Raw genomic sequence first — 72,089 nt, 5'->3', positions numbered from 1 at the left:
AACCCAAAAAAAAAAAAATTGTACCAAATCATTCGTAAAAGCAATATAGAGAAAATCGTTTTGAAAACAAGCATTTTACTGGAATATTCTTCCATTCCTACGTCCGTGAAGGACCACTTGCAATTAAAAGGTTTCAGCAACGATAAAACTGAACATAGCTTGAAAACAAATTTGAACTCGAATTTATCACAATTTGTTCAGACAATCCTCAAAGTAGTATAAAGCATTCACAAAAATCTATTTCTATCAGAACAGTCGAAGAGTTTGAAACTGAAATCAAAATAGAATTTGGTTGGAGAAACCACGAAAAACTCTATATACTTATGCAAGAAGTATTGCAATGAGTAAATTGATGATTATCTTACCTTATTCAATCATTGTTACTGACTGAAAATTGGCAGTTACCAAAAAAATTTGAATTTTGAAAACAATTTGTATTTACCGCCATGTAAAAAATCTGCTATCATCACCCTTTTGTTAGTTCCGTAACTGAAATCTAGTTAGCGCTGCATGTCAAATAGTTTTGCTGCAAATCGCCTTAAAAAGCCTTAAAATTATGAAAAAAATATGCACTGATGCATTTGAATGCAACAAACAATATTTTTCTTTTCAACACAGCTTAAGGTAATATGCAATGGGCTTTTGTCGATTTAAAATCAAACTTTGGTGATATTTTTGGTCTGTGGGACTTTTTTTGAGCGATTTGGATGAAAATTCAAACAAATTGACTTTTCATCACAAAAATATGAACTATGTTAGATCATTTATCAAATTTTCAACATAAGCAGAAAAAAATATTACATTGCTTTCTTTTAACAAAGAGGGACGGCGATGAATATTTTTTCATCCGAAAATCCAATGCAAAAATAGTGTCCGAGTAGCCTGCAGAATCAATCTTTAATCTTTAATCAAAAGAATTGAATGGCTATCGATGGAGAAATTAATAATTTTGATATCCATGCTAAATATATAAAACTGCGAAATTTTCATTACTATTTTTCTTGGTATGCAACCATGCTGTGTACATACATGGAGCTTTCAGGTGAGGTTAAGCGCAATGGCCTACCTGTTATTTTCGATGTACTATGAGCGCGTAGAAAGTTTTAAATTCCTTTAAAGGCTGAATAGCATTCTTCTCAGCCATTGAAACGAACTTCAAAGTAGCTTTAAGGACTAAAATAAAGAATTCTCTAGGAAAAGGGAGAAGGGATGATTAAGGTTCTATGAGCAAATGAGCACATTTTAATAGAATCCTGGTTGCATGGCTTGTTAGCAATCAAATACAGGAAAAATTAAATTCATTATCGAGTGACATATTTCTGTTCTTGAATAACAACGGAAATTCTTGACAAACACAATATCTGTGATTCGTCCCAAAAAGTTTGGGACGATTAGCTATTTTTAGAATTTTTTTAGAAAAATCACACTGAACCCTAAATTATACTTGAAATACACTTGAAATTTCACTTAAAAGTGAAAGTTCGGTGATTTTTTTCATTTCAAGTGCTTCATGTATATTTCACTTGCCCCTCACCTAATTTTCAAGTGACCAATTCAATGTTCACTAGCTTTTCACAGGAGTTTTAAGTGACTGATGGTTAATTTTGAATCAAATAAGCGGACTTTGAAAACCTCAAGGCATATGAAGCCAGGTTGCCGAAATCACAGAAAAATCTGTAATATCCCAGAATTTTGAGCAAATTTTTCTCACAGAATCTGTGTCACAGAACACAGAATTTTAAATACTCACAGGTTTCAAAGAATTTTTAAATTTTGAATTGATTTCCGAAATTATAATTTTTTTTTAAAAGTATCAAATTAAGATTCCTTACTTTGAATTAGAAAAGTACGATAAGATAAGTAATGTCAATTGATTTTGCTGAAATTCCGGGAAATAGCATCACAGAAATCCATCACAGAATTTTTGGGTAAAATCACTGAAAGTCAGAATCATTTTTTTCAAAAAAAAAAAGAATTTTTTTAGAGCTTACGTTTGAGCGGATGGGTGCAGAAAAGGAGTAATTCAATAGTTTTATAACAATAATACACTTCCAGAGGCCGAGAAAAATATCCTGTGAATCGGGAAGGTCGTAATGCAAGTGTTCGTCCAAATGAGTGATCAAAATAGTAATCAGCTGAAATTGTTACTTCTACAAAGTATGTAAAATAATATCTTCTTTTTATTAGTTATTTTATTCAACTTCTTTTCAAATAAATAACCGTGTAGAAATAACAAAGTTTTTCATCATTGAGATTCCAAAATTTCATATTTAAGCCACAATTCCTGAAAAATATAAACGACCAAAGCGAATTTTTCGAATTCATTCCACCGTCACTTGAAATTCACTTCGTCTCTCACTAGAAATTCACTTGCCCAGTCATTTGAGTGAATTTCACTTGACGGTCACTTTAAACTCATATGAATTTTCAAATGGCCAAAATTTACTCTGGAGGTAACTTACATTTTAAGTTTAAATGATTTTCAGTGCATGCAAAATGTCGAAAAATCAAGTCAATTTACTTGAAAATTTGTAATCCAAATGACTGAAGTCAAAAGATCCAGCTAATATGAAATCATAATTGAAATGATAATCCAAATCGAATATTAAGAGATTTTCAATAACTATCGTAAACAAGGTGGTATGAGTGATTTTCTATCATTTATTTACAACAACCCAAGCAACCAAAAGTCTCGTTAAAAAGGTTGAACACAGCTTAATCAGCATAATCAGTGTGCTGAAGTTCATTTTATTCAGCCCAAAATTAAAGTTCTTATTGAAACTTTGAAGTTCCATTACAGATCTGAACGGCCTTCTATTCAGCCCACAAGTGAACGTTTAATCAGCAAAAACAAAAAATAATTCTCCTCTCCTCTCTTACTTTGGTCACCACCAGCCCATGTTGTGCTGCCGGTTTCTCGGCATCCATCTTTTTTCCTCCCATCACCTCCTTCAATGGATCTTACTTAATTACTTTCTTTATAACTTTGTTCAATACATGGCTGATTTATTTGATTCGCTTACTAAAGCAATCAAACAACCTAATGGAAAAAATTAGTCCTGGTACCAGATTTGAACCCGATTCCCAAAAATAGTTGAGTCGGATAGCAGTTTAGTCAATTCGAAAATACATATGTTTCCATGATTTACGATAAATGAGCGGTCAATCGATTGAAACTCTATCCTAGCTCTCCTTTTCTCCTCTCCTTTTATCAACTGATGAGTTGGCATCATGATAAGATACCGGACTTGCGAACTCGAAGGACTTGAGTTCAAATCTCGGTCGAAGAATTTTTTTTCGTTTTACTCAAATTACTTAAAATTGTATAAGTATAAAATTTTATGGGGAAATCGAATCATTGGAATATTTTCATTGTAGATATTAATCGCTGCGCACTAAATTGAACTGCGCACTCATGACTGCGACATTTGTGCGAACTCGTACATTTGTGCGACCTGTCAAATCAGTGTAAAATCTGTCGGAGTTCTAAACGCTGACGTCTTTTCAGTCAACCTTTGTACGGATAATTGCGACCGCAAAACATTGCACGAAATCCAATTTTCAGTGAAAGAGATAATGTATCGCCTCCACTTTTAAAGCTATATGCTCTTTTGGTAAGTTTAATACAATCTTTTCATCTGGTTTAATTGTTTGAATAATTCTGTTGTTCCTGCGATATACCAACTTAATTGTTTGCTGGGTCGATTTTTATAAATCAGACTATCCCAGTGAAATCTAAATTCGATGAATTAAAATCTTTGAAAATTTTTTAGGATCAAAATGTAAACTGTAACTATGACAAAGTTTGCTTCAAAATCTGTGAAATTATGAATTTTATTTTGATTTTGACAACTTTGTTCAACATGCAACAATGAATAATCTCATACGGAACTTCAAACTTTAGTTTGTACATAAAAATGTATTTGGGACCGCTCCAATGCTTACTTCGTCCATTTTCGCTATCTGACTCATCGAGATCCTATCCTCACACAGAGAAGAAGAAGAAGAAGAGATCCTATCCTCAACATATGTGCGCAAGTAGAAGAAAAAAGAAAAAGAAGAAGAAAAAAACATATGTGAGCAATATTTTTGCTGTTTTCCAGGAAAATGCTTATTATTTTCACAAATATAAGGAAAACTGGAGCTCACGATGCACAGCGTTTTAAACAACATCACAAAACAGAAATTAGCTGTTGATATTTCATAGGGAAGAAGAAGTGTTGTATCAAAATCGTTCTCGGACAATATGGATTACCCTATAAGCATAAATTTCGGAAGCTTGAGTGTCATCATGATTTTTAATTTGAAACTGTTTAAAATATTTTTCGCATAGAAAAATTACTTCTATGAAATTACAATTTCACTCCTCGAATCGACATCGTGGAGCAAACAATCTTATTTCTATTTATGAAAACTTCTAAAACATGTTTTCTAAACGAACTGGCCTTATTTTATGCCGATGGATATTTGGAAGAGTATTTATCAACTATTACATGAAATTTTTGAAACTTTTGCAATTGTTTTATTAATAATGATTTAAATTAATATTGTTATCGATCTGCAAAAAGGATATATTTTTGCTCAAATTAAAGATACCTTTAAATGTTTAAGTCACCGTTGTTGTTATCTTCTCGTTTTTGGATTGATTTTTTTTCGGTGAATCACCGAAAAAAAATCAATCCAAAAACGAGAAGAAATTAAAGATACTAAATCGATTTTTATTCTTATTGAAAAGTAGGTACATTTTTTAATTTGATGTTAAAATTCATGCTATAAGGAAAATTCATTGAGTAACAGTATACTCTTCCGTAAATCAAATTGAGAGCCAATTACCCTCTTATAAATCACCAGAAGTTCTGAGATCTACCTTAACCTCCTTTCGCTTGAATTCTGCCCAGAGCACCCCTTTTCGCTACCGATAAGTAAACACAAGTGACAGCAGTGTGAACACTTATTACCTCGTTCGGCTCGTAAATAATCGAATTTTCGGGGAGAATGTTTTTCGCGGCACCATAATTGAATTAATAACCGAAAATGCAAGAAAAATAAAACCAAGCTTAATCATCTCTGATCATCGACGGACGCTAAAACTCAATTTCCCGTGTCGGGTTTGCGATGCTGGGCAAAAACAAACCCGTCCTTGCTTGATTCGTTCCAGCAGCGCTGCTGGCATCCTACATAAACGTATGGAACCTTTTGCTGGTCCCCATCGATTGGTGTGGCTGGCTTGACGGATGGGTGACATGGACGCCAACGAAGATTAAGTTTGATGTTTATCGGACGAGTGCAACACTGATGCTGCGAACAAGAAGAGGGCGCGTCCGTCTCCGGATAGCTCGAGTTCCTTCATACCTACATTGTCTCTGCTCTTCTCCACTTGCAGTCTACGAGAGGATGCACCCTTGGCTGCATCTTTATTATGCTTTCCTTGTTTGGTAGAAGAAGAGGACTGGGTCACATTTTGCCGAAGCCTTAAGCCCACAAAATTATTCGCCCCCAGGCGGCGGTTGTGCACGTAATGTTTCGCTAAATTGTCGTATGGGAGTCTATCGTCGTGGTATGGTTCCAAGTTTCAAGCTCCGAGGGTCTTCTGGTGAACAATGTGTACCGACAATATTGCCAAGAAAACCCTGCAACATGTCCGGCTTGGCAGGGTTTCAACCATTATTTTTTGCGAGAAAATTGAATATTTTATTTTCAGCAATAATTTGCTGAAATGATTTAATGCCAGGAAGAAGAAGCAGCGAACAGCGTGTGTGAGTGTAATATATTTTTACTTAATTAAGGGTTTCCGCCCGTTTACAGCGTCGTTTAACAACGGCAATTTGTAACACAACATAAAAAAAACCATCCGAACGCGGAAGAAACATGCAAATTTAACAGCCTGTTCCTAAATATTTGCTTTCGTCCGTAATCGGTACACATTGTAATGAGTTTAACGGTTCATTGCGAGTGTAATTTTGGTTATTTTTGAGATATTTTAATGATACCAATTTTTATATGTGTAATTCATGGGAATATGTAGAGTGCCTCGGTGGATGCGATAATTTGACAAATGCCAAAAGTTTACCAGTCAGGCTTCGTTAAACACTTAAAGGCCTTAGTTCGACATCTTAGGTTTGTCATGTTCTTTCACGTGGAAAAGAAATTTTTGATGAAACAACAATAAGTTACACAAACGTAACCAATTTGCCAATCATAGCTTGTGGGGAATCGTGGGCCACATTTTGTGAATATCTTGGGCCACCTATATTTTGGTATTTTTTATCACATTCAGAACTTAAAATACGTTTTCTCTATCTGTAAAGTTTTCTTTTGCCAAATGAAAAGTTATAAAAATATTTTGTATTTAAATTTCTTCGATCATACACAACTCTCTTTTATATTTCATCATCGAAATAGCTTCAAAATAAAGAAATGAATTTTGAAATTACAGTTTCAACTTATAAACTTATTTGGTCAATTAGGATTTAGTGGCCCATCATTTTTTTTAAATCTAAAAATTATTGCTTTTTTTTTTTAAATAGTCCATACCATACCATGTTTCTATTTGCATTTTATCTGTTGTAATAAAGAAGTTATGTGTAAAAGGTCAGTTTGTAGCCATACGGAAAATCTCCGGTTCTTTGATTTCCACTTCCTTCAAACCTTTGTATTCCTGCGGATGCTTGTTTGATGCGCACCGAAACGCTGACTCCATTACTGCGCGACGGAAGTGTGTGAACTTACTGATCTTATGAGAGTGTGAGCGAGGGAAGGCAGGAGAGAGAAAGAGATCAATAGTGAATCCAAAAGCTTTCGTCAAATAAACGAGGGGTAACCGAATGTGCCGATGCAAGACGAAGCCGTCCCTTACATTATGGAACGAGGAAAAAAATGGCTAATGATTCCCTACTGTCCCATATACAGTTGCGTTCAAAAAAGAATGAAATCGCGTGAAGCTGCGCAGCCACTTCCAACTTTGACAAGCTGCCATTTCTCTCTCGGTTGATATTTTTTCATGAAAATTTCACACAATCTAGTTCAACTATCCAACTAACACTCCACAAAATTTGAAGTCTTTACAATGACGGAAAACAAAGATACAGCTACTCCTGTAAAAAAAAGAAATTTGGAGTTGCTTCTCTAAATTTGCTGTATCTTTGACAATTTTCATTGAAAAATCTTTAAATTTGGTCCAAAGATGTAAAAATGTTTGATCTAATACCAGGCCAGGTTTCGTCAAAATCGATGAACGTGATCAAAAATGGTGCCGGGTTGAAAATGAGGTTCATTATTGCTCAGCAGACGATTTTATTCTTTTTTGGACGGATGTTTATATGGAAAACATCGTAATCCATTTATTCTTGGTATTTTCTTCCACAAAACCAAAATTTATCACAAAGAATGTTGTAAATTGATAGGAACTTTATTCTTGCTTTGTTTAGAAACAGAAATTGTTCTGGATTAAAAATACTTATGTTATCAGATCAAAGCGTTTTCCCATTTTGAAAGAGCTCGTGGCCTAACATCACGATAATCCATGTTAGAAGTTATGCAAGGGCACCAAGCCGTGGCCATGATTAATCTGACCGGTTCCGCAATGAAAAATACTAAAGTTATCGGATCGTGATATATGTGATACCTTGTGGAAAAGCTCTTTGTGTGTAGGTACACGATAAAAGGTCATGTTTGAAGTTGTTTGATGACGTCAGGTCGTAAACACTAAAGTTTGTTTTTCACGTGTATACGCACAATGACAATTAGCCATACAACTTGAAATCTGAGACCTGAGACATGAAATCTACAACCTGAGCCCCGCGATCGGTGATCTGAGACATGATACCTGAGAGGACCTTAGATCCGAAATCTGAGATTAGAAACCTGGAACTTGGGACGCGAGAGCTTAGACCTGCACAATGAGATCTGCTTCAGGGTACAGGAAATATGAGACTTGATTCCTGAGACTTGAGACCTGAGTGAAACCTGAGTTTTGAAATACGAAATATAAGACATGAGACATAAAACAAACGCATGAAATAAGAGGAATGAGACTCAAGATTGAGATCTCTTTAAAAGAAATTATTTTCCATTGAGTTTCATATTGTAGTTAATTGAGTTGAATCTCACTTTTCCACACACGACATTATAAATATTTGTGTACTCAGCATGATTAAAATTTGCTCACGTTTACTTTTATTATTATTTTGCTGCCATACATGCTGAGAACAGTAGCGCTCAGGGGGCTCAATTGAGCTATTTTGTGTGGAGAGTGTGGAGGCTACAAAAAAAAATGTGAGGCGTGATACCAGAGAAGTGACAAATAAATCGTTAAACGTGAGAAGTGTGATATAAGATACCAGAAATGAGAAGTGGTAGGTAATATGTGGGTCGTGAGAAGTGATGCCACATTTAAATGAAAATATGTCGGTATGAAAAATACCGATTTTTTTCGATGCTTTGAAAACAAAGTTTATTAAATTAATATTGCAAGTTTTGTTACTATCCCAATTTTCAAACATAACATTTTCTGCAAAAGAGACGATTGTTTCCCATTTACCCCAGGGATGAATGGTTTGAAGAAGCTAAGATCCAACCAAATAAAAAAAAACACAAATTACCCCAAAACTTTTGCCCAGGATAATTTTTCCTTAGAATGAATCAATTCCCAGAAAGAAATTCTCTGGAATACACTATTTACTAGTTTTTTTTTTTCATTTTTCAGAGTATTTTACACCAGATTGGAACAATTTCCAGAATGTCACAAATTCAAGATTTTTTCCTCTTTTTTTAATTTTTCTACTGTTAAATCTAACTAGTTTTTTTTTATTTCATAGGACTCGAAATTGAATTTACAAAATGATTTTTGAAATAAAACATCGATTTGAAAGTTTTCATCTATTATTATGTTTAAGGTTTCGAAACTTTAATTGGTTATATGCTAGCCAATCTGCCTTTTAAAAATCGAATATACTTTGCCGCAATATCATAAAACTTGAAAAATCTTTTTTTTTTGGAAGCCAACTATTTTTTTTGTTGATAAATTCCAGTTTAGATAGAGATAATCTTTTTTGGGAAATAGTTTTTCTGACGAAAAACTTTCTGGGCGAAGGTTAATTCTGGCGACAAGTGCTCTGGGTATTGGTCCGTCTGGGGAAAAATATTCTGTGAATGTGTTCTTTCTGGCGATTGACACTATGGGAATTTTTTATTCTAGCCAAACGTTTTCAGGGAAATGGAGTACAACCAAGAAGATATTGTATTACTCTATTATCATTTGGTATTTCTATGCTTCTTAATTCTTAAACTGAACACTATACAGGCGAACAGTATTTCGATGCCGATGTTTTAATAAAGGATTTTTGAATTTAGGTGTGAATTTAGGTCAGTTTTGGGTAATATCGATTTAAGATGACTAATAAACTACTAAACCTACATGGAAAATCTTAAGGCTGATTTTAAATCAATTTATTATCCTTCATTCAATCATAGATTCACCACTGGTCTATATATTCTTGGTTCAGAAAAAAATCTACAGTTTTTTTTAATTGGATTAGATAGATAAGATTGCAACGATTTTTGACATCCTTCAAGAAAGTTATTGAGCATTTGATATTGAAGATTTTAACTCATTGAACATTTGTTGAAGACTACGATTGGACTAATGATTTTAAAGTTAACAAAAATTCAGTTTTGTTTTGATTTTTTTTAACATCAATTTTCCCGTCATTCGCAGATTTAGAAAAAAATAACGAAAAAAAACTTCAATTCCTTTTTTGTTCAGAAAAAACCTATATTTTTAAATTATTTCTAATGTATTTTAACTTTGCCAAAAAATGTGCACAAATTAATTTTATGAAATTTTACCTTTTTCAAAAGTTATCTTCAAGAGAACTAACAAGAGCAGAAAAAAAAATAAATATTTGGAAACAGAGTCTTAAAATTAATCAAAATATTCTTTGCACCTTGGGAATTTTTCAATTTTGTTGACATGTGCTGTTTATCACGAGAAAGCATTTATCTAAGCTTAATACATACAACTTCAAGATATGAACTAGTAACGTCTTTAATCTTCAAAAGTTGTTCGCAAAAATTTCATTTCGGGGAAAGTTGACCAATAGTTTGTTGTTATTTCCGTGGCCGCAAATGTTGACCGATTTTTTATATAAGAATAATTTCGTAGAAAATTTATTCTTGTTTTTAAATATTTCAAAACTAAGTGAATTTGTTTTACCTGGTTGTTTCAAGTTGGTTCCGAATGAAAACAAACACAATTTTTATTTATTGCTTATAATTTCTGACAGCTTCGCAGTATTTGAGTTCTTCTTTGATTTCTGAAGTTGCCCAGAATATTTACAACTATCCGAAAATGTATGAAAAAAAATGTGGGAGTCCGATGAACATTTTGACTGCTAACCGGTAGAAAACAAAATCTTACTTAAAACAAAGACTTACAGACATAGTATATTGGAATGATGATTAAGATACTTTGAATAGGCGCTTCAGGCATATTGAACCAAACGGCTTTGGAGGATTAAGTGCTATAATCTCTAATCTAACATATCATTCGATGATTAAGATTCGATCTCAAGACAGAAGGCATAGGCGACAAAGGTGATATCGACTACGCTGAGACTTGCTGGCTGATAAGGCACTAGGATGTATGATAAAAAATTTAAAAAAAATAAAAACAAAACGTTGGTTCTATTTATATTTTGGGAAAAATTTCTGTCTGAAAGAATTTTTTTAAAATCGGAATGTTTTGTCAAAATTTATTATTCTGTTTATACAGATTTTTGATAAAAAATTTTCGTCAAAAATCGGTCTAAATACGGAAAAGTTGGTATGTGTGACATCGCTGTTCGTGAATTATAAGGAGTGAGATATGAGACGTGAGAAGTGAAGAGAATCACGCTAAAAGCTTGAAGTGAGAAATGAGACGTGAAACGTAAAACGAGAGAAAGGAGACGAGAGACGTAAGATGTAAGACGTAAGACGTAAGACGTAAGACGTAAGTCGTAAGACGTAAGACTTAAGACGTAAGACGTAAGACGTAAGACGTAAGACGTAAGACGTAAGACGTAAAACGTAAGACGTAAGACGTAAGACGTAAGATGTAAGACGTAAGACGTAAGACTAAGACGTAAGACGTAAGACGTATAACGTAAGTCGTAAGTCGTAAGACGTAAGACGTAAAACGTAAAACGTAAGACGTAGGACGTAAGACGTAAGACGTAAGACGTAAGACGTAAGACGTAAGACGTAAGACGTAAGGCGTAAAATGTAAGTCGTAAGTCGACTTACAACTTACGACTTACGACTTACATCTTACGTCTTAAATGAAATGTGAAACGTAAGATAATGAAGAGAGACGTTAGACGTAAGACGTAAGACGAGACGTAAGATCTTAGACGTAAGATCTAAGACATTGGATCTGAGACGTAAGATCTAAGTCGTAAGACGTAAGATCTAGGACAAGAAGTGAGACGTGAAACGTAAGATAATGAAGGGAGACGTCAGACGTGAGATCTTGGATGAAAGATGTAAGAAGTGAGATGTTAATCGTAAGACGTACATAAACGTGAGGCGTCCAGAATACAGAAGTTATGAATGAATTATACTGAACTCATTATTTATCAGATTTTTTATATAACTTTTAAAATCAATAGGGAGAATTTATGAAGGGCTTTTTAGCGACCCAGAGTAATATTAGATGGAGTGAAAAAGTCGTGCCCAAATAAAGTAAGGTGTTGAACTGATTTTGACCCCTTATTCTAAGGAGTTTCTACCTCGGCGATGCCAAATCCTCGTTTGCCGATTATGATAGTATAAAAATTATGAAAAATAAAATAATTTGTGTTTTTTAAATATGATCTTGTGTTAAAGCGGATTTTCGTGTTCACCACTTATAGATCATATTCGGAAAATATGAGAATAAATTTCGGAAGGTTTGCCTTTCTTGCACATATTTAAAGCGATAATTTTGTTTGTATTGGTATTTTTCCCCTTAAAAATTTCCTCTTGAAAAAATTTCTCTTTCAAAGTGAAGCTGTTCTGTGACCTGAAATTAATTCATGTATTGTAGTTTTCATACTTTTCATATTTCTCATAGACTTACCTGATAATTTTAAAATGATATGAGTTGTTTATCAATTGAACTTGAATTAAATTTTTTTTTGCTGCTCAAGATCTTTTCACAAAACCTATTTAGATTGTCAAAGGTACACTTGTATAGTTGAAACAACAATGAGCACGACAAGCATATTTCAAATCTAGACTATGACAGCAAAAACCCAAAACCAATCATCTATTCTCGAGTCGATTCGGCTCAACACAATTATTGTTTGGCTATTGAATTAAAGGTTTTCTTCCTCTGTGAAGGGTAACAGTGCCTCTGTTGGATCTATTTCTTAATTTTTACTATCGAAATGAAATGTGGATGATATAAGTTCAAGTTGAACGATTTCTTCAGTAAATCTAATAAAACAGGATATTATACCTCGCTCCCTTTCCGATATCGGTCGCAGCGGCTTGCAGAATGAAAAAGTTTCCTGAACCGGGTGCGGGTGTAGATTTCAGCTCACGTTCAGCAGCCAGTCAGCGAGCCAAAGCCGGGAGGCCGACCGAGTGAAGCATTATCGCGAGGCTGCTGCCTTTGTGCGGGGGTGGTTGAATGAAACCAACACCTTGGTTCGTCGCAATCGAGACTGTTTCCAATATTTCTGCAAAGCGAAACTTCTCACCATCAAACTGTTTTCCAACTCGTGCCCAGCATCGGAAAACCGACCTGGTTATCGAAAACAAACGGAAAACACGAAAGCGATCAAAAAATATCGAATAGGATATATCATATCTGGCTTTTGCAGCTGCATTTGTTTGCTTGCTGGGGTTTCAATTTTCATATCGAAACCGATGAGCCGCTGGAGGAAAGTTTTTGAATCAATTTGTTTGAGGAAACCTAATTTATGAAATTGCATCATCACTCGCATTGACTTTCTGCGGGTGGATTCAACTGAAGCTGGAAACTCTTTGAAAGCAGCAAATTATTCACACAATTCACTTTGCGATCAACTGTTCGTTTTTGTAAAGAAGGTGTTTAACAAAAAATTTGTTTATATTCTACAAGTCCACTTGAAATTAATGAACATCAGACATCTGGCAGACAGACAGACAGACAGACAGACAGACAGACAGACAGACAGACAGACAGACAGACAGACAGACAGACAGACAGACAGACAGACAGACAGACAGACAGACAGACAGACAGACAGACAGACAGACAGACAGACAGACAGACAGACAGACAGACAGACAGACAGACAGACAGACAGACAGACAGACAGACAGACAGACAGACAGACAGACAGACAGACAGACAGACAGACAGACAGACAGATGTAAGATTTTCTTTATTTTAAACTGAAAATGAAGAATGATTAAATTTGAGTGATTTTAAAACAAGCTCAAATTTATTTCACTTTGAGTTTTCTCCGAAGTTCAGGGTAGCGATCTTCGTCTGTTTCAATCGTCCAAGGAACCTCACAGGATGCGGGAAAACAGCAAAACGAAAACCAAAATCATATGCTTTGAATTTCTACATTTCCGGATCCACAAATATGTGGGAATTCTTGCTTGCAGTCCCATCCACGGCATATATTTTGAATAAATTTCAAACGCGTTAGCTTTCCAATGGGGCCCCCCAAATGGCACATTCAACACCATTTATTATGCATTCATCCATTGACCAGCCAGACCGAAGGAAATTTTCTAATAAATTATTCAAACATTAAACTGATTTAATTACATTCACAATTCATCCTACCAGCCAAGCTGGTCGAGTTGGTTTGGTGGAACTCGCAAAATTCGGCATCAGGGACCTGAACAAACAAACTTTTGCTTCCCTCCTCCCCCAGAGAGGAAAAAGTAGAGCGGCGTTTACGAATCTGCAGCATCCACCGGATAGAGGAAAACAACAGCCCTCAAATCCCACTTCGTTATCGTCCGGAATTTTGCATATTTACAATTTGTTGTTTTCGGTGTTTTGTTTCCGTTTTTACCTCTTTGAATGATTGAAAAGATTTACCAAATTTAGCAAAGTTCAGTTCAAAATTTAGCTTATCAAAATCTTTATCTTCTTGAATGATTTTTTTAACGAGAGCCGGACTTCAAGAAGAGTGTTCGACAATCACCCATATATCAGTTCAAAATATGTATGAGTTCAAATAAAAACTTCATTTTGACATGGGTTGGAAATGTAATATAGATTGTCCTAGTTAAAAAGCTGTGCTCTTTGTTTGTGGAATTTGTAGAAAAAAAATCTTAAAGAACCAATAATCGGATATCATTTTCATATTCGCATCAGAATTTCTACACAAAGCAATGGAATCCAAACCTTTTGAAAACTACCTCTCTAAATGGGCCCTTTAGAACTTTACAGAAGCATTCCATTCTCTTCATGAATGTGAAATTAATCGCCTTCACCGGAAAAAGGATCATTTTCGGAATTCACTTTGCTTCCCTACACACATTCTGATGCTGTTCTGTTCAAAAGCTGACAAGGACTGGCACAAAGAATTACCAGTATTCCAAATCGAGAAAAGGGTTTTTCGAAGTCGATGAAGCAGGGAAATCCATTCGTTAAAAATAACGAGACTTTATTGATGTTGCATCCTGTACCTTTAGACAACTTTCGAATCATTGAAAAGTTGAACAACTTCATGAATATTTTAAATGCTAAAAAATAATTTTAAATTAAAAAAGGTAGGTATTTATTCTCCAAAAAAATACATGCATACTTTTTCACATACTTTCTTTTCAAATTGTTTGCACACCGTCAATTTGACATATTTACTCGAGTGAGAAGTCCACGAAAATCCGAAAGATCATCTCCAAACAAATTAATCCCAAAAAAAGAGGGAGATTCTTTGTTCCTCCAACGACGGATAACATTTGCATCCACCTGTCTTGACAGTGATTATTTTGGTTTTACTTTTTTTTTTCCGTTTCTCACCCGCCCATTTCCAAATTGGGCCAGTAGAGCAAACCAAGTTCATCGCCCATCGTCTAGACACCACACTGGCACTGACTTGAGGTTGCTGTTGGTGAATAAGTAATTTTCCATTCGGGAAAGGTCACAATTCTTTAGCCCGAGACACGAGACGACACTAAATAGTAATGTCCGCAGCAGTCAGCCAGCAAGACAGACCGCAAAAGTGAAACATTCCGTGCCGCGTGTCCGTTTGTTTAACACAAATTTTAATGGAATTTGGAATTGAATGTCATGACGCGAAAGATGTTGCCCGTACGATGAACTTTCTTCCAGTCTCATTGACAAGAGCGATACCAAAATAGGGGCCTGGCGTAATTTTTAAATTATTTTTTTGAGAATAGTCATAAAGCTTAGTTCTTTTAGAAATGGGACAGTTACGAATGCCTGTATCTCAAAAACTATTCGTTTGAACGAAATAGTTTCTATGAAGAAAATGAAGGTAATGTTATGATCTTTCATGAAAAAATTTGAAAAAAAATATTTACTGTTTTTTGTTAAGGAAATTTCTACTTTATTTTTGGTATCTCCCATTGGCCGGCGCACACTTTTCTCAGTCATGGTATTGATCAGTTTCTTCAACTTATACTTCGTAAAATCTATATTTTAGGTGGCTTCACCTTCCTTCTTCAATTTCTGATACTTTTCGGTCCAATACTTCTCTTTTAAAAGAAACTGGAAGCATTTCAGTGAATATACAGTTGTTTCGAAATGAACAAATTTGATTATTTTTGATCACATTTTTTAACGTTTTTTTTTTTGTACCGGTTTAACAGCTTAAGAGCTTTGGAACTATCAAAAAATGGTTGTTTGAGGTTGGGTTTCAATGAGTCATCACTAGGCAACACTTTCAGCTTATCGGAGAAAATTGTTTTGGACATTTCAGCGATCTACCCTTAGTTTTTCGTTTATTGAAAATTAAAAAGGCTGGTATGAGACTTGACTTCCTTGATGACCCTTAACCGTTGTTGCCGATCATGTGCTTCACTCCAATACTTGATTTGAACTTTGTGGACATTATTGACAGTGTTTGCATACTTATCCACCACAAAAACTCAGTAATTCTTTGAATAATCAACGGTTTTGTCAGCTATCAATTTGATAATGACGAATTTTAAAGGAAACTGTGCAAAATTATTTTTTTCTTTTTCTCTTGCATCGTACATATCTCAAAAACGAGTAAATTTTAAATTTTGAAAAAAATAGGTCGAATAGTACTTTTTACAGGCAACAAAATGCTGTCAAAATTTTTAATATCCAATAACTAGTTAACGAGCTATTAGCAAATGAAAGTGTCCCATTTCTAAAAGAACTAAGCTTTATGATAGATGACACAGTAGAAAAATTAAGACGGGTAATCCAATTTGATCATGAGCTAATTATAAAAAAAATAAATTCAGAAATCTACTTCTTTATTATGTTATCACATTTAGTGATAAAATCTAATAATCAAAATTGGAGCTTGGGGCTTTTACGAACAATACGTATAATTCGAATTACATATTACAATTTCATGGAATTCAACACAGACATTTTAATAAATCGACCCCGTGTTGTGTGGATTTAACACCAATGTGTCATCGATTTTCACCAGCATCGCGAAAACAAACTGCAATTTATCAAGCTTAAACGATGACTGGCAACAGAAAAAAATCATCGCGGAAACAAAACAAAAACTATAAAATGAACGAACAGGTGCTCCGCGTCAAAAGTGGCAACCGAGAGAAAAAAAAATGTTGCTCTTTTTTGTCCATCAAAACTTTTCCGATGATGTGCAAACATGTGTATGGATGTTCGTGTGTGTAACTGGGGGTGGGTGTGTGTCTATGTTGGTGGGGTGTATGTGAGGGATTTGAAGGTGAAAATTATATGCTTCGTATAAACCGTAAACATCAAACATCACTACCAACCACAAAGGGTGCAGGAACCGTGAGTTGCTGGAAGAATTGTAAAATGCAACATCAATATTGCACGTTGCAAGGAAATATTACTCACTCTTTCATTCAATCATATTCAGATTATTTTATAGCGCCATAAAAATTTATTAAACTAAAAAACATTTCACTTATATGACTGTTCACCTTGAAAAAGACAAAAAAGATCCACGCATAATAATTGCCGCACATTTTTCCCAATCAATGTTGTTAACACCTTTCAAAATGAAACGAAATTCTGTTGCAGTCGGCTGACATTATCCGATGCAATTTTGAAGTTTTTTTTAACGATCTAAGGAACGAATATAAGGGAACTGAGTACCAAATTCGCAGAGCGAGCAATATGCGCCGCCATCAGTACAGACTGTTCCGATAATTATAAATACACTATGAAATAACCGTCATTTCGAAAATCGTGTAGTGTTCAGCAAAATTTTGGCTGCGTTCTGTTGTTTACATCCAAGTGAACTGAGCGTTGTCATTTTTGTCGTATTTTGCGTAGAAATCTGAAAATGCGTGCCCTTACTCTCGAGCGAAGAAAATGGATTGTGCACAAATGGGACGCTGTGAGTGGTGTTTAAATCAGAAAACTAGCTAAAGAATAAGGTGTGAGTGTCGGAGCAGTTCATACCGCTTTGAGAAACTATTGAGAACAGTGTACTTTCGCAGATTCTTTGAGACGCGATAGGAAACCGGGTCCTGCTGACCCTACAATGGACATGAATATCAAGGATTTTTACAAACGGCATCCTTCGGCATCTGTACGGGATGTAGCCATCATCGACTAACGTTATGCGTGCCAAGGAGAGAATTGGACTTCAGACCCATCAGAAGCAGTAGCAGCCAAAAAGGAGTCCCAAACAGGCTGTATCCGTGAAAAAGAGGGCTCGGAAACTCAACGACAAACTTCTGACGAAGACATCGGGTTGTGTTATTATAGATGAACTCGACTATAGCACAATTTTACACCTCAACGAAGGGAAAAGCCGATGATGACATAGTGGGGGCGATGCGATGCGAATTTACGGACTGTAGTATCTCAGTAGTCGCTGTTTTGCTTTGTCAGAATAAAGATCATTATTAAGTTGTTCTCCAAACCAACAAGTCTTGTCTCTACAAATTGGCGACGAGCGAAAATTTTTTTTAAACGCCTATCGGAGTTTTTCCAAGACTTATCCAGGATCAACGCCCCTCGGAGATTTTTCAAGACCCAGGATGCACATTTATCCACTAACAAATAGAAATTAAGATTTTAGAAATGGCTTGGCCAATGGTAAGTTTTTTTTCTTTTCTCTCTCTCAAACAATTTCATAAATCTAAAATTGTGTGTGCCAGCTTGTGATGCCGGCGGAATACCTTAGACACAGCTTAAGGTTCTCGAGATGTGGGAACTGTTTCCAAGACCCAGTAAAACGGGAATTCTCGGAACAGTTCTCAAAGTGTGGAAACTTTTAAATTTCCATGCAGTCGAGAATAAATCCTGGCTGGAGGTGCCTCAGACACAGTGCAGGGTTCTCGAATTGTGGGAACTGTTTCCGAGACCCGATAAAACGGGAAATTCTCGGAACAGTTGCCCAAAGTGTGGAAACATTCGATGTTTCCATGCAGTCGGGAATAAATCCTTGGCTGGAGGCAAATTAGGTTCTCGAAATGTGGGTGCTTTTAGCTACCCAAAGTATGGTAGTTTGTACCATGCAGTCGAGTGTAAAGCCTGATTGTAAAGGAAATTTTTAAAAGAAATCGAAATTAGAGATATTTTCTTTTGAATTAGTTCTTGTGAGAGAGAGAGAGGATAAATTAAGATCCATTAACATTGATTTTCAATCAATATCTAGGTAAACCCATTAATATCGCCATTTATTGAATGTAGTGAAGGATGTGTAGCAACTCGTTGGGAAGAATGGCGCCGAATGTTTGATGCCTACGTCGATTGGAGAGGTAAATATCGAGGATCATGAAGGGAAATTCAAAACTCTGGCTTTATTCGGAGGACCCGATATCAGGAAAATAATTGACCGGTCTGTTATTCAATCTGACCATCTGATGGGTAATCGTTATCAAGCTGCAATGCAAGTTTTGGATGAGTACTATATCCCACGACGTTCGAAAATCCTTGAGCGACAGAAATTCCGACAAGCCAATCTGATGGAGGGAGAAGCCATGAACAAGTATGTATTGCGACTTGAGAAGTTAGCTGAAACCTGTGACTTTGGTGATCAAGTTGATGACATGATAATTGATCAAATCATGTCAACAACAACCGATTTGAAACTGAAGGAAAAGCTGATGAAAACCAACATGAATCTTAGTGAACTTCTTTCCACCGCCCGATCACATGAAGAAGTCAGATCCCAACTAGCACAGTGCGAGAAGAATTCAATTAACAAACCGTCTGACGAAATCATGAAGGTAACCGGAGAATTGAATTCTCGTAACTTGGAATTGGATAATAGTAAGTACAAACGTTGTACAAGTTGCAACCGAAAACACTCGTGGAAGCCAGGAAATTGTCCAGCTAAAGGTCAAAAGTGCAATAAGTGTGGCCGTCGAAATCATTATGCTCGCTGTTGTCCGTGGAAAAATAATTCCAACTATAATCCGAAATCGCGTAGATTTGTGAAAGAGAAACGATACGTCAGGGAGCTTGAACAGTGTTCAAACTCTCCCACAAGAGCTCGTGAAGAAATCGATCTATTCCATCTTAACAAAAAGAAACAGCTTTTAGAACTTGATGTTGGGGGAACCTCAGTGAAATTCATCATAGATACGGATGCTGACGCAGATGTTCTTTGCGAGAAGGATTGGGTCGATTTGAAAAGAACCGGATTCCAAGCTTACGCCACCAGGAGAGGTAGCACCAAAGTATTCAATGCGTATGGAACTAATCAGCCGTTAACCGTTTTGGGTGAAGTTGAAACAGATGTGAAATTCTATTCAAAGTCAGCTGATACAACATTTTATGTTATTCGAGGAGGGAAATGTTCAATGCTTTCTGGAGAAACTTCAGTAAAATTGGGTATTTTGAAGTTTGTTCAAACGATAGATGAAACATTTCCTTTTGTCAAAGGTAATTTTTAAACAATGATTTTTTTTGTTTTGACTGATAGTTTTTCTTCCTTTTAAATAAAATGATTTAAATGACAAAATAAAATGATTTAAATAATGAAAATCGTGGGAAATTGTATTTTTTTTAGGTGTTGAAGCAAATATAAAAATTGATAAAACAGTTCCTCCAGTTCGCCAGTCAATTCGTCGAATCCCTTTTCCTCTTGAGCAATTAGCTTTAGATAAGCTGAAAGAGCTACCTAAGCAAGGAATAATTGAGAAAGTTTCTGAGGCTTCAGAGTGGGTATCTCCCATGTTAGTGAAAAGGAAAAGTGCTACCGAAGTACGTATCATAGTCGATCTTAGAGAAGCTAATAAAGCTATTGTTCGCGAAGTTCATCCGTTGCCTACAATAGATCAACACCCTTATTCTCGTTTTCGATCGAATGACATTCGTTCGAAAGTTTGGCAATTTCGTATTCTTGTTTTCGTTCGAACGAATCAAAGCAGTTAGATTTTTCGAACATAGCTCGTTCGAACGAAATAGTGCATTCTCGTTTTCGATCGAACGTATTTTTTCTATCGGCTGACAAACGCAAGTAAAATCCTGCGAACTGTGAGCGTTTGGAAAATGGTGTATGAAGTTTAAATCGGTTGCTAAATTTCTGAGTGGCTTAAATGAAAAAAAAAAAATGGGAAAAATTCTTAAATGCTTCGGTTCAAAATAATGAAATTTTGTGGATTATGATGGATAAAATTTTTTATTCAAATTGATTCACTTGGCATTTCTCATCTTTAGAGTTATTCCAACAGTAGTAGCAGCAGGCAGAGCTACCGCCAAATTTCTGCATTGAAGACACCTGCGGTATTTATTTTGATTGCCGTTAGTTGCTGCTGATAACGATGACGGTAAACATTCGTTGCCGGAATCAACTTCTTGGCTCCATGAGATGTATTACAATTCTCTGGTTGCTTTCCTGACCGCCTCCGGGTGACTGGGGAGATAGATTAAACCGATGATTCTACTCTTGGATTTCGACTTAAAAAACCGCGCACAGGGGACAAAACGAAAATACTTGAAACACACCCGAAACTGTCGTCCCCATTCTGTTTTTCCGTACCGACATATTTTCTACCGTGTTCCGTCCGAATATTCAGAAAAAAAAATTACCAACTCGACTCGAAAAACAATGTTTACATGAAATTTTCTGACAAGAAACGTCATTTTGACCAATCCGGGTGCTTTGATTTTTCGAACTTGATCGGGTAACACCAACATCGAACGTATCGCATTCGAACGAAAACAAGAATAGCTTTTTCGAATTCGATCGAAAGTATCCGTTCGAACGAACGACAGATACGCCGTAAACAAGAATAAGGGTGCAAATCACCAGGAAAATTGGTGGAAATACCGTCTTTACAAAATTAGATGTACGTCAAGCATTTCATCAAGTTGTTCTAAAGAAGGAGTGTCGTTATATTACAACGTTTATAAGTCCCCTAGGATTAATGCGTTATAAAAGACTCATGTTTGGCCTTTCAGCTGCTCCAGAACTATTTCAAAAAGTAATGGAGTCAATATTAGCTGATTTTCCATGGATTATTATTTTCATAGACGATATTTTGATACCAGCCAAATCGAGAATTGAAGTAAATGAGCGTACAAAACAAATATTACAAACATTACACTCTTACAATGTACTTTTAAATAATGATTAAATAAAGGTTATCCTTTTGAAACGTGAAACGCTTGGATTTTACAATCACAATGACGAAACATTTGTTATTGCCGATGCCAGTTCGGTCGGATTAGGTGCTGTACTAGTACAAAATTCTAATGAATCAGGTAAACGAATAATAAGTTATGCTTCTAAGACACTCACTGAAATAGAAAAGAAGTACACTCAAACAGAAAGAGAAGCGCTGGGTATAGTGTGGGCATGTGAAAAATTCCACGACTACATCTATGGTTTGAAATTTTGGTTAGTCACTGACCATAAACCGTTGGTAGCCATTTTTGGTGATAGATTAAGGCCATCACCTCGTATCGAACGATGGAAACTTCGTCTCATGTCTTATGACTATAAAGTCATTAACCGTCCTGGAGAAACCAACATAGCAGATTCCCTTTCTCGTTTATGTCAAGGAACTACAAATACTGGGAGAATCATCATTTGATGAAGAATCAGAAAAAATATTAAAGTTAATGGCAATCGATGTTTGTCCAACATCAGTATCCATCAAAGATATTGAATCTGCTACACTTCAGGACACGGATCTCCAAGAATTAATAAAGTGGTTACCATACCCTCCGAAACGTTGGCCAAAATCCTTATCAATGTATAAAAAAATCTCTGGAAGCTTATCGATGAATGGAAACATAGTGATGAATAATAGGAAATTTGTTATTCCACGTGCATCACAAAATCGTATCCTTCAGTTAGCTCATGAACCCCATTTAGGAATGTCATCGATGAAACGTCGACTCAGAACAAAAGTATGGTGGACTAAAATTAATGAAATGGTAGAACATTTCGTTCAAAATTGCTCAGGCTGTGTTCTTGTTTCAAATCCCAACAGACAGCCAATTAAAAGAACAGAAATGCCTGATTATCCTTGGTATAAAATCGCAATTGATTTCACTGAAATTCCTGGATCACATCATTTACTAGTACTAACTGATTATTTCTCTAGGTTGAATCATTTTTTTTATTATGAAATCGATAGATTATCATTTATGTTTTTCTTTCTAGATACTTAGGATTAGTGATTCAAAGCTCAATGACCGCAAAATTGACTATCACAAAAATGCGAGAAGTGTTTGCTAGATTTGGATATTCCAACATTATTGTATGCGACAATGGTCAGCCGTTTGCATCTGAAGAGTTTAGGAGATTTTGCTCTATTAATGGCGTGACTATTCAACACACGGTTCCATATGCTGCTTTTCAAAACGGATTGGTCGAGAGGCAAAATCGAAGTCTTCTGAAAACAATCAAAATAAGCGTTGCTTCTAGAAGAGATTGGAAAACAGATCTTCAAGACTATCTACATGCTTACCGCTCAACACCTCATTCTGTCACAGATTATACACCTTCAGAATTATTTTTTGGATTTAATATTCGCGATAAATTACCTCACGTTTAAAACCAACTGGTCCAACACTCCCGGAAAACTAGCTCAGCAGCAGGAGACCCTTGAACTGTGTCCCAGGGTCGGCCTACTACTGGGTACCCGGAGGGAACGCGGAAAAAAAATTTACGGAGTTAGCTGTACAGGGTTGGTCGGCTCTTCTCAAACAACAAAGAGCCGGGAGCAACCAACACTGCTTTCAGTTCGGTTTCCGAGTGTAATCCTCTTTCGCTGATCGTGCTCCACTCGTTACACGAGTTTACACGAGCTGTAAGTGACTCGGACGGCAAGTGTGAGAGCATTTGCATCCGAGTGGGAGAAAGACAATTCTAAACAAAGAGCGCCCTGTGTTTCAGTCATACACCTCAGAGCAAAGAAGGAAAAAATTATTTATACTCCCACCACACAACGTAGAAAAAATATAAACAATTTCTATCCGCTACCATGCCTACTGCTGTTAGCTGTTTTGAATTTTTTTTTTTGCAAAAGGTAGCGTTCGAAGAAGAGGTGACAGGTGGTTTCATCAAAAAATTAGGACACCGCGAAGAACAAAAACCAGGATTTTTCAGGACCCCAGTTGATTGGTGGAAATGAAATGCAGCTCTTCTTAGATTGCATAAATTAAGGCGAAATAGCGGTGCAGTATACGCCTTAATTTATACAGCAGAAGAGATATGAAGTTAGGTGACTTTTAGTTTATACCGAAAAACACCGTTCAAATATCATCTGAACCGAAGATTACCATTGGTTTAAGAGGTTAAATTGTTTTAATTGCAAAATCAATTGCAATTAAGATCAGGACGGCTTCTAGAAAATCAGGACACCGCTGGGAGTTTTGATTCGGAAAGTAGCATCTTTTCTTGTGAACGTACCAAGAATAAACTGAGATAGCTCTCGAATTCTCCTCAGCACATTGCGCAACAGATTTTTCCGGAGAAGGGAATTCTCTTCATCAGCGAATATGAATGCTCTCGCTCACTCTTATGTGTTGACAATCTCACTCTTCATTTCAGTGCGATTTATCTCTCCCCGCACCGATTGGGGGAGCAGACGAAAAAAATTGCACTCTCTTTCACTGGACAAGCCGATCTGAGGAGTTTTGCCACCCATGGCTGTGGAGTTTCTTGCCAAATCAAAACAGTTTAATTGAGTTGAAACTGAAAGATTTTATTCTTTAGCAAATTCTGGGGTTTTATTTTTCGTTTCAAGAAGTGTGGGTGTGGGTGTGTAGTGTGGTTCAGGGGCACTTCATAAATTGGGTGTACATACCGTCGACGGATTTTCTTTGGGTACTCGTTGGCGCGCTACAGGATCCTGCTCGGTGTTTCGATGCTCGATGACTTGTCGATCTGCTGTTGAACTCTTGCTTGGATGACCAAGAGTTTGTTTTGTGGCTTGGGTTGACTGTCCAAAATGGAGTTTTTGGACTGCTGGAGTTGGCTTGCTGGCGTCTTCCCTCGTTGATGCGATCGGCGGACCACAGCAAGGCCGTATTGGTCGCGCCGAGAGGGGGTCTCCTGAGCGATTAAGGCCCTTGGGCCTGAGACAACTCTCTTTGGTACTTATGGTCCCACGGGACCAGAGAGACAGGTCTTTTAAGGGTTAGGCGTAGACAGTCAAAGACTGCCTAGGCCGACTCGTGCGTGGTGTGAGGTCGTGGTTTTTTTTTAGAAAACCAATCAAGGATTACAAGGTCCTATAAAATGAACCGGTTTTTAACATAATTTATCATTTCCCCCCTTCATACGAAAATTTAACCCGAATGATCCAAGGTTGTCGGACTCTTAAGGCCACTTACATACAACACATTTACTTAGGACACTCACAACTTTCACACACGAACGCCAATATGAAAATGACACATAACGGAAGCTGAGTCATCTTCCTCTTTACCCATCCTCCTATGCCAACCCTTGTTCAGCCACCCAATATGGCGGACCACCCCCATTGTTCATAGTACCATGAACACCCTCTATGAAGCCCGCTCGTCTAAAACTAACAATATATGTTTTTGTATATTTAAAAATCCCCATTCTATCTAATATAAAGAACAATCCCTACTTCCTACACATAAATTCAACAAAATACACTACAGCTTACTCATTACATACAGAAAAATTGAAAAAAGATTTAATGCATTTTGTAACAACGGTTACACGTTAGACGAAAGATCAACATAAAACAAGCCATTAAAAATGATAAATTAAGAAGAGAGAAAGGAGAAATATATACAAATACAAGGAACAATGCTAAACATTGTAACATTGATGTAGGAGATCTTGTAGTCGTGAAAAACTTTATTAAAAAGAGCAAGTTAACAACAAACTACAGTCACGTCGAACATACAGTCCTAAGTAGAGAAGGAACTCGCTTTAAACTAAAAAACATGGACACAGGGAAGATAACAGATCGACACATAAATCACACAAAACGCATTAAAAGTAATAATCCTTTACTGATTAACTTACCAACACATTCTCAAAATGATAACTCGACAAGAAATATTGAATCATCAAGAAATAAGCGACGAAGAACGAAATAAATGAAGCAGTTAAAGAAAATAGAAAAAGGGAGAGGTTGTAGTATCTCAGTAGTCGCTGCTTTACTTTGTCAGAATAAAGATCATTATTAAGTTGTTCTCCAAACCAACAAGTCTTGTCTCTACACGCAGGGATGCTTTTCTCCGTGGGGTTTTTACGGAGCCGGAGAATTTTAACACCGCACTATTATTGCCATGAACTCTCCGGAGAGATTGTTAGTTTTTCACCACTCTCTATCTGCTTTCGAAGTTCTCTAGTGTCATAACACTAACTCAAACTCGCACCGCCACCAGATCCTCACATTAGAGCATAAATGTTTACACCGTAGAGCACCGTCGAGTGGCACATTTCCTCACCGGCGAGAATCACCTGCGTTTTTGGTGACTTGGCTTTGCCGAACGTAAGGCAAGCTGGAAGCTGAAAGTAATGTGCTATAAGACGGTAACCATTCCTTAGTCATTCTTACAGGTGTTCGTCAATTGATCGTTTTGAGTGGTGCATCAGTTGATCGAATTTTATGGTTGATGTAAAAAACCTCCCAAAACATTTGTTTTTAACTCGAAAAATCACTTCGCTCAAAAACATCTTATTATTTCCAGGATGTTTATCACTCAGTGCCATTTTTCCCTTTAAAGCCAATTTACGAACGCCCTGTATAAAAAGGTTTGACCATGATTAGATTACAACACGAAATACAATACGAAATCTTCTTTTTTTTACAAAAAATCTTTATTGTACGTGCATCTTAAACTACATATCTTTAAAGACTCGGTCCGAACTTTTAAAAAAGTTCTTATGATTAAAAAAAACAGCTTTTATGTAAATAAACATTTCCTCATTTATAGAAATCTTAAATATGATATGACAGCAAAGAGTGTGTAAACATTTATTTTTCAGATAAACAAACTTTTTCTTTGTTGCCAGTCCACTTGAAATTGCCCCTTCAAGTATACTATCAAACGAATACCCCTTAATGTATACAATCGCCTAGAAAGTTTTCGTGTTCAACAATTGGATCGATCGGTTTTCTCGGTGGTGAATGTGGGGAACATAAGAGCTCTTATTCTCACGCTCGTTGGAGTTGAATTTCAAAATTCTCTCCAGTGGTGTTAGCTAAACATCTCCGTGGTGAAATTCAGAGAATCTCCGCGGGGATTAAGAAAACCCGCACCGCGGAGATTCTCCGTGGAGAAAATGCAAACCTGTCTACACGGACGAAGCCAATGCGAACTCAAGCAGCGCAACAAATTGATATCTGCTTCGCTGCGTTGACGTTTGTCAGGTTTGAGCGATTCTCATACATTTTCATCAAATGTGGTTCACCGCATTGAATCGCATTCGCCGCATCGCATCGCACTCACTATTGTTGCAAGTGTGAAACTCTTCTCAAATATCTGGCGTAATTCCAAAATTATTTTAAATTAAATTTCAAATTTCAAATGTGATGGCTATATGATTTCTTTGGCATTTTGTTGCGCACCCCAGGAAATTACAGAGAATGATTGGGACTTACATGATCTGCTCACGCGGTGATACCATTGAAACGGAAGTTCCATCAGAGGTCCTTGTTAGAGCACTGACAAATGCTGTGGCAGGGTTCCTTCCGCATTCCCCACTTTGCTTGTGCTGGGACTTTGGGACCCAAATGCTTGGAATCCTTGGAGCAAACTTGAGCTGCTGCACCCAAAACCGAATCTCTACCATCCACATTCGCACCATGCATTGGCGAACAGTCGGCGCTGTGAGGTCGGTGTTCACGCTCGTGCTTACGAGCGAAAGCGAGTCCCGTGCCCGCTGGCAAAGGTTCCAATCGATGTCCCGTGCTCGCTGGAAAAGATTCCAACCGATGTTGATACGCAGCACGCCGTCTGTCGAATTAATTTCATGCACTCGGGAGACACCCGACTGGCCGTCTTCCAATATGCTTCGTTGCTTTGTCAACACGATTGCCAGTATGCGTACCAGCGCGATTGCCTTCATCGAGTGCTAACACCAACTGTTTCGTTGCCGTGTCAACTCAGTAGACGGCTCGCACACTTGCGCGATTGCCGGGAATATATGATCCGGGCAGTTGCTGCACGGACTAGGGATCGGTTCGGCAAACTGGCCAATATCGGTTGCCAGGAAAATCGATGGTCCTCACTTATTTGATCGATCGAATTCAACAGCCTGTCCTGCTCAGTAGCAGCTATTCGGAAGCCGGAGGAAAATCGATCCAAAATTGTTAGGAAACAAAATCGATATCGAACCATAATCCTGGATTGAAAAGTTTTCTAGAAGGCTCTGTTGGTTCACGTGAAAAGAAGGTAACCTACCTCTAGGAGGGTTGTCCGTTGGCACAGCTGACTAGAGCTTGGTAGCGAGCGATTGCTCGATGAAGCCGACAATCGGAGTTGCCCTAGAATCTACGGAGGTGGTAAGGTCTTCCGGATGTGCTTGGTGATATTTTGTTAACTCACCTCCTAAAAGGTTTCTCCGTCCTGTTTGCCATTCTGCTAGCAGCGATTGGCTAGTGTCTGCTTTTTTTTCTGGCGATGAGAACCGAACAATGTGCTTTTTGCACGTTTTTTAATGTGCGCACTGTCGTTCGTTTCGTTTACAAGTGATAAATGTGCTCTTTTTCGCTTGCCTTTCTGACAGCTGTCCTTATTTGTCAATTGCTGGCTTGAAGTGAGCTGCGTGTCGAAAATTTTCTTGATGACGTTGCCTGACTAATCGATGCACTGTCGTTATTCTGTGCCCATAACTCCACACGCTCAATATCATTTCTCCTTCTCTGGGTGCTTATAGCCAAAATAACTTAATTTTGCTTAACAAACGTTACACTATGTCATCGGCCAAAGGATGATCCTGTATCAGTGGAAGCCATTAGCCATTTTAAAAGTACGTTATGGGGTGGAAAGCCTTATGTGAATGCGGAAAAATTTCTCGTCCACTTATAACCACAAATACAATGAATGGCAAATCCATGTTCAAGAATGTTTACAAAATCATACAGAATTACAACTAGAGATTTATCGAATTGTGTTCTTCGGCGAACGGCCGAATACCGAATGTTGACCTTTTCAACTATTCGGCCGAATATTCGGCCGAATATTCGGCCGAATATTTGAACGAATATTCTATTGAGTTTCTAATGAAAAAAAAAATTTAGCGATTATTTCCATGTTTTCTATTTCTCCATATTGATGCCCTTCATGTTCTTTAGTCGATTATTTTGTACCAGATGATATGATCGGATGATGTATTACAAGGTAATTTTTAAGTAGGGTCTTAAGTAGGGTTTAAGTCTTTCTGATTTTTAAAAAGTCACCAATAATTGAAAAGACATCAAATGCCTAGTCGCTTCTAGGGCGTTTATCCCCAAAGAGATTGCGTTTCTGTGAAGTTGAATCCTTTTGAAAGTTTGAGAAATTTGAGTTTTTTATTTGATTTAGCAAATAATCTAACATAATTCGGGAAGTTTAAACAATATCTGGACATCCTGGCGAGATTTGAATTTTCTGGAATCTTAACTGGATTTATGGGCAAGCCTCAATATATCCAGAAAATCTGTAATAAACTATAATCAAAGTATAAAGCGATACTTGTCACATTCTTCTGTAAGAACTACGATACTAGGATACGCTGATAGGCCTTAGATGTTTTGCTGTCACCATAAGTTTTTAATGATTGTGTAGCTTTTACATCTTTACTTTTAAATATTTATAAAATTATCCAAAGTCATTTGAAAAAATGTTCAAGTCTGTAGTAGATATTTGGCCTATTTGGCCTATTCGGCCGAATACTTATCCCAACTATTCAGTGAGCCGAATATTCGGCTTAACGGTTTTTCGGCGGTATTCGGCGCCGAATATTCGGCCGACCGAATATTCGGTACATCTCTAATTACAACCCTACAATCAGTTGAATTGATCTCGCTTTATGCCGCATTACAGATGCATTAAAGTGGTTTGAAGTCAACTTGGTCACATGTTTACCGAAACTGTGCAGAGGTTACACTTTTCTGCGTTTCTAAACTGTTGTGGACATTTTCAAAAGTGATTGGTTTTGGTAATTTTTGTCTTAGAGAAACGTGAGATATCAAAGAAAGAAAGAATATAAGCCGTAAATATCATAAATTTTTCGAAAAAGATACAACGGCTCACCGGCAGAGAGGATAAGCTTGTGACGAGAATAATCATCAAGCGAGTCTTCTTGAATATTATGCTAAAAACTTAAAGTGAGTTGAGAGGAAATATATAAATTGAAAAGAGCGTTTATAGCACATTGTTGAATCTAGGAAAAATTTAATACGCATAGCATAGTTAGTTGAGAGGACTACTAAAAACTCTTTTCAAATTGATATCAAGCGAGTGAAGAGTAAAGCTTATGACAAGAATGAACACCAGGCGTGTCCAGAGAACTGTTTGTATACAATGATACAAATTCAAAGTAAGTTGAGAGGACACGTCAGAATTGAAAAGCGCGTTGAGAGGACAACTTTGTATCCTGGAAAAAAAGGTTAAATAAGCGTGTTGAGAGGACAGCTTAAAAACTTATCAAACTGATATAAAGCGAGTTAAGAGGCCAGCTTGTGATAAGAACGAATGCCAGGAGAGTCTAGAGAACTGGTGAACGGGCCTGATGTTGAATGGCGCATTGAGAAGACTGCGTTAAAATATGATCTAATTTAAATTGAGCGAGTTGAGAGAACAGCTTAAGAAACGAATGGACAGTGCAGTGAATTTTAAGCAAAGCTTGTATTTAAAAATAGAGAGTCAAAAGTATTCGAATTCCAAATGAATAGCGCGTTGAGTGGAAAGCCATGGAAATAATCACAATAAATCAAAAATTTATTCAAGAAATTGTTTATATGAAATTGTTCATATGAAACAATTATTTTGAAATTATCATGCTTTGCATTTAACAACAAGATTTGCCATTTATTGAAGATTTTTAAATGACAAGATTTTAAAATATCGATCGAAAAAAAATTTTGTCACTTTTGTCTATTTTGTCAATTTTGTCAATATTGTCAATTTTACCAATTTTGTCAATTTTGTCAATTTTGTCAATTTTGTCAATTTTGTCAATTTTGTCAATTTTGTCAATTTAGTCAATTTTGTCAATTTTGTCAATTTTGTCAATTTTGTCAATTTTATCAATTTTTTCAATTTTGTCAATTTTGTCAATTTTGTCAATTTTGTCAATTTTGTCAATTTTGTCAATTTTGTCAATTTTGTCAATTTTGTCAATTTTGTCAATTTTGTCAATTTTGTCAATTTTGTCAATTTTGTCAATTTTGTCAATTTTGTCAATTTTGTCAATTCTTTCAATTTTGTCAATTTTTTAAATTATGTCAATATTTTCAATTTTGTCATTTTTGTCAATTTTGTCAATTTTGTCAATTTTGTCAATTTTGTCAATTTAGTCAATTTTGTCAATTTTGTCAATTTTGTCAATTTTGTCAATTTTTTCAATTTTGTCAATTTTGTCAATTTTGTCAATTTTGTCAATTTTGTCAATTTTGTCAATTTTGTCAATTTTGTCAATTTTGTCAATTTTGTCAATTCTTTCAATTTTGTCATTTTTTAAATTATGTCAATATTTTCAATTTTGTCATTTTTGTCAATTCTTTCAATTTTGCATTTTTTAAATTATATCAATATTTTCAATTTTGTCATTTTTGTCAATTTAGTCAATTCTGTTAATTTTGCTAATTTTGCTAATTTGTCAATTTTGTCAATTTTGTCAATTTTGTCAATTTTGTCAATTTTGTCAATTTTGTCAATTTTGTCAATTTTGTCAATTTTGTCAATTTTGTCAATTTTGTCAATTTTGTCAATTTTTTCAATTTTGTCAATTTTGTCAATTTTGTCAATTTTGTCAATTTTGTCAATTTTGTCAATTTTGTCAATTTTGTCAATTTTGTCAATTTTGTCAATTTTGTCAATTTTGTCAATTTTGTCAATTTTGTCAATTTTGTCAATTTTGTCAATTTTGTCAATTTTGTCAGTTTTGTCAATTTTGTCAATTTTGTCAATTCTTTCAATTTTGTCAATTTTGTCATTTTTTAAATTATGTCAATATTTTCAATTTTGTCATTTTTGTCAATTTAGTCAATTCTGTTAATTTTGCTAATTTTGCTAATTTGTCAATTTTGTCAATTTTGTCAATTTTGTCAATTTTGTCAGTTTTGTCAATTTTGTCAATTTTGTCAATTTTGTCAATTTTGTCAATTTTGTCAATTTTGTAAATTTTGTCAATTTTGTCAATTTTGTCAATTTTGTCAATTTTGTCAATTTTGTCAATTTTGTCAATTTTGTCAATTTTGTCAATTTTGTCAATTTTGTCAATTTTGTCAATTTTGTCAATTTTGTCAATTTTGTCAATTTTGTCAATTTTGTCAATTTTGTCAATTTTGTCAATTTTGTCAATTTTGTCAATTCTTTCAATTTTGTCAATTTTGTCATTTTTTAAATTATGTCAATATTTTCAATTTTGTCATTTTTGTCAATTTAGTCAATTCTGTTAATTTTGCTAATTTTGCTAATTTGTCAATTTTGTCAATTTTGTCAATTTTGTCAATTTTGTCAATTTTGTCAGTTTTGTCAATTTTGTCAATTTTGTCAATTTTGTCAATTTTGTCAATTTTGTAAATTTTGTAAATTTTGTCAATTTTGTCAATTTTGTCAATTTTGTCAATTTTGTCAATTTTGTCAATTTTGTCAATTTTGTCAATTTTGTCAATTTTGTCAATTTTGTCAATTTTGTCAATTTTGTCAATTTTGTCAATTTTGTCAATTTTTTCAATTTTGTCAATTTTGTCAATTTTGTCTATTTTGTCAATTTTGTCAATTTTGTCAATTTTGTCAATTTTGTCAATTTTGTCAATTTTGTCAATTTTGTCAATTTTGTCAATTTTGTCAATTTTGTCAATTTTGTCAATTTTGTCAATTTTGTCAATTTTGTCAATTTTGTCAATTTTGTCAATTTTGTCAATTTTGTCAATTTTGTCAATTTTGTCAATTTTGTCAATTTTGTCAATTTTGTCAATTTTGTCAATTTTGTCAATTTGTCAATTTTGTTAATTTTAGCAATTTTGTAAATTTTGTAAATTTTGTAAATTTTGTAAGTTTTGAAATTTTTTTAAATTTTTTTAAATTTTGTAAATTTTGTCAATTTTGTAAATTTTATAAATTTTGTAAATTTTGTAAATTTTGTAAATTTTGTAAGTTTTGAAATTTTTTTAAATTTTGTAAATTTTGTAAATTTTGTAAATTTTGTAAATTTTGTAAATTTTGTAAATTTTGTAAATTTTGTAAATTTTGTAAATTTTGTAAATTTTGTAAATTTTGTAAATTTTGTAAATTTTGTAAATTTTGTAAATTTTGTAAATTTTGTAAATTTTGTAAATTTTGTAAATTTTGTTGTATTGTAAATTTTGTAAATTTTGTAAATTTTGTAAATTTTGTAAATTTTGTAAATTTTGTAAATTTTGTAAATTTTGTAAATTTTGTAAATTTTGTAAATTTTGTAAATTTTGTAAATTTTGTAAATTTTGTAAATTTTGTAAATCATGTAAATTTTGTAAATTTTGTAAATTTTGTAAATTTTGTAAATTTTGTAAATTTTGTAAATTTTGTAAATTTTGTAAATTTTGTAAATTTTGTAAATTTTGTAAATTTTGTAAATTTTGTAAGTTTTGTAAATTTTGTGAATTTTGAAAATTTTGTAAATTTTGTAAATTTCGTTTATTTTGATAATTTTGTAAATTTTGTAAATTTCGTTAATTTTGTAAATTTTGTAAAATTTATAAATTTTGTAAATTTTGTAAATTTTGTAAAATTTATAAATTTTGTAAATTTTGTGAATTTCAAAGTTTTTAAATTTAGTAGATACATATTGTGAATTTGATAAATTTAGTAAATTTAAAAAAAAATTGTCATTTTTGTCATTTTTGTCATTTTTGTCATTTTTGTCATTTTTGTCATTTTTGTCATTTTTGTCATTTTTGTCATTTTTGTCATTTTTGTCATTTTTGTCATTTTTGTCATTTTTGTCATTTTTGTCATTTTTGTCATTTTTGTCATTTTTGTCATTTTTGTCATTTTTGTCATTTTTGTCATTTTTGTCATTTTTGTCATTTTTGTCATTTTTGTCATTTTTGTCATTTTTGTCATTTTTGTCATTTTTGTCATTTTTGTCATTTTTGTCATTTTTGTCATTTTTGTCATTTTTGTCATTTTTGTCATTTTTGTCATTTTTGTCATTTTTGTCATTTTTGTCATTTTTGTCATTTTTGTCATTTTTGTCATTTTTGTAATTTTTGTCATTTTTGTAATTTTTGTCATTTTTGTAATTTTTGTAATTTTTGTCATTTTTGTCATTTTTGTCATTTTTGTCATTTTTGTCATTTTTGTCATTTTTGTCATTTTTGTCATTTTTGTCATTTTTGTCATTTTTGTCATTTTTGTCATTTTTGTCATTTTTGTCATTTTTGTCATTTTTGTCATTTTTGTCATTTTTGTCATTTTTGTCATTTTTGTCATTTTTGTCATTTTTGTCATTTTTGTCATTTTTATCATTTTTATCATTTTTGTCATTTTTGTCATTTTTGTCATTTTTGTCATTTTTGTCATTTTTGTCATTTTTGTCATTTTTGTCATTTTTGTCATTTTTGTCATTTTTGTCATTTTTGTCATTTTTGTCATTTTTTGTTGTTTTTATTTCATTTGGAAATTTGAATCTGCCAAAAAATAAGTGAAAATTCATGCGATAAAATTGCTTTTAGTCCGCGAACATAATTGAAAACAATAAATTTCATTCATGCTCTTCCTTATTCCATTGACAAACTAGTACTATTATGATTTGTTCATGCAGCATGAAATTCGTGGAATTCCAGAACAACATCGTTCTCTTATTGTTCCTAGGATTTTTGATGCTAAGTATGGACACGTCAATGCTGATAAAATGTACTTTACTGATGGATCCGTTATCGATGAATGTACCGGGTTTGGAGTGTTCAACCAAATTTGCAGTGCTTCCTTCAGTCTTCAATCTCCGTGTTCAGTGTATATCGCGGAGCTGGCAGCTATACATTGGGCACTAGACAGCATAGCATCAAGACCCGCTGATCACTACTTCATTGTAACAGATAGCCTCAGCTCCGTTGAGGCTATTCGTTCAATAAGACCCGGGAAACACTCCCCATACTTCCTCGAGAAGAAACGGGTAGTGTTGAGTGCTTTATATAGACATCGCTTTTTTATTACGTTTGTTTGGGTTCCTTCTCATTGCTCAGTAATGGGCAATGAGAAGGCAGACTCACTGGCGAAAATGGGAGTGGTAGAAGGCGACATCTATCAACGACAATTCGTTTTTGACGAATTCTACGTTTTAATTCGAAAAAATGCTCTTATCAACTGGCAGCGAAAATGGAACGAAGATGAGTTGGGCCGGTGGCTCCACTCGATTATCCCAAAGGTAAGCCTTAAACCATGGTTCAATAGGTTGGACTTGAGTCGGGATTTTATTCGAGTATTTTCCCGTCTCATGTCCAATCATTGTTCCTTAAACGCGTTACTCTATCGTTTTAATCTTGCTGGCAGCAATTTGTGTGGTTGTGGTCAAGGTTACCATGACATCGAGCATATTGTTTGGTCGTGTGAGGACCACCTCGTCGCTAGGGCGAATTTAATAGACTCCCTTCGGGCCCGAGGCAAACCACCCAACACCCCAGTGAGAGATGTATTAGCTGCGATAGACATTGATTACATGCTCGAAATCTACCTCTTTCTCAAAGCTATTGATCTCCGTTTATAACTACTACCTTATTTTTTCACTATATCTAAATCTATCTAAAACTATGAAATGTAATTACACAAATCAGACATTGGCTCTTTAAAACCTACGGTACGAGCCGTTTCAAATAAACTAATTGTTAAAAAAAACTAGTACTACGTAAAGAGCCTCTCACAGTGTGTTTCGAAAAAGTGTACCACTTCGAAAAGATCGATTTTCTTCAGGTTTTTTCTTTTATAAGAAAATCCAAAATCAGGTTCTGCAATCGGCTTTGGAGCGCCATATAGTATAAGTAGCTCTGTGAGGAAATCACAGATTTGCCATTTTATAGTTTGATTGGATCTCCAAAAGCACATTATTTTGAAACGCCCTGGGGAATACATCGCCATCAGGCTTTGTGGAAAAATCTTTGTTCTTTGCTTAACGCCCATTCGGCAGCTCTAGAAAAACCAACAAAGGGCACCCTATCGTAATACAGGAAACGGAACCGAATCCTTTTTCTCACAAATGGCGGCCACGCCACCGGCTGGAGAGAATCGTTTGAACGTGAACTGGGGTAGGTCCGTTCCATTTTCAGTCTTCAGGTGGGTATCTATGGAAGCCAACATCATACACGTGAACACACTTGCAATAGACAAACTCACACCGAACGAACGAAGACCGGGGGGGTTGTGGGTGATTTATTGGGATCAGATTCATAAATTTTCTTCTTTTTTTTGTCTTCATTCCGGTCATTCTGGAGGACGCGGCCCCTTTGGCTTATACCCGAGAGGGGCTCTTTGCTTGGGCCGGAGTTTTCCACCTGTGGAACAGCATTAAATTTGGCAGACCGTAAAAGTTTTTTTCGAGGACATTAAATAGTCCATAATTCAAGCCGAATGAAAAGTCTAGGCGCTGTTTTCTAGGCGTAATGAATACGATAATATTTTCTACGTCTATTTATGGCTTTAAGAACAATCCAAATCAACAAAGAGCATTTTGAATATAGTAATGGAACAATTCCAATCGCGATAGAAAATAATTGAATGGCCTTTCAACTTCGTATAACTACCTATCACTTACATATTTGCCTTATTTTGTACACTTCCGATGTATGGATTTAAAATGTTATGTTTGGACGTAAGGTTTATTACATTAACAACTTTATTTGTTTCGAAAGAAGTCTAAATCACCTCAGTAGGAGGAAGATATTTTCAATCATCATCCACATCATCCTAAATATATTGGGATCTCTTATGAAATGAAAAATCCTTCACCTGGATTATTGTTACTGAAAACAATCCTCTTGACCAATCCCTTGTGGCTGTCAGTTACATAATAAAGAGAAAAATTCCACAAAGATAACATCATTTGAGCAATCACTCGCTTAGTTGTTGAAAACCGTCCCTACCTACTTCACATTTCAACTTAACCATTCAAGAACGTTTCCACAATCCGATGTATGAGCGAGCAAACATCCCGGTGAACAATAGTGCAAGTGCAGCCAGTCAGTCATTCAGTAATCGGCAAAAATGACTCGACTCGACACGGACAAAACTCGACTCAGCAGAACCACCCCCACCAGTCAGTTCGAGTGGAAGTTTTCCTTCAATGCTTTTCTTCTGCATCGATGTGTCAGTCCAAAACTTATCCGTACTATGTAGGTATGACAAGAACTGTCAAGAGCATAACGGTCCTCGCCTCGGTGAGTGCTTCTTCAATCTATGTGAAAGTTGCGTATCCTTAGGATCTGTTCTGGTCCTAGGAGTGGCAAATAACTGAACACCAATTCGAACGGCGGATATTGCAGACAAAAAAACGATATTTACCGGTATTTCTATCTGTGTATGGATTGGCGTGGCCCGGCGAAATGATGAATGAGAAAATGACTCAATTTGGAGAATCGATCACTTTTTATTGGACCAGAAAAACACTTCGCTCAAATTGACAAAAAGCTTGATTGGAAATCTTGAAGGAAACGTTAGGTCAAAAGAGGTTCCACAGTACAGACCCCGTTCGATTTTGGCAACACGCCCGTACATTTTGTGTTGCCAAAATCGAATGTTGCCAAAATCGAACGGTTTTTTTCTCAACTTTGCTTGAATTTGTTATTTTTACAAAATAACTGTTATTATTATCAAACACGTTATTTTTGGTAAATTTTCGACTATTTGTAGTAATTTTTTAATTTTTTTCCTCATGTTTTTGAAGGATTTTCCACTTTGCTTGTTTTGTTTATAATGTTTGTTTTCATTTGTCATATTTGCTGTTTTGTCGTTCTTCTTCATTTTTTAGTTGTTTTTTGCCATTTTCAGTCTTTTGCTTGAATTTGTTTTTCAAATTTTTGAATTTTAATCTTTTTGTAATTTTTGAGTACTTTATAATTTTAAAAAAAAAATGTTTTTATTGTTGTATTTAATCATTATTTCAGAACATAAAAACGTATTTGTGGTGTTTGTCTAAATCAAATTGGTCTTGTTATTATGAAAACTAAAAGGTTATGTCGCTTCTAAAACCGTTCGATTTTGACACATGTGCCAAAATCGGATGTTGCCAAAATCGAATGTTGTCAAAAACGAACGGGGTCTGTACTAATATTTAATTACTAAATAACTTTTGCGGATCGAGGTACATGTGCATTAAGGTGGCCATTAGCTGTTAGAAAGTTTTTCAACCCCCAAAGCAGGATTTTAGCGGCTAGACTACGCTGCCACGAACTTCTGGGTCTGCTTCTTCTTCGACGCCCATCTTGATTCCAGTCAAGCGCCTCTCTGCAAATCTCGTTTTCATCTCTTCGCAGCGTGTGCCCAATCCATCTCCACTTACGTTCCCGAATCTCGATTTCTAGCGGCCTTTGATGACACCGGCGATGTAGTTCCTCATTCGAGATCCAGTTGCCAGGCCACCAAGCGCGGATGATGTTCCGCAGGCAGCGATTCACAAAAACTTGCAGTTTTCGCGTCGTCACCGTATATATGCACCAAGTTTCGCACCCGTACAACAATACGGATTTGACATTTGAGATGAAGATTCGGATTTTAGTTCGTACACACTTAATCTTTTCCCCTGTGGTCGGGACAATTTCGTCCAGTATTTTCAACGGCTGAAATAACAGGACGATTTCAGGGCAGAAAAACAGCTCAGGAAAACAACTGTCAAATTGTCCTGTATTATCGAAACGGTTTTCCCCTGTGATTTATAGGGAAGTATGGATTGTTTCCTTCGCCGTATTTTAAATTCTTTCTACTTTTTAAATGGATCTCAATTCACTGTTTGAAAACAAACACTAATGTTTACAAGAAGATTAGAATTTATTTTAAGCTTTTCCAAGTAAAATACATTTTGACTAGGTGGCCAATAATCATAACACTGATTGTAAACAGGGAAGCAAATCTAACTGATCTGATACTGATAACTGATTTATCCCTTGTGTTACACTTAGCGATAAATATGAGAAAGCGATTACTTCTCATCTGTTTCCATTGACGATCATGATAACTCGCTACACATAATTTTGTCTCCGACAGTCCACCAACAGATGAAAAAATTTCAAAATGCTCACACTGAAGCAAACCGACTGAATCGATTATAACATCAGCAGAATAGGCTAACTGAAATAGTTAAATAGATAAGTCGAAACGAAACGATAGCGAAACGTCTTAAGAAAGCGCTCGTGCAATGATTATTAAAATCAACAGTGTTCGGCACAAAAGCGCTAATCCGCTAATCGCTAATTAGTCCGCTAACTTTTCGTAAGCGGTTTTTTTTTGCCGCTAAATTTTGGTTGAACTAGCGAATTAAAAAGTTCCGCTATTTTTTGGTTTCGCTACCTGAAGATCGCTAAATCCCATATATATTTTCTAATTCATGGATTATTTATGGGTTTGTGATATAGCTCAGTTGGCAAGTCTGTTGTCTCCTGAGCCGATGTCTGCGAGTTCGAGCCCAAGAGTAAACATCGAACACAGTTGTTCCAGATAAGTTTTTCAATAACAATCCGCCAACTGTAACGTTGATAAAGTCGCGAATGCCATAAAGATGGTAAAACGACTATAATCGAAACAAAAAAAAATGGATTGTTTATGATAAATAAATACTTCTAGTCATTTATTAGGCTTAGGAGACATTGGGTATCATTCTAATTTCCATATACGTTTTATTCGAAAATTGTCACATTATGGTCCCAGTGAAAGTGTGCGTACTAGAGTAAGAAGATACGAAAATTTGGGGTCATCTCACACCACCACCATGTGCCACGCAAATTACTCTTAGCACTTTTTTCGAAACAATCATAGAAGAAGCCAATAAAAGTTGCTTTACAATATTATATGGGAGAGTGGGGAATCATGGGCCACTTTTTTTCGTTGTTCCATAACTTCTTTATTATAAAAGATAAAACGAAAATAAAAAATGGTATGGTTTTCTACATTTTCAAGGAATCATGAGGTATTTTTTATCATTAAGTTATTTTCCCCAAATTCCGACTGTTTGAAAAAAAGTAATATTTTTTGTATTTTGAAAAATGGTGGGGAATCGTGGGCCACCAAATCCAAATTGACCAAATAACATGCAAAGTTTATGAGTTGACCCAAAACTGTGATTTCCTAATTCATTTCGTTATTTAAAAGCAATTTCAGATGATGAAATAAAAAAGAGAGCTGCGTATGTTCGCATAGGTTCCAAAACCTGGCTCGCGAACGTTTTGTCAAAATTTCTTATATAGATGGACAAAATATTTTTCATAACTCTTCATTTGGCATAAGAAAACTTTGCGGATAGATAAAACGTATTTTAAGTTCTGAATATGTATAAAAACAAAAAAATATAGGCGATTCAAGATGTGTGGCCCACGATTCCCCACAAGCTATGATTTGCAAATTGGTTGCGTTTGTGTGACTTATTGATGTTTCATCAAAAATTTCTTTTCCACGTGAAAGATCATGACAAAACTAAGATCATAAGCGTATGAGCATATTTTTGTTATGCATTTTAGGTTCCCCATCGATGAAATTAGCGGGTGTTTTTTTAATTATGTAAGTAAATTTTTCTAACTTTTTTTAGTTTGATAAATAAAAGAAGCATATGATGCGTATTTCAGCCAACAACATATAGGAATATATGCTCACGCAAAGCGACGACGATGACAGTTGGTTTGACATTTTTATCTCAACACACATCTAAGATATTAAAAGTGGCCCACGTTTCCCCATGGCCCACGATACCCCACTCACCCCTACTATTTCCTTTTTTTACATAATTAAATTAAATTATTGTTTTCTAAGAAGTTGAAAAGTTGACTTACTGACTTCACAGATTAGTTCGTATAAATATATAATAAATATACAATAAATAAAAAATCAGAGAAGAACGGACGGGCATGTAAAACTGTTTATTCAATTGCAATTAAGCCTTCGATTTAAGTTCGAATAGAAATTGTATAAAAATCCAAGTTTTGAAACGCTTCTATCATAATATAAGAATTCTACATTTCCATCATAAAAATTGGAAAAGTTAACATTTGAAAAAGATTTTACATCGCACTGGACGAGAAAAAAATGTTTACCAAATCCACGCTAGAAATCATTTTTGTTTTCGTGTTCATTGGTGTTCTTTTAAGTTTTCGATAACTGTTTTTACATTTTCCGGTGTAATATGTACTGAACATCCAAACAACATGTAATTTGAAAATACAATAGTCGCTCGAAAATCGGACGCTGCTGGGATCAGAGGAAATTCGATTATCAGAAACGCCCGATTACTGAAGGTGCGAGGAAAACTTTTTATTGACTTTATTGGTTTTCATTGGTCAACAGTTAGCGGTTAGCGATTAGCGCTTTAAGCTTAACGCGATAACTTGTTTTGTTCATTCAGCGGTTTCAATTAGCGCTCGCTAACTTTGACTGAGTTAGCAATTTAATTAGCGGCGCTAATTTTCCAGTTAGCGATGCCGAACACTGAAAATCAATGTTTGAGGGTTCTGGTAACTAGTAAAAGTTAAAACAAATTAGTGAAAATTAACGACACAAGTACCGCGAGAAATAAGTTTAGCTTCGATTTCAACATGCGACCCCTCTAGTGAAAGGGTTTGACTTGTGGGTGACGAAAAATAGTGTCGCGACTTCGCTAAATAGTACAAGCAACTAGAGTTAGTACCGCGTGGTTAGCGTGATAAGACGATAATTGCTGGTCCACTGATGGCATGGGCTCAATTCCCATCGTGGTACTGGGTGTTCAATGTTAATCTTAAGTTTTCCTCGTAATTAATTCAGTCTGCAAAGCCTAAATCGGCTTAGGCGATGTATGACTTTTAAACAGAGATACCGTCTGGTGCATCTGGTGCATCATGCAACAGTTTTCAACTTCAATGGCCTTTAAAAACATTATTTCCGCAGATAATCATACCGTTTGTACAAAAAAAAATTAAAATTGATTGCACATAAAATTGAGGTAGTCAGAAAAATTATTGGTCCCACCAGTTGTGATGTATTTGTAATGTCGTAACGCATGAAGCACCAATTGCAGTAGTTTTTGGCTTTGTTCGAATTAAATTTTATATTTTTTAAACCATAAATGTTTTTATAGAAAAGGCATGAGGGTTCTACAAACATTTAAGGGTGAAAAATACTGCAACAAATTCTACTAGCGAAAATCATAAAAAAATCATGATTGGATGGATAAAAATTTTGAAGTTATATTTTCATTAACTGCAAATTTCAAAGAATGCGATGTTTGATAAAATTTTTCGAAAATTTGAAGCATCTTGTTCAAGTTTTCAAACAATCAAAAAATGCACGGGCTCACAGCTCTAACAGCTCTCTAGAATGATGATTTTACTCAATTTTCAGCTGGGTGCTGCAGTTTCTACTTGCGCGTTTTGATTTATTTTGCCAGTTATTAAAACAAAACATGATACAAAATATAAAAAATACACTTTAAATACCATTCAATTCCCCGGATTCTCAAGATTACCCCCTGAAACCAATATCACCAACAAGTCAATCCCTTTCACTTGACGGGTCGAAAGTTGAAATCGGAGCTTTACTAATTTCTCGCGGTACTAACACTAGTAGCTTGTACTAGCGAACACGCGACAATATTTTTCGTCACCTACAAGTCAAACCCTTTCATTTGACCGGTCGAAAGTTGAAATCGAAGTTAAACTAATTTCTATCGGTACTAACCCTAGTAGCTTGTACTAGCGATTTCGCGACACTATTTTTTGTCACCTACAAGTCAAACCTTTTCAGTAGAGGGGTCGCAAGTTGAAATCGGAGCTAATATAATTTTTCGCGGTAATAACACTAGTAGCTTATCTCAGTTCTAAAGTCTCATGTTTCAGGTCTAATTTTTCATGGCTCTTGTCTCATACCTCAGGTCTCACGTCTTATGTCTCATGTCTCATGTCTCATATCTCAGGTCTAAGGTCTCAGGTCTCAGGTCTCAGGTCTCAGGTCTCAGGTCTCAGGTCTCAGGTCTCAGGTCTCAGGTCTCAGGTCTCATATCTCATGTCTCATGCCTCATGTCTCATGTCTCATGTCGCATGTCTCAGGTCTCAGGTCTCAGGTGTCATGTCTTAAGTCTCAAGTCTCATGTCTCAGGTCTCATGTCCTATGTCTCAGGTCTCAGGTCTCGTATTTTATGTCTTAGGTTTCTAGTCTCAGGTTTCAGGTCTAATGTCCCATGTCTTTGGTCTCATTCTTCAAGTCTCAGGTCTCATGTCTCAGATCTCAGGTCCCTTGGATCGATCTTGGATCGATCTTTTTAACTTTAGTTTCCGATTTTTTGGATCGATTCTTTAGCCTTGGAAAAATTGATTAAATCGGTTTATTTTCAATGTGATCTTTCGATCTTTTGTAGTTTTTGTTTATTTATTGTTTATTTATTTTGATAGATTTCTTCAATATTAAATGTGCTAATTGTAATAACAAATCGTCATATAAAAACACTGGGCTTAAGGCCATATTTACAAAGTTTTACTTAAGTTTAAATTTAATTCCTCGACAGAGTTCAGGTCGGAAAATCGGATTGAGTGTTCAAAAACAGGTCGAAATTTAGTTAAAGGAAAAGGTAAGTGTTTAAATAATGTGTGGTAAGATTATCTTTAGTTACGTAAAAAGCTATTTCTGTGGGTTTGTTCGTTTGTCATCTAAAGACTCATCCGTTTTAAGAGCTAGAGAGCTAAGATTTGGCATGGATGCTCATTGGGGACAGGAATGATGAGGAATGTTTTCAGATTTTCAGATGACCCCTTTCGGAAAGGGGTCGTCCATATAGGAAAAATATTGAATTTGCGTTATTGACGTTATTTTTCGTCGGATTGTGATGAAAATTTGCACATGGTGATTTTGAGAGATGGGAGATTGATTTCAGGTATTGAGTTTTGGGTCAGGGGTCGGCAAAAGGGATCTTCCATATTAACTTTTCAATATTTTTGTGATATTGACGTCATTAAACATCGGATCGAGATGGAAATTTGCGGTCGAATATTTTTAAAGACGGGCAATCGATTGCTGGTATCAAATTTGTGTAAGGGGCCGGCAAAAGGGGTCTAAATGTTCGCTGTTTTTGTGATATTGACGTTGTTATGCATCGAATTCAGATGAAAATTGGTACACGAATGTTTTGAATGACGTGCAATCGATTTCAGGTAATAAATTCAGTTCGAGAAGCCGGCGAAAGTTTTTATGCAACGATTGAGTCAAATTTATACACGGGGGGTTGAGACGGCCAATTGATTTCTGATTTCAATATTTGTATCAAACGACAAAAAAGAGTTTCTTTCATATTAACCGCAATTCAATTTTGCAATAATTACGTTAGTGTGTATCGCATCCAGATGAAAATTCATATACGGGTTTTTTGACATGGTCAATTGATTCTTGGTTTTTGAATTTAGTATCAAACGACAAAAAAAGTGATCTTCCATATTACATGTTCAACATTTTTGCAATTATTGCTTAACAATGCATCTGGAAACTGCCTGGCAATTGACATGTATTCAAACTGTTCATGACATATTCTAAATTGAAAACGAGACGGAATTCGTATGGGATCAGCTAGTTTCACTATATAACCATTTGTTTTATTGAATATTCATATAAATATTTGAATGATGAATCAGATGGCAGCTGGGCAGGTAAAAACACGGATGCGAAATACCTGTCGAAGATTCATAACAGTTAAAATGTTAGTTTTTTTGTACTTAAAATGAATCTATCGTTTTTTATGTTTTGTTTCACATATTTTGCATCGCAATTTTTTTATACTTTAAAAATTGTTTATTTTAGATCAGATGGAAATAAATATGGTTATGATGATACTGAATAAGGCCGTTTACAGCTAAAGGTAAGCTTAGTTTGTCTTGAGGTAAGTTGGGTATAAAGGTAAGGTTATTCTGTTGTAAAACTATTTCATTTATTGATTTTATTATATAAGAACGTTCAATCAGTTGCCAGCTGGGCAGGTATCTACACGCATGCGGAATACCTGTCGTAGATTCATAACACTGAGAATGTTATGAATTTTATACGGTTGCGAAACTGTTTGCTCGTTCTACAAATAAAACATACACATACACGAAATTCATTCATTACATGACAGTTCACACGAAGCCATGGTGTCGGGTATGTGCTAATTTGCATTGAAGATTGGCCGAACTTATAATCTAAAGAATGCAATTTAGCGCATACGTTGGCGAAACTGCGGTGAATCCGTGCACCCATGGTGGATTATCTACATACATACATACATTTATTGCAAAGATTTTTAGACCAAATTTCATTTCAGAATTTTGATATCTGCACCATCCGAATGACTGTTTTTCATTATCGGTGCTACCATGCCACTAATATAAAGGAGAATGAATTAATAGAAAGCGTTTTTTACCTATAAAATCTTGAGGAGAACCTGAATTTTTATCGAATGCTCACGTAATCGAAAGCATTGAACGGTTACTTGAAAGCTTGCTAAGCCTTGAATTAAGCATCTATAACATTATACTCAGCTAAAGATTTTAGTTCTGATCGAAACTTTCAAGTTTCATAGTCGAAGCTCCGTAGAAAGCTGTTCAGTTTTTGACTGAGACCATGATAAAAAATATTTCTAGAAAAATAAAGCGTTAATTTCTTATCTTCATTTGACATATCTGTACCAACACGTGAAAAGGATCTATCTCCAAAAGTAAACAAAAACCATTTTCAGTACCTCGCGATAGGCCAACACTTGCACTACTTAACGGTAAAACCCTTTTGAGAAAATAATATTCCGTTAAATTAAGAACTCAATTTGAGTAAAGGATCTATAAACATTCTTAAACCAGAACTGCCGTTATATGGAAATACTCCGAAACCATTTTTCGCTACTACTCCGCCAACAAACTCAAAATAATCAATTTAACCCTTTATTCAACATAAAAACATAGTTACAAATGAATGCGAGCTTGTAACTTAAGCTAAAAATAAGAAAATAGCAAAGGGTGTATAAACAGGTTAGACAAAATGTTACGTGAAGTAGGTTCTATCTACGATAGCGCGTTATTTTTTCATGAAAATTGATATTCCCCTATTCCAACATATAGAGGATGCTTCTAAAAATCGTTTGTCTTTCATAAAAATCAAAAATTTCAAGTTATTTTTAATTAGCGATTTGAAATAGGTTGTATTTTTTTCAAACTCGTTTTTCTCAATACGCCATCATGGATATAGATCCTTTTTGTGTGTTGGTAAATATTTGACACTTTATTCAAGATAAAAACATAGTTGCAAATGAACGCGAGCTTAAAACTAAAGTTAGAAATGAGAAAATAGCAAAGGGTGTATAAACAAGAGAGATAAAATATTACGTGAGCTAGGTTCTATCTACGATAGCGCGTTATTTTTCCATGAAAATTGATATTCCTCTATTCCAACATATAGAGGAGGCTCCTAAAAATCGTTTAGCTATCATAAAAATCAAAAATTTCAAGTAATTTTTAATTAGCGATTTAAAATAGGTTGTATTTTTTTCAAACGCGTTTTTCTCGATTCGGCATATATGGAGATAGATCCTTTTCACGTGTTTGTACAGATATTACATTTGTAAAATCATAATTCTAATATTGCCTCTACGCATAATGCAAATAATACTTGAAAAATTTGTTGCTTGAAGAATTGGACTTGAGCCTTCCAGATGATAGCAAAACACGTATCAGTGCATTTTTACACAAAAATCGGGCTTTGGTTTCAAACTTATTGACTAAAACACCAGGGTGTATCCTGGTGAATCCTTCCAAAATTCAGGTATTTCTCATAAAAAACCAAGAGAAAAGATGAAAGATAATCATATTAAAAATTATTTTTTATCGAAGCACATCAGCGAAACTCAAATTTCAAATAATTCTAAAAAAAGGTGCAGAGAACTCATACGACCCATAAAGCTGTTTCAGATAGGAATCGGAAGGGTGCATTTGCCCTGTCCAAAAACTTTTGAATTCGAATTGACGGTTATCACCGTTGTTTTCACATTTTTTAGCAGTTCAGCTTTTCATTGAAATCGTGGGATTTAACAAGATCAAACAACCATGTACACATGTTTGAAAAATATCACTTTCAGGTTCATTTAGTGAAAAACGAAATACTGGCACGAAAAACAAAACCGAAATCAAGCAAGGCTCTTTCAAATCCATGAGGCAAATTTTAAAACTTTTTGTAAGACACTTTCTTGAGGTTTGAAACACTTATTTGGTAGCCATCTCTGCTGTGAAAATCCAGCCACCCGTTGATACCACTTAGATTCAGTTTATGAAGATTCACTAAGTTGAACAACGAAAATTATTGGAATTATCAGTCAGTCAATCTGTCCAGCTCAATAAATATTGTTATTGGACGCAAAAATCATGAATTATGCCTCTAAATTTTAGTTTTGGTCTGAATTTTTTTTATAATGAGGATAAATCCGGGAAAATCCAGGCCATTTTCCAGAATTTTCGAGCAACCAGGCTTTTTCTATTTTTTCTCTGAAAATCTGGACCAGCCCAGTTATAACCAGGCAATCTGGAATGCTTGACTTGTGACAGCGTTAATACAAATCCTGTAACCTGTTTTAAAAAGCATTTCACTAAGTGAACTACCTTGAAATAGCTGAATTGTTGTTATCAGTCAATGTACAATAATTGACTAATTCCTAACTAACGTGCTCATATTTTGAGCTTGAAGTATATTTTTTATTGCTCGTACATTTGATATTCAAATGTATGAGGCAGGCAGCACCGCTGACGAAAAATAAATAGATTGATCTTGCAGAGATCGATCTTTTTGTTTCGATTTTTTAGGTGGATAGATCCTGGAACCATTCAGCTGAATCGATCTTGGGAATCGATCTTTTTTAGAAGATCGAACAATCTCAGTCCCTGGACATAGGTCTCAGGTGTCATGTCTAAAGTCTCAGGTCTCATGTCTCTAGTCTACATTCTCAAGTTCAGGTCTCAAGTCTCAAGTCTCAGGTCTCAGGTCTTAAGTTTCAGAACTTCAGAGCAGCAGAATTCGAATGGTCTTTTTTTACACGGTTTTCGGGAATTAGCACGGTTTTTTTTACACGGTTTTCGGGAATTTACACGTTTTTTTACAGGGTTTTTTTACGCGGTACGTATATCAGTGTAAAAAAAAACCTTACTGCACTCAAAAATGAAAAATCATAGACTAACAAAAAAAATTGTTATAATTTTTTTGTGTATTCGTGCATTGATGGGCAAAAAATCCTAGGCAAAAATCAGTCATTAAGAACCACCCCCCCATGAGTCATTTCTTCCTACGGTCCTGTTTTGATCATAACTTAAAAACTGTTCTACTGAGATTTTTTGAATTTCATTTTCGGATTCAACGCCCGCTTTCACATTTAAAGTGATCTTCAGTTTACTTAGTTAAAAAATACTGTAAACTAGTGTAATTGTTTGACATAAGATTTAGGAGATAAAACCTATATAGATAAGAGATAACATTGATACAAAATTAAGATCGTGCAAATGAGAGCTGTTAAGAGTGAAAGATTTGAAGTTTTTTTACCGGAGTGATTTTATGATGTCATTCATATGGACAGTTTTATCTCAGGCATGGAGATCCTCCGGCAATTGTTAATTGTTGCACATTTCTCGTGTTCAATTTATTTTCCTTCCTACTCATCGCTTGACTCTAAATTTGCCACAATCAAGTCAACAATGAAATCTGCTAGTAAACTTTATTCCCAAAGCACTTGGTCTGAAGCTTGTGCAACATTGTACATTCGGACACCATCTTGGCACCACACAAAGTCATACAACTGCGAATATGCAACTGAGCTATGCAGGGATGCACCTATTTCACTTCCGTCCCATTGAGCGATTGAGGATGTACGGATATGTGTGGTGAGTTCTTTTGTTCGTTGCTCCTTTCATTCATTCACCATCAAATCCCATTGGTCCCGAACCGAGAAGCTGGAAAATGCTATTTACACTATATTGCGATTAACACAGCAGCAGAGCTCTCCTTCCTTCTAGGTTCCGACAATTTTATTGCTTTATGTCGGTGACTTTCTCCCGAGAATCAAGTGATTTTACTGACTTCACTCAGCCATACTTGGGGCGATAAAATGCGTGTGTAGGAGTTTGTGCAGCGGAAAGATGGTTCTTTTCCAGTCGAAAGTATTACGGACTTGTTGAAGTGGGTGAAAAATGCTTGGAAAGGGGGCATGCCTTCAAAGTACTTTCTGGGAGGGTAGCCCAAGACGGTGTGTGCGGGAGGAGTTAACAGGCATCATATGTTTCAACCATGTCCGGTTGTTACGTTCCGCAGCAAGGATTTCACCACAGTGAGCTTTAAACAGTTTCGCTCCTCATCCCATTCCGAAGCCAGAGGCCATCATCGAGCGAAGAAAATGGTGCAAATTTAATGATCCTTTTAGCTTGCGATAAGCTGGAGTTGTTTTTTCTGCTTTCTCGCCGAGATCCACCGGGAATGGCAGGAAATCCGGGCTACCACTGCAGAATTTGAGCGCTTGAAATGAGAATGGCGTAACAATGATTTCTAAGAAAAGCAATTCCTGGAGCGATTCCGGCTAAAATTGTAAGTCAATAGCACAAGTTGTTTGATCTCAAACTCAACTTCAGCTAGTATAATTTAATCGTTTCGTCGTTTATCTTTAACTTATCTCTATAAAAAACAACAATTCTAAGAGCCACTTGAAGGTGCCCGATGCACCACTTCTGCTTTACTTTCACACCCCCGCAGCATTTTGTGGTTGTTCTGGTCTTGGATGAAACAGGGAAGAAAAATGAATGACATAAGACGCATCGTTCGCTGGTTGGGACGATATTCCGCAGCTGCTGAGCAGTTTCAGTTTAATGTTCATTGGGTGGAAAAGTGCCAGTTAACATATCGCACGGCAGCAGCGATATGAGTGTCAATCTTCGCTGTTCCTGGATAGATGGATTATAAAATTGAGAAATATGATTTCATTTTTCTCATAATAAAAAAAAACATTTTCACGAAAACTGGAGGTGATCACTTTCACCTTTGATACCGTCAAATGGAGCATTAGGCAACACTTTTTAACTTCAATGGCTTTTAAAAATTAGCGTCCACAGATAACCAACAGATAACTTGTACATCATACATTTAGGGGTAAAAGATACTACAAAAAATACTACTAGCTGAAATCATAAAAATTAATGTTTGGATGAAAGAAATTTTTAAATAAACAAATGCGTGATTCAAAACAATCATATTCCAGCATATGGCAACGAGATTAAAAAGGTGAATCTTTGATTTGAACTATGATGCATTTTAGCCCAGACTGGTAACTGAATAAATTTTTTGTTATTTGATGATTGTCCGAAAAACATTTTTCACCAACAGTTTGTAGGTGATATCACTAGGCCAACCCGCATAGAAAAACTTTACCAAGTATGACGGAGTGGCTTGATGATATCACCTACAAACTTTATATTGCTTTTCTTGTCCCTTACCAACACTGTAGGTGAAAAATATGACCAGAGCATCGAAAAATGTAAAAATTTTTACAACTATTGCTCGATTTTTTTTTACATTTTCTATGAGAATAAAAACATTAAAAAATTATCTCACGAGAAACTATGTCATTATCATTTTGTTACCATTAAATGATAAAAATTGAATAAGTGTTGTAGAATACAACGAGTGTATCTAACCCTGTTGTTGCATGATGCCCCGTTTGACGAAATATGTTTACATCATGTTGATTCTAGAATATAAGGACAGAAACAAAAATATCAGGAAATAAACTATTTTGAGTGTTTAAACCTCTGCTGCATGGACAATAAATCCGTTGAGCAATTTAAGCCAAAAAAAATGCTTTTGAATAGTTTTAATTGTTGAAAAGGTGTAATTTTTTTTATTTTCAAAGTTTTGTAATAGGTTTTTGACGGGGAACTGAAATGAAGGGAGAAAATTCGTCAATGACCACACAAATCATTGAATTTGTGGTAATTTGTGACAATTTCTTAGAGAAAATTAGAAGGTTTGAGTTCAAATGAGAGAAACCAGTGCTCAGAGAGAATGAAAATGTGCTAATTGTTGCAAATTGTTGCAATTTGTGAAGCCGCTGTGGAATTTTGATCATTTCCTCACCAAATGCAAAGAATTCTCTTTTGATTTCAATCCCTTGGTTTTTGATGCATTAAAATTGTCTCAATTCATTAACAGTAATGAAACAAGCTAGAAAAAAAAGAAAAAAAACTTAGACTGCATATATGCAATAGGGTGGCCCAAAATTGCACTATGTCTGCGATTTTGGGGGCTCAAGCTTCAAATGACAGCTTAGAATGTTAGAAACAAACTTTTGTAAGGGAGCGGCTCAGAAAAACGATGTTTAGAGGTCGCACTGGTCCGATTTTTGGAAAAAGACCATTTTTTTCGACATTTTATCCTTATAACATTTTCAGATCTTGAAAACATGTGTCTCTAATATTTTTTAAATTTTCATCATAATGTAATCATAATTTTATTGGGACTGTTTTGGGCTCTCAATTTGTAGGTATGATTTTTTAAATTGCGCAATACTATGAATTTTTGAGAAAAAAAAGAATTACAATTTACAAAACAGTGTACCTTGCAGGTAAATCCTTCTTCGCTCTCCAACTCGTGTTTGTAACCCAGACTACGACCATTCTTCTGTCCAGTTTGATTTGTCTATGCAGCAGGAAATTCGAGGAATCCCGTCCCAACATCGTCCACTTTTGATTCCAAGAGTTTTTGATGCTAAATATAGACACGTCGATGCTGATAAAATGTACTTTACCGATGGGTCCCTAATCGAGGAGTCAACAGGTGTTAGGTTATGAGGGAAATTTTGCGGATCACCACGGATTCACGATAGCAGACAAATTTGATGGTCAGCTTCGAGAATTTTTGGTGCGATCTACACCTTAACTGGAAATGAGTCGGCTGTAGCTACCCACGAGTAGATCTGTGCAATAAAGCTGATCTTTAATAAACTAATTTAAATGGGGAAATATGATCAACTGCACTAAACGATATGGATTTAGAAATTCTATTCTCTATAACAAAACGGTCGAAAGCGCACTTCAGGTGGAATGACTTTACAGCTTTTTCCCAGTTCTTCCTTCACTCGTGACAGTTCTCTCCGCGAACGTCAATTCTGTCATCTGATGCAGCGTCGCGTCGAGCAGTGTTGCGGCAACGAGGGACCCCGTCGTCACATTCCCCCGCCCGTGAACCTTGGTGCAAATCTGGAACCACTGTCTCAGGTTCACATCTTTCGACGACGTCTAAAACAGCTAATTTCGACGCTGCCTTCCTAAGGGTACCCGAAATTGTCCGAACCACGACCTCTCTTACTCTGCCGTCTCGTCCAGGAATTACTTGCTCCACTCTACCTCGAGTCCACCGATTCCGTATTGCACCGTCAGGCATCATGACCAGATCACCGACTTCCAGATCCTTGGTTTCCTCAAACCACTTTGTTCTACGAGAGATCATGGGCAAATATTCTTTCAGCCACCTCGTCCAGAATTGATCGGTTATATATTGCGCCAGTTTCCAGCTGCTGCGGAGTGTTGTTCGGTAATCCACAGGCTTCGTTGGTAGAATCTTCGCTCCAGTTGAACTACCCAATATAAAATGGTTTGGGGTCAACGCTTCTTGGTCGGCCGACTCCAACGGAATGTAGGTGAGCGGTCGACTGTTGATCATTGCTTCGGCTTCGTACAGGATGGTTTCCAACGTTTCGTCGTCCGGTTTACGAGATGTTTGCAAGATAGCACCGCTCGCCACCTTGACTGAGCGGACCAACCTTTCCCACGCCCCGCCCATGTGCGGAGTGGCAGGTGGGATAAACTTCCAGCTAGTTTCGGCGCTGGTAAACGTGAGAGCAAGGGCGTTCGTCTTAGCGGCAATTTCCTCTTTCAATATGTTGCTGGCACCTTGGAAGCAAGTAGCGTTGTCCGTCCAGAACTCCTTCGGCGGACCACGACGCGCAACGAAACGGCGAACTGCCATTATACAGGATTCCGTGCTTAGCGAATGAACCACCTCTAAATGTACAGCACGGATGGTCAGGCACGTGAATAGGGCCACCCAGCGTTTTTCATTGCGTCTGCCAACCTTTACGAGAACTGGCCCGAAATAGTCTAAGCCTACAGATGTGAAAGGGCGCACGAATGCTGTCAGCCGAAATTTTGGAAGTGGTGCCATGGCTGGAGGTCTTGGCCTGGCCTTCATCACCTGACACCAGGAACACTTCTGCGCCACCTTGTAGACGAGGGACCTCAGCTTGGGAATTTCGAAACGTTGCCGGATCTCGTTGACGATGGTTTCCCGATTTGCGTGTCGGAAACGACGATGATACCTGTCGACGATCAAAAATGTAATATAGTTCTTTCTGGGGAGAATCGTGGGAAACTTAGCTTCTGTCGGTGCGAATGGTGCAGCACCGATACGGCCGCGCATTCGCAAAACACCATCCTCGTCCAGGAACGGCCAATACTTGTAGATTGTGCTAGACTTCTTGACGACACTGTGACGACTTTTAGGGGGACCTTGTGTTTCAGAAAGTAGTGCAATCTCCTCGGGATATGATTCTGCTTGAGCGATTCTCCAAAGCAGGCGTTCAGCACGTTCGAGCTCTTTCTGGGTGAGCAATCCAAGCTCCAATGGTTCGTCGACCAGGTCCCGTTTGAAGTTGTCAATATAACGAAACGTGAACGCCGTGGTTCGAAGCAATTTAATCCAGGAATCGAAGCGAGTTGTGTCGATGATTGCAGGATTTGGAGAGAAGCGCCCAAGGTTTAAGTGCACTGTTCGAAGGTCTTCACTTGTTGTCTGGACAGTGCGCTCTTTCGGCCATCGTTTCTCGGGTTCGTACAGGAATTCTGGTGCCCGGAACCATGGATTCTGCATCGATAGCTGTGGTCCTTCTTTCCACTTGGTTGCTTGATCTGCCACGTTCATTTTTGAAGGAACCCATCTCCAGTCTCTGGGATCGGTTGACATTAGAATTTCACCGACCCGTACGGAAACAAATTGGTGGTATTTTCGGTGATCCTTGGAACGAATCCACGCTAGGCAGACTCCGGCGTCGCTCCACATGTATCGGTGGCCTATGCGAAAGGTGTGTTGGCTTGATATTGTATTCAGGAGACGTGTTCCTAGAACGGCTGATTTCAGTTCGAGTCGAGGAATTGAGACCGTCTTGAGCGGAGCCACCTTAGTTTTGGATCCGATGAAAGCAACTTGAACCACTCCATCCATCTCCAAGCGAAAATAGGCCACGCTGGAGAAAGCGGCCTCACTCGCGTCTACGAAGACATGTATTTGCAGGTTCTCGAGATTCTTTGGGAATGGAGATGGAAAGTAACATCGGGGGATTCGTACTTTGCCTAAGTCTGGGAACAGATTCGTCCATTCTCGCCATCGCACGTTGAGATCTTGCGGAATATTTTCGTCCCACTGCGTTCCTCGGGCCCAGATATCCTGCATGAGGATTTTCCCATGCACTAAAAAGAACGAGATGAAACCGAGGGGGTCAAATAAGCTCATTACTACTTTGAGGACCTCGCGTTTTGTTGGAATGTGCTGCTCGTTCAGAATTTGTTTGAGGTCATCTCGAAGTGCAAATGAATAGATGAAAACGTCGTCTTTTGGCAGCCACTTGATTCCCAGCACCGATTCTGATTTCTCCCCTCTCTCCAGGGTGAGAACCTTGTCTTCGACCTCAGCGAATTCTGCGATTCCTCGCAAAACTTCTGCTTCGTTGGACAAGAAGCGTCGTAGCGTGAAACCGCCCTTGGAATGCACCAGCTTTATCTCATTTACGACTTCTTTTTTTTTTTTTTTTTTTATAATTGACTACAATATGAAATCTCAATGGAAAATAATTTCCTTTGAAGAGATTCATTATTCGATATTTACTAATATACTATTTATTTATTGCTAATTTTATTATGTTATGTTCAATAATTTTATAAGATAAAATACAAACTACAAGATTTTTAAGAAAAATAATATTAGATATTAACGCTACAAAAGTACAAAAGGTAAACAAAACAAAGACTGGTTGATGATCGACTGTTTTAATGGTTCAATTTTTCTTTCAAAAGCTGTATCACTTTGGTTTTGAACATGGAACGATTGGTTATGTTTTTAATATCCGTTGGTAAGGTGTTGTATTTAGTAGGTCCAATAAATGAAATTCTTTTTTGCCCTAATGATGTTGTGGATCGGCTTCGTTGCAAGAAATCTGACTGGCGAGTGTTATGAGTTCGCAACCCCGTAGTAAAATGGAGGTTTTGAATATTTTCAATTGAGTGTAGATTATCATAGACATATACAACAGTTTGCAAATCACAGAGTTCAGATATTGGAAGAACGTTATGCGTTCTTAAAGAGTAAAGCTGAAGGGTAGGGAATAACAAAGGGAGCTTTAAGATGTTTTTCAAGCATCTATTCTGGAGCGTTTGAAGTTTCTGTAAGTGGGACAAGGAGGCTCTTCCCCATATCATAATAAGGTAGTTCAATTGAGAGTGGATAAACGCAAAATAAAATTTAAAGAGAACATGTTGTGGAACAAAATTTCTCAGTTTCCAAAGAACACCGCAAAGAGGAGTAATTTTTTTTTCCAAGTGTTCAATGTGACGATTCCATGAGAGAGTTTCATCTAAGTAAATTCCCAAGTATTTAAAATAACTAACTCTCTCAATAGTATTTCCATTCATAGCTGGGTCATTAGTACGAAGTAGCTTTTTATGCGAAGAACGAAACAACATGTATTTTGTTTTAGTATAATTTAGTGAAAGTAGGTTTGAATTGAAATATTTTGAAAGCAGTTTTAGGTCGTCTTCAATGTGCTGAATTATAATATCAGGTGAAGTTTCAGAATAAAAAATTGCTGTATCATCGGCAAATAAACGTGCTGTGCCTTTAAGTTGAAGGTTACATAAATCATTGACATATAAAAGGAAAAGTAATGGCCCGATATTACTCCCTTGTGGTACACCGATATCAATATTTCTTAATTCGCTTCTTGTGTTTTCAATAGCCACATACTGCTTGCGACCTTCTAAGTAGCTACGAAGGATATTATTTGCTGTTCCTCTTATCCCGTATTTATACAGTTTGGACAATAATATGTCATGATTTAGAGTATCGAAGGCTTTTTTGAGATCCAAAAATAGTGCCCCAACAATATTTTTTGACTCTATTTTACATATGATGGAGTCAACTAATTCTGAGATGGCAATTTGAGTGCTCGAACCTGATCTAAATCCATATTGCAGTTTATAAAGTATATTGTTCTGATTTAGAAAGTCTACAATTCTATTAACAAGAAGCTTCTCGAACACTTTACTAAAAACGCTTAAAGTCGAGATAGGGCGATAGTTATTGACGTCAAGCAAATCGCCAGCCTTAAAAACAGGGATGACTTTCGCAATTTTTAGACAGTTCGGGAAAACTCCTGACTCCAAAATTTTATTAAAGTATTGTGTAAGTATGTGCGAGAATGTTTCGTGGTTATTTTTCAAGACATTAACAGGGAAACCATCTGGTCCATGACCCTTTTTATTTTTAAGTGAAAAAATTACAAGTCGAACCTCGTTTACACTAGCGGGCCGTAAGAATATTGTATTTTCTACCTGTTCGATTTGAGTCAAATGATCATTTTCAGTATTTACTGGAATCTTTTCAGCCAGGTTCTTTCCAATTGTGGAAAAGTGTTTGTTTAATTTCTCACAAATCTGTGTACTATTGGTTATAACACCTCTTTCATCTGAAAGGTTAATTGAGGAAGTCGTTTTAGATTTACCTAAGAGCGTATTAATGTTTCTCCAGAGCTTTGAATGTGGTGAATTATTTAATAAGCGCTCGTAATAGAGCCTTTTACATTCTTGTTTTTTTGAACTCAATTTTTTATTTATGTGAATTAGCATCTCTTTTAAATTGATATCATTTGGATGCTTTTTCGATCGTTTTAAATAATTCTCTTTTATTTTGATGAGTGTCCAGAGGTCAAATGTCATCCACGGACAGCAATTTCCTTTAAGTTTTACCCTTTTATTAAGTGTTCGAGAAGAAATTTTCACAAAGCGATTGTAAGTTGATGTGATTTCTTGTAGGCCTTCATCAACATTTTCTGGTAGTTGAATACTGTTTAAATAATTCACAAATAAGCTGTTTAGTTTAGCGTTATCAACTATCTCTTTCCTAAGAATTGTTACATTTTTATCACATAATAAATTGAATGATGTGAGTATTTGTAAATGGTCACTAACATCAGAAAAGATTGTATCATTTTTCAATCGATCTAAGTCAATTTGCTTCGATATAACGTGATCTAGAATATTCTGAGTTGTTGGCCTAGTAGGAAAGGTGTTTGTACAAGCGTATCCAAAAGATTCTAATATAGATCTATATTTTGCTACGGTATTCAGGTTAATCAAATTCACAGGAACGTTTAGGTCACCGACAATGAAGCAGGAGTGATTATCAGCAACAGACGTTAGAAGAGATTCAATTTGATCACAAAACATGTTAAACGGGAATGAAGGGGGTCTATATACGCCATGAACACAAATTACTTGACCACTTGTACAAATTTCGACACTAATTCGGTGAAAGCCATCAAAAGTTATATTTTCAGTAGTTTTAAATTTCAAATTTGTCTTTATATACATAGCTAGGCCTCCATATGGTTGGTCGCGGCAAGAGAAAATCGATGTATATCCCGGAATGTTGTAAATACAACAGTTATCTTTACCAAGCCAGGTTTCACAAACAACAATAACATCGATACAAACATTAAAATGATCAATGGTCTGTAATATGCAATCAAATTTATCTAAATTATTCATACTACGTACGTTCCATTGCAAAATTCTAAAGGATCTTGAATCATTATTAAAAGTACTTAAATTAAAATCTTCTACATTTTCATGGTATCTATTCATTAAACTATCCATTGAATAAAATATATTTCAGTTTTAAACATTTGTAGATCTAAGATCTTATTTTGATCGTGGATCAGCATTGTTCCTTTTTCGTTTGGGTGAAGGACTTTCATTTGGAATCGTGGATGTGTTATTTCTTTGCTGAGTGACATGCATGCTCATGAAGCGATTCATTTCACTTCCACAGCTTCATCAATCGACATGAAACTGCCCAAGTAGTCATCTACGTAGGTGTTGTTTGAAATGGCTACTGCTGCGCGAGGATACTCTGAAGCGAGCTCTTGGGCGTTGAGATTTTTGATGAATTGGGCTGAAGACGGGGAACAGGTAGACCCAAATGTGGCCACATCCATGATGTAGACCTTTGGCTCCGCCGTTGGATGCTCACGGAAGAGGAACCGTTGAGATTGGCAGTCGGGAAATCGAATCTTGATTTGATGGAACATTTCCATCAGATCGCCGCACACTGCTACTGGGAACTGGCGGAACTGGTAGAGAACTTGTAGAAGTGGGGTTAAGAGGTCTGGCCCCTTGAGAAGGTTCGAGTTAAAAGATGTTCCACCAACCTTGGCTGCCGCATCCCAGATTAATCTGATCTTTCCTGGCTTCTTAGCATTGGTCACGACGCCCAGAGGGAGATACCACACACGTTCCGGTGGAACAGACGTCAGCTCTTCTAATGTGGCTTGATGCGCATATCCTTTACGCACGTAGTCGGCTATCTGCTCACGAACCTTTGCCTCCAGTTGTGGGTCCCGTGCAAATCTTCTTTCCAAGCACTCTTCCCTACGAGAAGCCATGGGGTAGCTGTCAGGAAAGTTCAGGTCGTCAGTCTTCCAAAGAAGCCCAGTCTCGAATCCGATACCTGATTCCAATCGTCGTGTCGTTTCTTGCAGGAGTTGCTTCGCCCGTTTGTCATCTTCGGTGTCAAGAATACTGTTCGGAATCTTTACACCCGAACTCTCCAGTTCGAAGTAATCACGCAGTTGTTCGTTCATCTCCCTATCTGGATCGGATATCGCCCCGAGGTGTAGATTTATGACGGCTGGCGTGGTCGGATTTCCAGAAACACATCCGTAGATACTCCAACCCAATCTGCATTTTGCCCCGATCGGATCCTTTGGGCCGCCTTCCCGTAGCTTCAATGGTACACAAAGTCGTAGATGGTCCAGACCTATCAGCAATTGTGGCTGAACGAGTTCAAAATCTTCTACCGGAAGACCCCGTAGGTGAGGGAAGCGGCGTGACAGCTCACGATATTTTAAAGTTTGCGAGGGGATCATTAGGCTACGAACAGTGCGAACATGGTTCAGTTGGTACTGGCGAGTAGAATTTTTTGCGGAAATATTCAGTTCCACTAGCTGCGACTGCTGTTCCTCTCGTGTAACATTTCCAGTCCACTGCAGAGTGAGCGGCTGCTTAGGGCCATCCACGTCGAGTTGATTGGCGACGGATTCTTCTAGAAGGGTGTAAGACGAGCCCTCATCGATGAAGGCAAAAATCAGTTGAGAGCGATTCTTTCCATAGAGGACAACTGGAACCACTCTGAAAAGTGTCCAAGTCAAATCTTCCGAGGACACGTGACTGGCGGAAAAACTGACATTCTGGTTGTTGTTGGCTGATGGATGAAGAAGTGTGTGGTGTTTATGTCGACAGCCTTCAACTCCGCATCCTGTCCAGGATCGGCAAGGCCACTTTCCGTGACTATTCAGGCAAGTTCTGCATAGTTTCTTCAGCTGGACCAATTTATAACGATCGTCCACACTGGCTGCTTTAAATTGTGGGCACTCAGCTACTCGGTGTCCCTCTCGTCCGCAACAGAAGCAAGTCTTACTTGGTTGATGGCGAACTTGCAAAGCAACATCTGTCGCTTTCGGTGGATCCGATTCGGGTGCGTGGGTGTACATTAATCCCGTTTCTTTCGGCTTCCGCTTATTCGAGTCCGATCGAGTAATGTTTCCAAAGTTCGGACTTTTGAACGAGACTCTACTGGCCATGGTCATCAATACGGACATGAATTCGCCAAACGTTTCCAACGTAACGGATTGGTGTTGAATTTCGAAAGCCGCCCACTCCATTTGCCATGGGACAGGAAGCTTTTCGACTAGCTCCTGTACGAGAATCGGGTCTGCCAGATACTCTCTCTGTTCACCAGCAATCAGCGAGCCAACAAAATTTTGCACTGCCAGTGCGAAATGCATCAAAGTGTCTAGGCGGTCCAGTTTTGGCGGTGGTACCTGATGTATTTTATTCAGCAGCGATTTGATGACAAGAACAGGTCGACCGAAAAATGTTCGTAAGGTCGATATAACGAGCTGTACGTCTGAAGGAAGATAAAGACGGCTTCTCACGGCCTCATACGCTGGTCCACGCAAACATTTTTGTAACCGAAGCATGTTCTCCGTATCCGTAAAGCCGCAGTCAGATGTCGACTGCTCAAAATGGCTGATAAAAATTGGCCACTCTTCCGGATTCCCGTCGAAGATGAGATGTTCTTTTCCTAAAACCTGACGCGCGGCTATTTGCTCTTGAGTGAGTCTGGTGCGCGGAGCTGCCGGCCGATTAAGCGCAACTGGAGTTTGGGATTTCGAGTTGAGTACATGGGACCTTACGAAGGAATGGTTCGTTGGAACCGGAATTTTGGAGCAGTTCGATATTGCTGAACGATGGGCTGCGGATATGGGGGAAACCTGGAGGCCCATATCCGTGGGAAATTCTTCTTCTTTTCCGGATTCTGATTTGTCCAACCAACTCTGGACTTTCGAACGTGAATCGCGACTCGAACTAGCAACCGATCCCAATATTGAGCCACCATGGCTGCTGGCAGCGAGCGCCTTGACGATCTGGTTCCGTTTGTCAAGCGATTCTCTTCTCAGTCTCTGCTCCAATGTTTTCATCTCCGCTTCTTCCTGCAGCTGCTTGACCCGAAGAGCCTTCTCTTCTTCCACTAGCTTCTTTTTTTCTTGCAACTGGCGCTCGGATTCCTCCCGCTCACGCCTTTTTTGCTCCTTTTTTCCGCTAATTCCTGTGCCTGAAGTTGTTGTTCCTCCTCGACCATTTTTAGTTGCTGTGCCATTATTGCCGCACGAGTACTGGACGAAATGCTCTCTGCGATGTCCGTTAGTGGTTTCTTTCGACGGGATCCAAGAGCAGACTTACCGGACTTCGATTTGGACTTATTTTTCCCAGCGGGTATGTCGGAAGTGTTCTGGCTAGCCGCGCACCCCTTGCACACATACTTCACATTCGCATCCTTAACCCGGGAGTCCACTCCTGCGCATCCGAAATGCTCCCACAATGTGCATATGCAACATTCAACCATTTCATCTTCGGCCGAGTTGGGTCGTTCACACGACTGGCAGTCGTGGGATGTGGTATTAGCACGATCGTTCATTCCGTAACCTCAACCACAAAAATTCTCGAAGATTTTGTTAGGTTATGAGGGAAATTTTGCGGATCACCACGGATTCACGATAGCAGACAAATTTGATGGTCAGCTTCGAGAATTTTTGGTGCGATCTACACCTTAACTGGAAATGAGTCGGCTGTAGCTACCCACGAGTAGATCTGTGCAATAAAGCTGATCTTTAATAAACTAATTTAAATGGGGAAATATGATCAACTGCACTAAACGATATGGATTTAGAAATTCTATTCTCTATAACAAAACGGTCGAAAGCGCACTTCAGGTGGAATGACTTTACAGCTTTTTCCCAGTTCTTCCTTCACTCGTGACAGTTCTCTCCGCGAACGTCAATTCTGTCATCTGATGCAGCGTCGCGTCGAGCAGTGTTGCGGCAACGAGGGACCCCGTCGTCACAACAGGATTTGGAGTGTTCAACGAAATAACTAGGGCCTTTTGATTTCAAAGTAGTCGAAGATTCCTTTGAATTCAGCTACAGTATTTGAAAGACCCAAATACTAGTATTTCACTAGCTACTTGCTACTCAGTGGGTTATCGACTGAAGAAAGTGTATCATTTCCCTCCCTTAAATTGTCCAAGCTAGGTAGCTCTGAATTATTTGTAGGTAAAAAGAACCTTCGAATGCTCGGCAAATGTGCTGTTGTCAGTTTCTTGGGCCTACCTACCCTTTTCTGGGTGTTGTCAGGTAGATTATTATTGTTACCCGCCCTATTTTGGGCGTTGTCAGGTAAGTTATATTTCTTCTTACCTAAGAACTTGAACAGCCAACTATGACCTGGTCCGTTGTCTCCGTTCAACAGATAAGCTAAATTTTGATTGAAAATTTCAATACTTTCCGCTACATTTAACTTCAGCGAATTACTGTTCAACGATCGAAGTAAAGAAATATTTTCTTGATCGATCAAATGGCCTGTTTCACAGATGTGTAAAGCTACTGAAGATCTAGGATTCTGTGAAGGAAGAACTTTTTTTCTTCGAATCTGATTTGGCAATTGCCAAATGTTCTTCGAATCTATCTATTAACTTCCTTTTTGTTTGTCCAATGTATACCTTATCACAGTCAGAACAACTGATCTTGTACACACCGGATCTATGTAGAAGTTCCACTGGATCTTTTGTTGATCCTAAAATGGATTTCAATTGATTATTGGAACTACTAAAAACCAATTCAATATCAAATTTTGTTAACTTGGATCGTAATTCAAGAGCGTTGAAGCTATTAAATTCCTTCGATCTCCGTTGAAACTCGTTTTGAATTGGAGTTAAAGTAGCCCCTATCGTCCCCAGAATCAAAGGTTTACCCAAGATTCACAAACCGGGGAATGAAATGGGGGAGATAATTTCAGGTGTAAACGCACCCACAGAAAAAGTGGCAAAATGGTTACTAGAAGAGTTCAAAAGGATGCCAAAACCTTTTAGTACTAGATCGGTAACCAACACTCTGGAATTTGTCAAGAGACTTCAAGCCTCAGGCAACATAGATGAGGATGATATCATGGTTTCATTTGATGTTTCAGCACTATTTCCAAGCGTCCCGGTTAAAGAAGCTTCTAATCTATTAGAGGATTGGTTGCTTCAACAACATGGTGGCAGCGCTTGGAGACTCAAAGTGCGAAACTACAAGAAACTTGTTGACTTGTGTATGGGACAGACATATTTCAAGTTTAGGGATCTGTTCTATAGACAGACAAAAGGGGCTCCAATGGGAAACCCGTTGTCTCCGTTTCTTTGTGAACTGTTTATGGCTCATTTGGAGAAAACTCTTGAAAAGCAGGATTTACTACCCGAAAAATGGTGGAGATACGTCGACGATATTTTCTGTGTAGTAAACAAAGATTTTCTTGAGGAACTTCTGACAGCCATAAATGGTTTACATAAGAATATCAAGTTCACTTGTGAAGTGGAAGAGGATAAGAAAATCCCGTTCCTGGACGTTCTTATAAAGAGAGAAGAAAATCTTTTCAATTTTGAGATTTACAGGAAACCAACCAATACTATGAGGGTTATCCCGAGCACCTCTAATCATTCATTCGGACATAAGATGGCCGCTTTCCATCATATGATCCACAGAATGAATTCGATTCCTCTCTCAAAAGAAGGGGAAGAAAAGGAACTTCAATATATCTTCCAAACGGCTAATAAGAATGGATATCAATCCAGTTCTATTCAAGCCATCATCAACAAAAAACAAAAAATTCTTCTGAGAAAATTCTTCACTACTTTAACTCCAATTCAAAACGAGTTTCAACGGAGATCGATGGAATTTAATAGCTTCAACGCTCTTGAATTACGATCCAAGTTAACAAAATTTGATATTGAATTGGTTATTAGTAGTTCCAATAATCAATTGAAATCCATTTTAGGATCAACAAAAGATCCAGTGGAACTTCTACATAGATCCGGTGTGTACAAGATCAGTTGTTCTGACTGTGATAAGGTATACATTGGACAAACAAAAAGGAAGTTAATAGATAGATTCGAAGAACATTTGGCAATTGCCAAATCAGATTCGAAGAAAAAAGTTCTTCCTTCACAGAATCCTAGATCTTCAGTAGCTTTACACATCTGTGAAACAGGCCATTTGATCGATCAAGAAAATATTTCTTTACTTCGATCGTTGAACAGTAATTCGCTGAAGTTAAATGTAGCGGAAAGTATTGAAATTTTCAATCAAAATTTAGCTTATCTGTTGAACGGAGACAACGGACCAGGTCATAGTTGGCTGTTCAAGTTCTTAGGTAAGAAGAAATATAACTTACCTGACAACGCCCAAAATAGGGCGGGTAACAATAATAATCTACCTGACAACACCCAGAAAAGGGTAGGTAGGTCCAAGAAACTGACAACGGCACATTTGCCGAGCATTCGAAGGTTCTTTTTACCTACAAATAATTCAGAGCTACCTAGCTTGGACAATTTAAGGGAGGGAAATGATACACTTTCTTCAGTCGATAACCCACTGAGGATGCTAGCAAGTAGCTAGTGAAATACTAGTATTTAAGTCTTTCAAATACTGTAGCTGAATTCAAAGGAATCTTCGACTACTTTGAAATCATAGTTTCATTCAGCTAAGAGGTTCTTCAAACCTTTGATTATTAGGGCCTTTTATAATCTCCATGCTCTGTATACATAGCGGAGTTAGCTGCTATTCACTGGGCTTTGGACAGCATTGGTTCACGTTCTGTTGGATACTACTATATTGTAACGGATAGTCTAAGCTCTGTTGAAGCAATGCGCTCAATAAGACCGGGAAAGCACTCGCCATACTTCCTGGAGAAGATACGGGATATTTTGAGTGCTTTAACAAGACGTCGCTTTTCCATCACCTTTGTTTGGGTTCCCTCGCATTGCTCCATAACGGGTAATGAGAAGGCAGACTCTCTGGCAAAGGTGGGGGCGACGGAGGGCGACACCTATCAGCGTGAGATCGTCTTCAACGAGTTTTATTTTTTGGTTAGGAGAAACTCTCTTGTCAACTTGCAGCGCAAATGGGACGAGGATGAGTTGGGTCGGTGGCTCCACTCGATTATCCCAAAGGTAAGCCCAAGTTTAATAGATTGGACCTGAGTCGGGATTTTATTCGTATATTTTCCCGTCTCATGTCCAATCATTATTCCTTAGACGCGATACTCTATCGTTTTGACATTGCTGGTAGCAATTTGTGTGGTTGTTGCCAAGGTTACCATGACATCGAGCATATTGTTTGGTCGTGTGAGGTCCATCTTGTCGCCAGAACGAATTTAATAGACTCCCTTCGGGCCCGAGGAAAACCACCCAACGTTCCAGTGAGGGATGTGCTAGCTGTGTTAGACTTGGACTACATGTTCGAAATTTATATTTTTCTAAAAGCTATTGATCTTCGTCTATAATCCTTTTCATTTTAGTATTTCCCTTTCTATCTCCTTTTTTCTTCTAAGAAAAGTGCTAAGCTAAGCAAACAATTGTAAAAACAAAAAAACGAGTTTGGCTCCTTGAAACCTAATCGTATGAGCCGTTTCAAATAAATCAGTTACAAAAAAAAACAGTGTACTTTATTTTATTAAGAATTTCAATCACCATTGAATTCAAAAGATCCGCAACATTATGATGTGCAACTTTGCAGAGGAAAATTTATAGCTATTATTTGTCGTTAAAAAGTTATTCAAGTTTTTCTGAGTGAAAAAGTCACAAATTTCAAACTTTTGCAAAGAATTGCTTCATATTATGATGTCGATGAGTTTCGAACAATCTGAACTTATGATATCAAACTGTTTCATCCTTTCATCGATCCTTGAATCAGCAGAAACAACCATGACTAGTTTCTAGATATTTATTTTAAATTTATTTAGTGGTTGTAGCCATAACATATTCACCAAACCGTCACCCAAGTATGGATAATACGACCTGCAATCAATAAAAAATCTAGAAACTTGGAATGGTTCTTTCTGGTGATTTAGGGATCGACTAAAAGATAAAAAAATTTTATATCAGGAGTTTATTAGGTTCTTAGATTGCTCGAAACTCATCCACATCATAATATAAAGCAATTCTAAGCAAACATTTGAAAATTGTAACTTTTTCCACAGTGAAACTTCAATTACTTTGAAACGACAAGTCATAGCTATACACTTTCTTCTGCAAAGTGGCACATCATATTGTTGCGCATCTTTTGAATTCAATGTTGATTGAAAATCATAATCCAACGTACATTTTTTTGTTCATTTTATTTTATTTTTTTTTTTACAAAAATTCATACTATTGCGTAATTTATAAAATCATACATACAAATTGAAAGTTCAAAACAGTCCCCATAAATTTTTAGTTTAAAACTTACATTTTGAAGAAAATTTAAAAAATATTAGAGACACATGTTTGATACTTTTTCAAGTTCTGAAAATGTTATAAGAACAAAATGTCGAAAAAATGGCCTTTTTTCAAAAATCGAACCAGTGCGACCTCTAAACATCATTTTTCTGAGCCGCTCCCTAACAAAAGTTTGTTTCTTATACCCTAAGCTGTCATTTTAAGCTTGAGCCCCCAAAATCCCAGACATAGTGCAATTTTGGGCCGCCCTAATATGCAACCACAACAACATGGTTGTTATAAAAATTACTCCTTTCTTGCAGCTGGTTTGTGTATACGAGGAATGAATTATCATACATACACATACGTTAACACGATTAATATAAGCTCTTTCATACGCCTACAGACTACACAAATGGCCTGTACAATCGATGATTCCACGACGATTGTTTGATCTACGCTCGCCCACACACTATAGGGGAAAAATTCATATAACGCCCCATGTGGCTAATACGCGCCACTCTTGTTTAGAAGAATCTGAAACATTTTAAGCCTGCAAAATATTACCAATTTGTTTTAAAAGCTGTGATTGATCGTGGCAAGTATGATTTTTTCCTTAAAATGCCCCTGTGTCGTGATAATTTCACAATTTAGGTTTTTCTTCATTTCGATCTATATTTTAAAACACTTTCAATAAGGTGTCACCAAGCAGAGAATAACGAATAAGACAATATTTTCTGACACATCGATAGAGGAGAATCCTAACTATGATTTAATGCTAAAAAATCATACTGAACTCGCTAAGGTATGCTTTTTATGGGTATGTTCTATCACGGCCCATGCGCTCGTTATAACGCGCCAATCGTAGTAGGCTGAAAATAGCATTAATTTTTCAAAAAGGCCAATTTTCATTGAAAATGAACAAAAAGTCTAAAACCATATTTTGAGCGTTTATTCACCCCAAAAAATCAACTTTTAATTTTTTTTAAATTTTGATTAGTCCATTTTGGTTTTCTTTTCAATCAAAGTGTCTGTAAGTATTGGTGTGTTTTCGGTCTTCGGCTGCATTCGGGTGTGTTCGGCTGCTAGGCGCGTATTGAATACACAGCGGCGCGTATTTGCAACACAGTTTTGTTCTGTGGCTTTGAATAAGGTTTTAAAAAATCAAGTTTTTGAAGCAACTATAGCAATTTAAGTAATAAAAAATCAAAGGCAATTGTAGAAAACAATTTTCTTCAAAGTTTGCACCCAGTTTTAACACAATTTGTACATGGAATACATAGAAAATCAGCGATTTGCTTAGGTGGCGCATAATAGGACATGTTCCCCTACAAACATTTTTCACGCGAACACAAACGATTGCTGGCGAAAACAGCAACAGCAACAAAAAAACCATCTCCACCCCGGCTGGGAGGATGGTATGTACAAAATATTTCGATCCTGACCGATTTTACTCCAACCGTTTGGGCGCTCATTGGCACAGTGCCATGTACTATGCAAATCGTGTTTACAGCGACAAAATTTCATCGAATTTCATCGCATTTGTAGGGGAACATGCCCTATTATGCGCCACCTAAGCGAATCGCTGATTTTCTATGTATTCCACGTACAAATTGTGTTGAAAATGGGTGCAATCGTTGAAGAAAAGTGTTTTCTACAAATGTCTATGATATTTTATTACTCAAATTGCTATAGTTGCTTCAAAAACTTGATTTTTAAAAACCATATTCAAAGCCACAGAACAAAACTGTGTTGCAAATACGCGCCGCTGTGTATTCAATATGCGCCTAGCTGCCGAACACACCCGAAAGCAGCCGAAGACCAAAAACACACCAATACTTACAGACACTTTGACTGAAAAGAAAATCAAAATGGACTAATCAAAATTTAAAAAAAATGAAAAGTAGATTTTTTGGGCTGAATTAACGCTCAAAATATGGTTTTAGACTTTTTGTTCATTTTCAATGAAAATTAGCCTTTTTGAAAAATTCATGCTATTTTCAGCCTACTACGATTGGCGCGTTATAACGAGCGCGTGGGCCGTGATAGAACACACCCATAAAAAGCATTCCTTTGCGAGTTCAGTAAGATTTTTTAGCATAAAATCATAGTTTAGATTCTCCTCTATCGATGTGTCAGAAAATATTGTCTTATTCGTTTTTCTCTGCTTGGTGACACCTTATTGAAAGTGTTTTAAAATTTAGATCAAAATGACGAAAAACCTAAATTGTGAAATTATCACGACACAGGGGCATTTTAAGGAAAAATTCATACTTGCCATGACCAATCACAGCATTTAGAACAAATTGGTAATATTTTGCGGGCTTCAAATGTTTCAGATTCTTCAAAACAAAGGTGGCGCGTATTAGCCACATGGGGCGTTATATGAACTTTTCCCCTACAAATGTTGTGTAGTCTGTGGGCCGCTTGATGGAAAAGGTTCTGTTTTTGGAGTGACGTACCTAGTTAGATCAAGTCGGGGTTGAAGAATCATTTTTGAATACGACTTCGTACTGGAGGGTACGACAGTATGCAGTAAAAAGTTTGAACTGTAAATTTTTCGATAAAAAGTTTAACTAGGAAAGAACCAAAACAATGGGGCATATACTATACTCTAGTTATTTTTTCTCCCAGTTAGAATAATACAAAATCAGAATAAAAAACCATTGGTTCTCCCAACTTTTCATTATGTTCAGTTTTATTGTTCTAGATGCATCTGGGGCAGGCATTTTCATGTCTATCGTTTCATTAGATGTTCCAGCATTAGCGAGGTGACCAGCCGGCGTGTCCAGGTATCCAGCAGAACGTGACGTTTTTCTTTCTAGGTTTCATTTCTATCGCCTGAATCCAGGGGTGTTTTAAGGAACCAGTTTCGATGGCGGTGATACAGCTTGCTGAATCAGAAAAAATGATGGTTGGGACGTTATCATTGTAACGGCCTTTAAGATTCTCCAAGCTTCAGCTAGAAATTTTGAGCATTCTTTCGGTAGCCGTTTTCTAAGTACAAGTGATGTAGTCCAAATTCCTGATCCAACTTGGTTTCCTACGACTGACCCGTCGGTAAACATTTGTTGGAAACGGTTATAGTTGTGTACCACGTGTTCCTTGAAAATTTTCGTTGCTCTTGTCGAAGAGACTTGAGCGTCCAGGGATTTTCTGAATGTCCAGTTAATTTTTGAGGAACGTAAATACCAAGGGCGGTGACCGATGGGACGTATGGTTTCTATGTTGAGATTTTCAAGCATATTATTAGTGCAGTCAATCAAAGGATGACTAAATTCTTCAAGTGTCGTTGCCCTTTGGTACATTTGTATGACTTTGAGACTGAGTTGTTCTGCGTATATTTGTCGGAACGGTAATAGACCTGTTTCTGCGTATACGGATAAGGTAGGGCTCGATTTGAAGGCACCTTTTATACTACGAACGATACAGTTGTAAGAGGGTTCTAAAGTTTTTATAATTTTTTCCCCTCCAAGACTGTACAATCCGATCCCATAAAATATTTTTGGATTTGTCAAGTTACGATGTAGTTTCATTAAAATGCGTCTATTGGCTCCAATCAAGCGGTTACCGATCATTTCGAACAGTCTGCTGTTTTTTCCCAAAGATTTTTTGCATTCTTTGGCGTGCGCGCTAAAACGTTGTCGTCGGTCAATTGTAAGACCAAGGATTTTAGCTTCTTAAATTTCTTGATCGTCAATTTTGATAGTTGGAACTTCTAGATGTTTCTTGTTGCGACAAATGTTTAAAATTTGTTACTTTGTTGTCGTTTAAAATTTGGGACAGCGTAAATCACACTTCCTAGGTCCAGCAATTGGTGATTTCAGCAGTATGTTAAATTTCTGCTCTTACCTCCTTTTGATCTTTCCCCCACGCTATAAGGAGAATGTCGTCTGCGTATATTAGCGCCTTAACGTCAACTGGTATTCTGTCGAGTAATGAGTTCATAGCAATGAGAAATAGGGTCACAGATATCACAGCACCCTGGGGAACTCCATTTTCTTGGATTTATTATTCTGATTCCTTTCCATTTATAGAAACAATAAATGTTCGTTATTTCAACAAGCTTTGTAAGTACTTTCCCATTTGCCCTTTCACGCCCACTTATGCAGAGTGGACAGGATCAAATATCACCATGCTCGGTCATATGCTTTACTGATGTCAGCCATCTATTTACCATTCTTTCCATCACTTTTTCGACACAGTTTAACCAAGTTATTGGGTGGTTGTTGTCTACTATTCTGGGATTTTCACCAGGCTTAGGAATGGGAAATACGATACCGTGCTTCCATTCAGACGGTAGCTGTCCAGAATTCCATACGCAATTGAAAACTTTTAGAAGGGTCAGTTTAACTGTATAATATAAAAATACTATGATAAAGTAAATTTCAACTGGTATCAGTAGATATGATTTTTATTTTTATTTTTAATTTCGGCACTCCAGTCTATTGGTGGGTTAGATGATTTTTTTTATTCTATCCAACGTGTCAAGACTTGGTTTGTCACCTCTTCAAGAGAAACTATAAAAGTGTGTGCATAAGTTGTTAGTTTTCGATGGATTTCTGCACACTATGCCGCAGTCCTAAGCTTACGGTCATGAGATCAAATCCCGGTAACGACATACTTAGTACACTTTTTGTTTTAAACGCACAAAAAAGTTGCACGGAGATTTTGAAAAAGCTTTGCACAAACGGTGATTTCAAAATGAAGTACTGTTAGTTAATTCAAGCTTATTCTGTATTTGATTGGTGTCTATTTCTTGTGTCTCCTGTCAACGAACAATAAATATTCCTCCAATTCACTCGGTTCATGGCAACCCTTCTCCAACTTCTCGGGCATCCCACATTTGCCAGATCGCGCTCCACTTGGTCTATCTCCCTCGCTTGTTGCGCTCCTGCTGGTCTCGTTCCATACCGGAATCGTAGCGAACACCTGTTTTGCAGGACAGTCGTCCGGCATTCTTGCAACATGTCTTACCCAGCGTATTCCTCCAGCCTTCACCACCTTCTGGATACTGGGTTCGCCGTAGAGTCGCGCGGGCTCGTGGTTCATCCTTCGCCTCCACACTCCGTTCTCCTGCACGCCGCCAAAGATGGTTCTTAACACTCGTCGCTCGAATACTCCGAGTGTGTGCAGGCTTTTCGAGCAATACCCACGTCTCGGGCCCGTAGAGATCCACCGGTCTAATGAGCAGCATGTACAAGTTACACTTCGTGCGAGGGCGAAGTCTTCTCGACCGCAGTTGCTTCTGAAGTCCATAGTAGGCACGACTTCCGCTGGATAGCACGGTTGGTGTCATTTTCTGCGGTCACCAGGGAGCCGAAATTGTCAAAGTCATCGACTTTCTCCAGCTCATAGCCGTCGATCGTGACCTTGTTAAAACTGGACAAGCGGGTTCGTTTGGTCCCGGATCCGCAGGCTAGCATATGCTTAGTCTTGGACGTGCTAATCATCAAGCCAATCTTTCATGCTTCGCATTTCAGTTTGCGGTAGTTTTCCTTTACATGATTGGCTGTGCTAGCATTGGCATAGAGACTCGAGATCTCAAAACGATGCATTACCACTAGATACACACAATCAAGTGAACACAAAAATAAAAGTTGACGGGAGAGTTAGCCTCGAACTTAAAACAACTAGCTCAACTCGTCGAGCCAGTTGCACCACTGTGCCAAGTGTTCTACCTGAAGCAGCTGAAGAACGGGTGTTTATTTCTGGTGGTGGGTGAATGTTTCCATCCTCTTTTGTCTTGCAATAGGATAGCCAGAAACGAACAAATGTTTTATTGTTTCTGTTTGCGCCACTCTGCTTCAACTGTTTAGATTCCGAACATTTGGTAGCAGACTGTTCGGTTAATTCCTGCCCGAAGTGTGGACTACGTCACCATCACCTGCTGCATCCATATTCTCCAGACCATAGAAACCCGTCGGACAATCGGTATTTTTCTCAAGCCCCACGTAGACCTCAACGCGCGAACAGTGAGTCAAGAAGCGAA

At 36.9% G+C, this 72,089-nt stretch overlaps 1 protein-coding gene across 1 annotated transcript; it reads right to left on the bottom strand.

Moving 5' to 3' along the window:
* Window positions 1–35,929: 35,929 nt before the first annotated feature.
* LOC129741739 (uncharacterized) lies at window positions 35,930–61,285 on the bottom strand. Its single transcript, XM_055733519.1, has 4 exons — window positions 61,051–61,285; window positions 58,071–60,997; window positions 52,327–54,733; window positions 35,930–36,057 (listed from the first exon to the last, which is right to left on the bottom strand). The coding sequence occupies exons 1-4, from the start codon at window positions 61,283–61,285 to the stop codon at window positions 35,930–35,932; spliced, it is 5,697 nt and encodes a 1,898-aa protein (XP_055589494.1).
* Window positions 61,286–72,089: the final 10,804 nt, after the last annotated feature.

The sequence above is a fragment of the Uranotaenia lowii genome, chromosome 2 (genome assembly GCF_029784155.1).
Source record: "Uranotaenia lowii strain MFRU-FL chromosome 2, ASM2978415v1, whole genome shotgun sequence".
Classification (NCBI taxonomy): domain Eukaryota; kingdom Metazoa; phylum Arthropoda; class Insecta; order Diptera; family Culicidae; genus Uranotaenia; species Uranotaenia lowii.
The sequence above is the reverse complement of the archived record's forward strand: the minus strand, read 5'-3'. Positions and strand labels throughout refer to the sequence as shown.

Bases quoted from the DNA above. Each gene is read 5' to 3' on its own strand.
- LOC129741739 (XM_055733519.1), bottom strand. From the start codon at position 61,285: ATGAACGATCGTGCTAATACCACATCCCACGACTGCCAGTCGTGTGAA. The intron at 54,734-58,070 runs GTGAAATGAATC...GTGCATTCCAAG, and splicing joins CGATTGATGAAGCTGTGGAA to GGCGGTTTCACGCTACGACG. The intron at 36,058-52,326 runs GTAGAGTGGAGC...TGGCTTCCATAG, and splicing joins ACGGAATCGGTGGACTCGAG to ATACCCACCTGAAGACTGAA.